At 40.3% G+C, this 58,903-nt stretch overlaps 2 protein-coding genes across 4 annotated transcripts; one reads left to right on the plus strand and one right to left on the minus strand.

Annotated features, from left to right (window-relative positions):
• Positions 1-2,188: 2,188 nt before the first annotated feature.
• LRRC42 (leucine rich repeat containing 42) lies at positions 2,189-21,577 on the minus strand. 2 transcript variants are annotated; one of them, XM_081226603.1, is made up of 9 exons: positions 21,453-21,549; positions 20,144-20,176; positions 15,109-15,595; positions 10,845-10,976; positions 9,323-9,441; positions 8,002-8,090; positions 7,716-7,829; positions 4,048-4,132; positions 2,189-2,685 (listed from the first exon to the last, which is right to left on the minus strand). In XM_081226603.1, the coding sequence occupies exons 3-9, from the start codon at positions 15,579-15,581 to the stop codon at positions 2,411-2,413; spliced, it is 1,287 nt and encodes a 428-aa protein (XP_081082729.1). In that variant the 5' UTR covers positions 15,582-15,595; positions 20,144-20,176; positions 21,453-21,549; the 3' UTR covers positions 2,189-2,410. The 2 variants fall into 2 exon arrangements, with proteins under 2 accessions (XP_081082729.1, XP_081082728.1); XM_081226602.1 differs by lacking the exon at positions 20,144-20,176 and having other exon boundaries at positions 21,453-21,577.
• Positions 21,578-22,390: 813 nt separating this feature from the next.
• Positions 22,391-55,857, plus strand: IFT25 (intraflagellar transport 25). Of its 2 annotated transcripts, XM_081223882.1 has the most exons (7): positions 22,391-22,440; positions 38,096-38,166; positions 39,173-39,286; positions 48,583-48,689; positions 50,311-50,379; positions 53,295-53,338; positions 55,655-55,857. In XM_081223882.1, exons 1-7 carry the CDS (start codon positions 22,432-22,434, stop codon positions 55,766-55,768), a joined length of 528 nt encoding a protein of 175 aa, XP_081080008.1. In that variant the 5' UTR covers positions 22,391-22,431; the 3' UTR covers positions 55,769-55,857. The 2 variants fall into 2 exon arrangements, with proteins under 2 accessions (XP_081080008.1, XP_081080009.1); XM_081223883.1 differs by lacking the exons at positions 22,391-22,440; positions 38,096-38,166; positions 39,173-39,286 and adding an exon at positions 48,160-48,250 and having other exon boundaries at positions 48,480-48,689.
• The last annotated feature ends 3,046 nt before the right edge of the window (positions 55,858-58,903 follow it).

A 58,903-nucleotide genomic window follows, 5' to 3' on the forward strand; every position in this document is an offset into this window, starting at 1 on the left:
TACCTCATCTATTTTTTTTTTTTTTTTTTTTTGGCGGTACGCGGGCCTCTCCCATTGCAGAGCACAGGCTCCGGACACGCAGGCTCAGCGGCCATGGCTCACGGGCCCAGCCGCTCTGCGGCATGTGGGATCTTCCCGGACCAGGGCACGAATCCGTGTCCCCTGCATCGGCAGGCGGACTCCCAACCACTGCACCACCAGGGAAGCCCTACCTCATCTGTTTTATACTAGTCATAATTTCTTGACCTTCATCATTTGTTTCAATCATTAAAACAAAGACTAGACTTTCATAACTCCATCTGAATGACTACAATGAATTGTTCGGATCAAACAAGAAATATTTGCTTAAAGGACTCACCAGCAGAGGAAAATGAGAACCTTGAAAGAAAAAAAGGATTAAAGAAAATGAAATCTTAGCTTCAGAAGTATTCTGTGTTTATAAAAGAGAAGTAATCGTAAGTTGCTTTGAAGGAAGATTTGCCCTCCAAAATGATCAGAACAGGTGGGATGTTTGAAGAGTAATCAGATGCCACTTTCTGACATAGCATTGCACCACAGCAACAAGGGGGTGGTGATAGTCGGGGGTGATCAAATTAGACTCAGGTTTGACTAACAATATATGCTAAGTTTGACAAGTAAGGCTGCCTGTACCAGGAATTTGGCAAGCTGTGCTCCTGTTCACCCAAATGACATTTTAAAGCTCAACCCTACTTCCACAACAAAAAACAATCTGCACTGAATCTGCTTTTTCATTGGATAAATTTCAAAAAATCAGAACTTCTGAGATGATCCTGGGCAACAGGCCACACTTACAGAGTAGCACCTTGACTAGCTCTGAATAGCAAATAGAACACATATCAGATCCAAGATCTTTTATTCAAATCCTGGTTAAACTCCAGAGCATTTCCAGATGTCAAATCTACCACAACGATGTTCTCAATTCCTCGAGGCATTCTCTCCCTTCCTTTTACTTGCCAGTAAGTCTTGCTTTAAGCTCACCTTTTATGGATGGAATACGGTCTAGAGCAGCACTGTTCAACAGAAATATAATGCAAATCACGAATGCAAGCCATGTAAATATTGTAGTAACCACATCAGAAAAAAAAAACAGATGAAATTAATATTTTAACCCCCAAATTACCATTTTAACATTTAATCAATACTTAAAAATGGAGATTTTTTCATTCATACTTTTGGACTCTGATATCTGATATCCAGTATGCATTTTACAGCACATCCCAATTTGGACTAGCCACATTTCATGTGTTCAGGGGCCACATGTGAGTAGGGGCCACGGTACTGGACAATGAAGGTCTAGAGCCTTGCCACTCCAAGTGTAGCCCACAAATTAGAAGCGCTCGCATCACCTGGAAACCTGTTAGAAGTGTTCAATGTTCAAGCCCAACTCCAGATGTACTGAATCAGAATCTACAGTTCAAAAAGATCCCCAGGGGGGGCTTCCCTGGTGGCGCTAGTGGTTGGGAGTCCGCCTGCCGATGCAGGGGACGTGGGTTCGTGCCCCAGTCCGGGAGGATCCCACATGCCGTGGAGTGGCTGGGCCGGTGAGCCATGGCCGCTGAGCCTGCGCGTCCGGAGCCTGCGCTCCACCACAGCAGTGAGAGGCCCGCGTACTGCCAAAAATAAAAAAATAAAAAGATCCCCAGGGGACTTCCCTGGGGGTACAGTGGTTAAGACTCCTCACTTCCAATGAAGGGGGCGTGGGTTTGATCCCTGGTTGGGGAACTAAGATCCCACATGCCACGCAGCGTGGTCAAAAAAAATCCCCAGGTGATCTACATGCACAATAAAGCTTGAGAAGCCCTGGTCTAAGGTGAGTCATTGGTCTCAGGTTCTTCATCTGATAAATGGAGGTGATAATCCTTACCTGGCAGAACTATTGTGAAGATTCTTGGTGGTTTACTTAATAGACCTAATATTTGAGATTTTAATGAATGGTAACTATTATTTAAGAAGGCCATGTAATAGAGTGGGCTTTACAGCTGGACAGAAATATAAATTCTAGTTCCTATAAGCTCCGGACCTTAAAAACTCACTTAACTTGAGGCTGGGCCATACTGGAGTAGTAACAAATGACGCTAAGCTGCCTCGTTAGTTCACATGGCCTTCGTCCCAAACGAAAGTGTTACTTCCTGTGGCTCCAGTCTATTTTTCACAAGGAGAACCTAAGGACAGCAAAAACGTTTATTTGAAAAAATTACTATGTATTGAAAATATACATTAGAAATTATTACATACTTCCATAGCATTCCCCTCCCCCACCACAAAAGTAGAAATATCCGCTTGCTATGCTAATGCCATAGGTAAATTCAAACAAAAAGGAAAACATCATCAGCCCCCTTTCCTCGTACATTAGAGTTGGAGGGAAAAAAGGTCAACTTATATCCGCCAATCAATAGGAATTTAACAAGTCCCAGTCTTCCACAGCAAGACACACATATTTCTGCTTTGAAGACTGTGAAGAGTTGCTCTGTTCCTTCTCTGGCTCCTCGAAAGCTCTCTTCTTGCTCTTCTTTGACTCCTGGCTTGAGAGGGCTTCGTGTTTCAACAGTGGTCCATGGCAATCTGGGGCTTTCTCTTTATAGAACTGGAGTTTCTCAGAAGAATTCATGTGGGCGTCTGCCAGGTGACACTTCACTGGGGCTTCTGTTCGAGCCCGCTTCCCATCTGTAAGGGTGACGGAAGGGCAATGAGCTTTCCTATGCCGCTGCTAACGGCTGCCTAAGTCCAGAAAGATGATCCAAGGGAAGTGACAAGAGGCCCAAACAGGGTGAGGTTTGGATTAATTTTATTCCCTTTTGAGTGCCCTGTAAAGTAACTTACAGCAAATGCACCAGCACAGGTTGAAGGTATGTACTCACACGAGAGTATCACAGATTTGGATTCAAATCTCAGATCTGCCACTTCCTGGATAAATGACCTTGAGCAAGTGACTTGTCTGAGATTCAGTTTTCTCATCTTTAGAGGGATATAAAACGTATTTCATAAGGGTGATGTGAAGATCAAGTAACATAAGGTGCTTAGCACAATGCTTGGCACAATAGTAAAAGCTTGAAAAACGTCAGCTATTATTACTCAAAATCTGGACTTGACTCTGTCTTCTAAAAACAGCCAAGTTTGCGGCACAACTCTAGTAAATGATACAACCTTATCCTATATTTTTTGGTTTGCCCTGAATTTTTCTTATTTTTCTACCTTTATTTTTCCTTCACTTCGATTTCATCCTTTAACTCCTTACAGAAGAAAGTATGGTAAAATACACATAACATAAATTTAGCATTTTAACCATTTTTAAGTGTATAGTTCTGTGGCATTAAGTACATTCACATTGTTGTGCAAACATCACCACCATCCATCTCCAGAACTTTTTCAGCTTGGCGAAACTAAAACGTGGTATCCGGAAACTAAAACTTGGTATCTATTAAACAGTAACTCCCTACCACTCCTCACCTCAGTCCCCAGCAACCACCATTCTACTTTGTTTCTATGAACTTGACCACTCTAGGAATCTCATAAGAAGACTCATACAACATTCGTCTTTTTGACTGGCTTATTTCACTTAGCAGATGTCTCTAAATTTCACCCATGTTATAGCTTGTGTTAAAATTTCCTTCCTCCTTAAGGCTGAATAATATTCCATTGTATGTAAATACTACATTTTGTTTATCCATTCATCTGTCAATGGACACTTGGGTTGCTTGTCCCTTTTGGCTACACTTTTAATTCCTTTTTAATGTTCTGTATCCATCTACTTTTGTACCACTGCAAATTTTTTCTGTAACAAGATGGGATGTCAATAAGCACATATGTACATGCATACATACATTTAATAAGTTATTTTCCTGGTGCTAGTACTCAAAGCTAAGTGTGAACTTACACTGTAAGCTGTGTTGACAGAATACAAGTCTCAGTGATCTAATTAAGTCAATACTATCATAATTAATTTTCCCACTGAGTGAAGATGAGCTAAGTGCTTTAAGGGCAAATAACCTAAGGGCAAAACACTCCAAAGCAAAGGGAATTTCTCACAGAAATGCTGAGCTGCTGTTCCAGGCTCCGAGGTTTCTCGTGGCTTCACAGCTTCCGAAGTCACACGCTCCCACTGCAGAACAATCTAAAACGTATTTGGAAAGATTTGAATCCAAACAAAATCTCAAGCTTTTAATCTCAAGCTTTCCTTGTTCCCCACCCCTCTCTTTCCATAAACACAAACCCCCATGGTAATCTTACTTCAGATGATGGTGATAAGAAAAAGAACCAAGTCAAGTCTGGATTTTCTGTTTTAAGGCATGAGTTGGTCAGAATACAAACATGCTGGATATACATATTTGAATGACTCAGAAAAAATCTACAAAGCTGACTCCCTATTTTCATCTCTATTCCAATCTAGAAATAAACTGCATATTCTTAAACTAAATACTAAAATTTAAAGCCTTAGTCATAATACTTTTCACACATTCCTAGACTCACTTTCATGCCTTAACTATACCAACTATAACTCACTCTTGTACGTGTGTGAAAGGACCATGTTTCCATATTCTCATGACACTTCATGATCAGTTTCCATTTTTTTAAACTGCTACAAATGTATTTTTATTACAAGCTACTATAAATTCTTTTGAAAATTTGGTTTAGTATAAACTACACATAAATAAAGTAAACAATTATTTCACATATAGCACAAGTAGCAAGAACTTTAAATTCAACACTTCTCATGGTATGCAATGAAATGATCATAAAAGAAAGTCAAGACAAACATTTTCAGGTCACAGAGGCAGCACAACACATAGTTTAAGAATATTGTTCCAGAGTTAGTTCCACCACTTACTAGCCAGGGGACCCTTGGCAAGTGATTTAATTTCTGTCTTTCAATTTCTTCATCTGTAAAATCGGGATTAATAATAGTACATAGCCCACTGGGTGGTTGTGAGGATTAAATGAGATAATATACATGAAGGGTTTAGCAGTGTCTGGAATATAGGAAGCACTCAATAAATCTTAGTTGTCAGCCCCTCTATGATACCTCCCTGAGCATGGAAAATGGGGACAGATCTAAAAGAATGCTAAGATGAACTGAATCTGGTGGCTCAGGGGACAATAAGGAAAACTGTGCTTCTACTAACAGAAATAAGAATGTCAATTAGGAAGAGCTGTTTGGGGATGGGGACGAAGAAGACAAGCCTGGTTCTGGACAAGCTGAATTTGAGGTGCCTGGCAGGGATTTATGGAGAATATTTAGGAACAGGTCTAACGTGTAAGAGAAGGTGATATCATTCCCGCAGGGATAGTAAAGGCTCTGAGAACAGTTCAGATCACCAGGAGAGTGGGTGGAGACAGAAGAGAAGAGGAGAAGAGGAAATGAGGAATCAGCAAGAGCTAAAGGGAGAAGCGAGAAAGTTAGGGGATACTGAGCAGGAAGGCCAGAGAGAAAAAGCATAAGGCATGCATGTTTATATCAGAACTGCAGAAAAGCCAAGGAAGGTGAAGAATGAGACCACATACCACCTTCAAGACGACACATGCAGCAGAGCCGTGGGGGCCAGAACTAGCTTACAAGGGAATAAGAACTGAGTAGGCAGTGAGGAGGTGGGAAGATAGGAAAAGAAAACAACTCACAACCTCAATGGGGGATGAAGAAAATGTTAGAATAGAAGTAACATGTTTATACACAGAAAGAAAATGGCCAACAGAGAGTGAGATTGAAGATGTAGTGGTGGGGCAGTAGAGGGAAATAATTATTAGTAAAATATCACAGAGTAAGCTGGAGATCTCAGGGAACAGAACTGAAAGAAAAAGAAGCCACTAAAGGGCTTATCACTGGAATAAAGAGGCATACCTGTTCCCTTAGATAGCAGGGAAGTGGGGTATGTTGCAGAATTGTAGAAATTTTGAGACAGAGGGAAGTAAAGGAACTCCTGTTAGATGGCCTCATTTTTCTGTGTCACCTGCTGAGAATCAGGCAGGAGGAGGATGGAGTCAGCCTGAAACAGTTTCAATAAGGATCAACAAAAGATAGATAAAGCACAGCTGCCAAGTCCTAGGGCCCAGCTGAGATTGCATGGTGCTTTCAGTCCAGGCTGTTAGGTATTTTACTTCATCCTTAGCTCTGCAAGAAAGGTCCTGGTTTCTGCATTTTACAGATAAATAAACAGAGACTCAAAAGTTGCCTTAAGTCGTATCCCTATTGGGTTGCTGGGCCAGGATCCCAAACTCAGGCCTCTGACCCTACAGCCTATGCTCTTTCCACCATGTCACCTGCTACCATAACCAAACTACATCAAGCCCTTGTAAGACCATCCCACACCTGCCCCAAGTCTACTGGATGTATCTAGGATTCTTCGAGCACTATAAACTTTGTCTGGCAATGAACTGTTGTAATTATTTCAGCATGCATTTTCACAAACTTCAAAGTTCTTCTGAAACACTGATTCACCAGCACCCCTTCTTGCTTACTTATAGGGAGGTGATGCTACAATCAAGTGGTTGGATAAGTCCACCACCATGCATTACTGCTTGGAGCCAAGGAGGGATCCAGATCAAAAAGTCTGGTGGGTCCTCTAGGCCTCCACCAATAAACTGGTTTAAAGTATCTGAAGGAGAAAGGCACCAGCCACAGGGAGGCTGGCATCTACTGGTACTCTACTACTTGGTTACCTTCTGACTCTCTACTTAAGTCTGTACTTTACCAACTTAAGGAAGACCATCAAAAAGACAAGAGAGCATCAAAGTTCAGCTAAGAAGCTGAAAATGGAAGGGCTCAGTCTGCTCAAACTAGCATGGTCTGATCTGGAAATATGGCCTCAATACATGTCACCAGTGTTTCTGACAGTACTCGGAGGATATCAGCTTCATTGAGTGGGACTAGGTGAACTTCCTTGAATGGTTCATCCAGGACATCTACCTTTCCAAACAGTCCTAGTTCTTTGTACATAAAATAAAATTTTTTTTTTTTTTTTTTTTTTTTTTTTTTTTTTTTTTTTTCTTTTTGTGGTATGCGGGCCTCTCACTGTTGTGGCCTCTCCCGTTGCGGAGCACAGGCTCCGGACGCGCAGGCCCAGCGGCCACGGCTCACGGGCCCAGCCGCTCCGCGGCATATGGGATCCTCCCAGACCGGGGCACGAACCCGTATCCCCTGCATCGGCAGGCGGACTCTCAACCACTGCGCCACCAGGGAGGCCCAAAATAAAATTTTTAAAACTTCAAAAAGAAAGAAAGAAAATGGGAGAGCTCAGGATAAAAAAAGATGTTTCTTCACTAAGGCTCTAAGAGTTAAGAAATTTGCCCCCCAAAAGAGAAAGAGTTAGATTTGAATTCTTATCAGTGTGACTTATTCTCTTTCCAGTATATACACACTGCTAAGAGAATCTGTCCTTGTGAAGTTGGGTCATACTGCTTTTTTGCATAGCAAGCAAGAATTCTTTTATTTTCTGAGTCATTTATAAGAAGGCGTTTTCTTCTAGGTCCCATATGGATGAAGCACAATCTAGGAACCAGAGCATGAGATTTAAGGACTGGCATCTAACACCTTTTCTTAAGTAACTGGGTTAGTTACAAGGCCATCAGTATCTCGGACTCGACTGAAGATGACAATTCAGCCAAGGAATACCAAGAGGATTAACATTTGTTCAAGTGTTGAATAAGACACTTGGAATTAAAATGAAGCCACATTAACTGTAGGGGAGAAAAATCTGCCTTACCTGGTCAGCCCAGCCCTCTGTCTTGCAGTTACTGTGATCAAATTCCTTCAAAGGCACTTTGGAGTGAACAAGACCTATGTGGGTCTGAAGCTTGTGTTTGACAGCTTTGACGTCCTAGTAAGGGAAAACCAGAACAATAATGCACACACATCTGGTTAACTCTTACTTGCTTTCAGTAGGAAATAAACACCATCACAGATACCAGTCCTTTCTAAATGCCAATTAGCAGAAGCAAAATATCAAATTGTAAGTTTGGAAAAGTAAGAGAAGGGAGTAGAAGTCTTACCTTGAGTCCCGTCCCAGAGATATCTAAGCAGTTTAGTTTTCTAAAAGAAAAGAGGTATCCAATTCCTGCATCTGTGATCTCAGGGTTACCTAAATGTCAAAACATAGATAGTATTCTGTTATAGTTGTAAGTATTGCTACAATGCCAACAATAAGCTCAGGAAAAAAGGCCACACAATGATAAAATAGAAAATACTGAGTGAACAAGCTTTTCAGAGTAAACTGAATATAGAAATCTTATCTTTCCTACTGTAATGCGAAGGAGCCACGCTAGATGATCCTTAAGATCCTTCACAGCTTTAACTTTCTAGGAGCTGGGGGTTAGCAGAAAAATTAATGAACCAGATAGTTGTTCCAAAGGGTTTAATTTGGAACCATATGAAAACAACATATGTAAACATGTTATTAGAATGGTATATTAGACTTTGTTCACAGCCATTTTACCTCCAAAGTAAAAGATTTATTTTAAAAAGATTTTCAAGGATACTGAGGCACAGAGACTCTTAATGTCTTACTAACCTGCATTTTTTTTTAATCCTTTCTTACATATCACCTTCTCATATCAGAGAGTACTGCATTTAGCACAGAGTCCTAAAGACCATGAGCACAGTGCCTGGCACATTGTAGACACTCAAAAAATATTTGTGAAATGAATAGACTTCCCTGGGAGGAAGGGAGGGCATTCATTATTATCTTCATTTCACACAAGCCAAAACCAAGGCTCAGAGAGGTTAAATAACTTGCACAAGGGCACACAGTAGCAAAGCAAGGAGTGTCCTCTGACCTCAAACCCCTGCTCCTTCTATTTTTTTGACACCATACGATCCTGCCACATATTTAATAAATGCTCAGTTAAATCATAAATGATCTTACCATCTTTCTACTACTGGAGTCAATAACTGGTTCATTCTGCGAAAGTTATCAAAACTGTGAATTTCATCCTGATTTTCACCAAGCAATTATTGATAAAAAATGACCTAGCTGACAGACACTATAGATCAGCAACTCAGAGAAAGTAAAAATGAGCCAAACGTCCTTCATATATGCTGTGAATATGATGAAAGGTTGCCCTGTCTGCAGAGAGTAAGTGGCATGGGTGAATCTGTAAGGGCTTTTACTACCTTACAGAGGTGGCACCATGCCAGGAATTTGGCCAGGAGTCAAGAGCCTCTGGCTTTAGGTCCTGCTCTGCCATTAACTTGTTGTGGCACCTAAGAAAGTCACCTCCCCTCAATTTTATCACCTCTCAAACAAAGAGGAAGAACTGATTTCTAAGTCCATTCTTCCAAAGTTAATCATCTATAACTTCTAATAAAACTTACAAGATAAATCTAATAATGTTAGATTTTCAAGGCCTCTTTTCATCACTCGAACCGGTGCCGTCATTTTCCGCACCCCGGCATCAGATAAACAATTATCCTTCAGGTGGAGTTGAGTTACACTAGAAAACAAAGTCCATAAGTAAATTACTTAAAGAGCATTTGAGAAAGTCTAGTCATGAGAACATACTTTCATAAATTTCATTCAAAAATATATCTTCTAACCTCTGCTATTTCACATATAATGCATTTAATAGAGTTAAAGATATTTTGGTGCTACTTCATTTGCTAAGTGAGGGTTAACTTACAGATCAAAGTGTCATGTAGTACTAGTCTCAGATGGCAGAGGGCACTAAAGGTATATGGTGGAATGAGGTAAACAGGGACTTCATTAAAGATATAAATACACTTGTTTATCACAAAAGCTGCATTCCTGACAAATGCTGTGTGAAAACCAAAACCACTCTAAATATACTGGGAAAGTCTGCTAAGAACTCCTATGAGAATTCTTTATGCAAAGCACCATTCTTTCATTCTAATTATTTTATAAATCCAATTTTCAGATTGGGTTTATAAGGTACAGACATAACCCAATCCATTCAGCTAACCTGTAACTGGTGTTATTAATGTGTTCCACTGTCCCACACTCAAGAAATCCGAACCTTTACTAACCTTGTACAAAAATACCTTTGTACAAGATGAACCGGTTTGCAGGGCAGAAATAGAGACACAGATGTAGAGAAAAAACATACGGACACTGAGGGGGGGAAAGTGGTGGGGGTGCAGGTGTGGTGCTGGTGCTGGGATGAATTGGGAGATGGCCATTGACATTATATACGCTAATATGTATAAAACAGATAACTAATAAGAACCTGTTGTATAAAAAATAAAATAAAATTCAAAAAAAAAAAAACCTTTGTACAGGGCAATAGGTAGGTGTCACTGTCCTAGGCAGGCCCCAAGAAACAGGTTAGACTCAGGTTTGTAGTACTGTTATCCTTCTGGGTGTTTATTAAACCACAAAGGAATCCATCTGGCCTTCTCTCTGCTGGCCATACTGAGATCAGTCGGACTATTTGTGAATGGTATGAACTGGATGATTTCTTTAAATTATGGTTCTTGAAAAGGATTTATTTGGCTGTCTTTTAATAGTTCACTTTTTAAATAATTTATAGTTCATTAGCAGTTAAAATAGAAAATGATAATGATTGTAGAAATTGTATAACTTCTCATCTCTTGCTAGAATAAACCAGGGCAAAATCATTTTTCAACACAGGTAGCGTCAAGTACTGTATGTTGAAATAAAGTTTATTTAGGTAAAGAACCTAGTGACTTACTTTCCTAAGAGTTGTCCAATCTATACTGCTTGTACCAAGTAAATGGAGATGGAATCGTTTTAGAAAAAATAATTAGCAAATAAACACAGGATTGGGAAGTAATCAACATTCTTCAAGATGATCCCATTGGATCATCCTTTAAAAAAAGAAACAAAACAATTCATCTACAAATGGTGGCAGGTCAATACCTAGACAGGGCCTCATTGGTGAGATGTTCTAGAAGTTCATGCTCATCTCCAAGCTTGCAACAGGATAGATCCAGGCAGGTCAGCTCCCGAAAAGACTTAATCTCCTCAAGTTTTTCTGAAATCACCAGATATCTGTGGGGCATGGAGAGCATTCAACAGCTTTTCTTTTCCTTCTTTTAAAACATCACCATTTGTGGCTTTGTGACACATCAACATTCCATCAGGACAAGGTACTATGTAATAAGCAGATTTTATTAATTACTATATAGGCACAGGTTGAATTTTTTAAGCTAAAAATCTTTTTACGTGATGGTGGAATAAAAACTTTAAGTAAATAAATAAAAACATGAGCAAAGGCAGGACACGAGAGAAAAAATCTGCTTTGTTAGAAGTCAGACAGGCCTTGGTGTCAGTGCTGGGATTTTATCAGAGAATTTCCAAACTTTAGAACACTCAAAATTTTAATCACTCATTCCTTTAAGGTTGCTTTTTGTCTAATGCTCAGTATCTAGTGCTTTGAAAACTGGAACAGGCCAAGAATTCTGGGTTCTAACCTGCACATCCCCAAGAACATATCAAGATATATTTGACAGTCAGGTTTTATCTTTTCTATTCAAACACAAGTTTGAGTAGCTGCCCACGTCACTGTGCCACTGTTATCCTGCTAACTTTACTCCAAAAGTATGTGCAGCATGACTATTATAAGAACTCACTCTAGGGCTTCCCTGGTGGTGCAGTGGTTGAGAGTCTGCCTGATGAGGCAGGGGACACGGGTTCGTGCCCCGGACCGGAAAGATCCCACATGCCGCGGAGCAGCTAGGCCCGTGAGCCGTGGCCGCTGAGCCTGCGCGTCCGGAGCCTGTGCCCCGCAACGGAAGAGGCCACAACAGTGAGAGGCCCGCGTACCACACAAAAAAAAAAAAGAACTCACTCTAAACTAGATGGTTATTAAGGCAAACCTGAGAGCATGAACACTTTAATTATACTGGGGCACCTTGCCAAACTGCTATCGGGAAGTATCAGGAGGCCTCTAGAGAGGAAAAGAAGATCAAAAAGACACTGCACAGCCCAGGCTATGGCCTCCACCCTGCTTTCTAGTTGTCCATCTATTTCATATGATGTCAGTGAGAAAAAATGAAAAGGGATTAGAAGTGATAGGAAACAGGAGAGGAGTCCAAGAGAACAGGGACATGCTTGTGGGCAAGAGCATGCCTTTCTCATCCACTTTTCTCATGGATGTCTAGAAGTTTCCACAGCGAAATGTTAAGCTAGGATCAGTGGGGTTATACTTAAAAGTGTTCACATTTCTCTACTGTTGCCAGAATCATAATTACCAAAAACAGCACGGAATAATCCAAGGACAAGAAGGGAGTCAGATCTCTTTTCTTCCTACTTCCAATCAGAATAAGATATACTGAAGCTGATAGCTGGCCTGACTGCTGGGTACAGATGGCCTGGGGCACTGATATCCCCTCTAAGCTGCCTGGTGACTGAGCTCAGCTGGGTACACAAATGAGCCTTATTTACTCAGACATATTTTAATTGCATTGTAAATAAAGCTGCTGTTTTCCATCTTCCAATCACAGAGTTGAAGTCGGTTAATGGGAATTTGGGGAATTACTGGCAATTACAGAAAGGAAAACACACATCCTTTGATCAGTTAACCAAAAGATATTTAGTAATTCTGAAACAAGGGTTATCTGAGAAGAACACAACAACATATAACATGATTAACAAACATTACAAAAATCAAGGCTGAGAAACGAACATGCAAAACCACAGACACTACTACATGCTTATCTAGGACGTAATTGAAGCTCTAGGGTCTCGCTCAAAATTAGTCTTACAACTTGCCCCTTAAAAAGTTCAGAAGAGTGTAGTGGAGAAGCAACAGAAACAGCACAGATATTTTAGTGTCAGACCTGTGTTTGGATTCTAGCAATGCCAATTACTTGTATGATTGTAAGAAACTTACTTAACCTCTGTGAGCTTCAATTTCTCCAGCTAGAAAATGGAGCTGATGATCACTTCCTTTAAGGACTATTAAGAAAATCAGAAAAAATGTTCCACAAGTAAACGGCATCTCATAGGTCCTCATTAAAGTAGCTATTATAATTACTTCGGTTACACAGGGTGATATTTTAAGGCAAATACTTGCCTCCCTGTGACCACCGGTGGGATTAAAAATCACAGGGAGGAGACAGTTTTGTAGGTTTGAAACCCAGTTGCAAAGACACTGGCTTCTCTTTTTGGCAGGCAGCTTTGTGACCCAACCCCACAAAGCAAGTGCCTGTACCTACACAATTATCTTATTTTTCAATTATTTTCTCAAGCTCTTTCCCCATGACCTGAACCCTTTCGTGCTGGTAAAACCTTTGCTGCTGCAGCTTCAGCTGAGAATTGTAAATGCAAACCCAAATCTCCTGCCTTCTTCCTATTTTCCTTTGGGGATTCAAAAGAAGGAAAGTTTTCGATCACAACTGAAAAATCTTACTCTTATATCTGAATAAGGCAGCATTGTCTTAGTTACTGTCTTATTTGTAATTGTTGCAATAAAATATGAGCCAAAAGATTGTTAAAAATGTTTCTTATATTTTTCTGATTATAAAAGTAATACACATTCCTTGGAGAAAAATATTAAGAAAATCTGGAAAACTATAAAGAAAATTAAAACCAATTTCAATCTCATTACCTAAATTACATTTCAGTGGGTTTCTCTTTTTCCCCCCCATATATGCAATACATGTAAAATTTTCTATTTTTTTTACAAACAAAATTGGGATCATACATATAATTTTAATTCTTATTTTTCATTTATTATATAATGAACATTTTACCATACCATTTTAAATGATCTTTGGATATTATCTTAAAAGTTATACACTATTTCATTATATGAATGTACCATAATTTACTTAATTAATTTCCTCTTGTTGGATATTCAGCTTTCAGATTTTCACTATTACAAATAGTACTAAAATGAATACCCTTATGTAAAGTATTTGTTCTCATATCTGATTATTACATTAGAAATTAGAACAGACTGACTCTTAATAAATGGAATTAATGGGTCAAATGATATGAATATTTTTAAAGCTTTTGATACATATTGCCAAGCTTCTTTCCAGAAATGCTACATTAATTTATGTGCTCATCAAATGTGAATGAAAGTGCTATTCTCATCCAATTTGACCACTGGAACAGTGTGCAGACATCACAAATGGATAAAAAGCATCTTCACTATTGTGAGAAATACTTAAGGTATAATGGTACGTGGAGGAAAAAACAGAATACAATTTATAGACAGAGTATATTCCCAAATGTATAAAGATATATATAATGGTATACTATACTGCTATCTTAAAAATCTACACATATTGATGGTCAATGATTTTCAAAATATGTGAAGAAAGCAAAGTGCATAGCAGTGTGAGCACTGTGCTGTCATTTGTGTAACAAAGGGGACAGCTATACATGCATGTATATGTACAGAATATCTCTGGAATTATGTAAAAGAAATTGATAACAGTAGTTGCCTCTGGGGAAGGGAAACAGGAGAGAGATGGGAGGGAGGCTTATGTTCCACGTTATACCTTTTTGTGTTTAAATTCTTTTCTGTGTGTTTTTTCAAATTTTTCTTTTTAATTAGTAGATGCCTTGAAAGTCATTTTACACGATGGTGGTATAAAAATTTTAAATAAATCAATAAAAGTATATGAGCAAAGGCAGGTCATAAGAGAAAACATCTGCTTTGTTAGAAAATAGACAGACCTTGGTTCTGGTGTTGGGACCTTTTTGAAAATTTCCAAACTTTAAGACACTTGCAATTTTAATCACTTATTCTTCTAAAGTTGCTTTTTATCTAATGCTCAATATCTAGTGGTCTGAAAACTGGAATAGAGACGGGAACTCTGGTTACTAATCTTCACATCCCCGAGAGCATACCAAGAGATATTTAGCAAATCACATTTTGTCTATTTTCTCTTTCTAGAAAAGTTGGTAGAGGAGTATTTACTACCTAATGGAGGAGCTGTGGCAATCAACTCATCCTTGTAAAGTGTTTTCAAAGTAAACCTAAGTGTTGTCTGGGAGGGTAAGGGAAGGGAGAAAGACAATGATTTTTCTCAAAATGGCCTACCACTTCGTGTATGGAAATTCTGAACTCAAGAGCTGTTTGATGGGGAAAGTGCCCAAGCCCACTAAGCCCCAGAGCTTGACAGAATTCACACACCCAATAAAATACTATCGTAATCAGAACACCCACCTGTTTCGCAAACACAAGGAGCAAAGCACCAGACTTCCATAGGCCTCTGTAAATTTCTGTAAAGCCCTCAGCCCTGCACCTGGCTCTGTGAATTTCTGTCTGGCTTCAGCAGCAGAGAACAGCTTTTCAGCAATCTGCTCAGGAAAGCCAATAAGGGAATCAATGTGATCAACATTGTCAGAGATGAAGCCCAGGACGAGGCTGAAGAGGGATTTGGCAGAGTACCGAAGATTCCCCTCCCGGGTGTATGTGAAGATGAAATGATCAGTCTTCTCTTTCTGTGCAGTATCATCTTCCCTGTTCATGCAAAGCTCCACCGAAAAGCCTTTGGGAAACAGTCTGAAAGGCCTTGGCTTCTGCAGGCTACTCCTGACACCATCCAAGGCCAGATTGACCATGTGCAGTTGCCCATTTTCTCGCACATAGACGGGCCCTGGGTCCAGGTGGTTTTCTGAGTTGAGGTAGTAAGACATTGCCTTGGTTGCAACTGTAAAAGCAAGGCACAAGGAAATCAAATCCAATTAAAATGCCATTTTGTAACGTGTAACTTCATCTTGCTGTGCCCAGAGCTTTATGAGCCTTCCAGGCAGGCCGTGTAGCTGCTCTGGGGAATCAAAGCTTACCAGGTGCCTGTGAACTCTGGCACTGGAGGTTACCTCTATTACCTCGACCTGGAATGCCCTTTCCTATGCTTCCCCTTTTCTTGTCTATCTGGTGAACTCTTATTCATCTTTCAAAAGGCAGCTCAAATCTCATTTCTAAAATTCACTCTAAGGGAGTTATCACAGAAGTGGTCAAAGAGTCACCTACAAGGAAAGTCATGGCAGCACAGCTGATATTAGCAAAACAACCGAAAATAACCTAAATGTTCAACAAGGGTGTCATTATATAAATGATGATACATCCACACCATGGAATGTTATGCAGCCATTAAAATGATAAAATTTTTTATTGATTTGCAAGTTATAAATTGTACACGTGGAATTTACTATTTGTTTTTTTTAAATTAATTTATTTTCATTTATTTATTTTTGGCTGCATTGGGTCTTCGTTGCAACGCGTGGCTTTCTCTAGTTGCAGCGAGCGGGGGCTACTCATCGTTGCGGTGAATGGGCTTTTCATTGCAGTGGCTTCTCTTGTTGAGGAGCATGAGCTCTAGGAGGCGAGCTTCAGTAGTTGTGGCACATGGGCTCAGTAGTTGTGGCTTGCAGGTTCTAGAGTGCAGGCTCAGTAACTGTGGCACACGGGCTCAGTTGCTCCAAGGCATGTGGGATCCTTCTGGACCAGGGCTCGAACCCGTGTCCCCTGCATTGGCAGGCAGATTCTTAACCACTGCGCCACCAGGGAAGTCCAACTATTTCTGTTTTTTAAAACATGTTTACACACAGAACAAAGGCTAGAAATGAATAACTCCCTTGCTACCTTGGCACCTTCCACACATTTCTTTATTGCACTTGGCTCACAGTTCTGCTACTGATTTATTTCTGGGCGTGTTCTGCTGATTTGAGCTCCCTGAGAGCAGGGATCATGTTTAATTCATCCACCCTAACAACATAGTGCTCTGGCATGTAATAGTCCCTGAGTAGATATTCATGGAACTAAAGTTTACTCCTTTGCTAAACCTTACACAGACCACAGCAACATGGTTTTTTGGATCCACAAATAAAGACCTCCACCACAAGAGCTAACTAAAAGCTATTAAGGTGTGATGCTTCTAAGGGCTAGAATAGCTTTTAGTTAGCTCTTGTGCCTTAACTTCTTCAGTTAGCTGGCACTTCCGAAGTAAGGCAACATATCAAAAACAGCAGGGTAAAAAAAAAAAAAAAAAAAACCAGCAGGGTATTTATGCAATCGTATGGGTGACATTTTGTGTCCAAGCGCTAACTGAAATAAACACTTGCTTTCCTGAGGAACCGTGAGGTTTCAAAATATTCGAGAAATTGCCACGTTAAATAAAATGAAAGTATATGATTATCATTGCTACAATTTTTAGGTAAAACTTAATATAATATAGGTCAAAAGCCGCTATTATCTCTAAAAGACTCTGACTGACTTTTAGAGTGAACAAACCCAGCTTCTTCTGCATCAATGCAGGACTAGGATGCAGCTCTGAAGCCACTTAAAAAGTGTCAACAGGGCTTCCCTGGTGGCGCAGTGGTTGAGAGTCTGCCTGCCGATTCAGGGGACAGGGGTTCGTGCCCCGGTCCGGGAGGATCCCACATGCCGCGGAGCGGCTGGGCCCGTGAACCATGGCCGCTGAGCCTGCGCGTCCGGAGCCTGTGCTCCGCAGCGGGAGAGGCCACAGCAGTGAGAGGCCCGCGTACCGCAAAAAAAAAAAAAAAAAGTGTCAACAATCAATCAAGTCAGTGATCAAAAATGCTGAGTCTCTGGAGATCAAACACTGATCCTGTTTGTGGGTATCAGTATGATCCATGTTTCTCCTGAGGATAATTATGTGTGTAAAAGCACATCAGAAAAGAGGGCCCTGCCACGCCCAAGAGCCTCACTCTTCCCTGCTCATCTCCTTACGCCCTACTCTCTGGCTAAGCCATACGACCCAGGTAAGGTGGCTGTGCTCTCTTGTCTCACTGGCCCTTGCACATCCTGTTCCCTTTGGCTGGAACATCCTTCTCTGCTTCCCTGACCTAGCTAACTCCTAGTTATCATTAACACTCAGCTCAACCACCATCCCTCTCCTGGGAAAACTTCCTAACCCCTGCACTAGTGCACACATCTCTCTGGTTTTCCCAGAGCGCCAATGTCTCTTTCTACATAGCACTTCGCACTGTGTACTGTCCGTTCACTTGCTCATGTTCCCAAAGCTGTGAGCTCTTTGAGTACACGGCACTTAACTTGATTCATCTCTCTTTTCTTTCCCAGGCCCATCGCAGAGCCTAGCTTGAATAAATCCTCAACAGATATTTGCTGAACCAAATGAAGAGGAAGGGTGAGACCTCAAAGGGACAGACTTAGTACTCTGAGCTGCAAGCCCTGCTGATACTGTTGCTAGGAGCCAGCTCCTCTACCAGGCAACAGCTGCAGACTCCTCCCCCACTCGCCAGACCCTTTTGCAGGTGGTAGAAGCAAAGAGGATGATGGGAGTATATTGCTACTGGTACTACCAGGGAGGGGAAAAAAAAATCTAAAAACCAGAAAAAAAAATTGGCTAGCTCTCATAACCCATACTCTCGCCAGTATTCAGTGCCTGCTGCTAAGGAGATACTTCACTTATTCTAAGCTTTTCTTCCAGGGGTAAGCACCTGGCCCCTTCAGTCTCACAGAGTTTAATCTTGATAAGGAGATAAAGCAGATCCCTTTCGGTCTTTATCTCTGGATTTGGACATTCAGAGTCCTACTCTACCTGTAGACCAGAAAGTAGATTATCAGGTATGGCCCCAAACAAGAATGACTTAATTTTAAAAGTAGAAAGACAAATTCCATGGAAGATAACATATTATAAGTAATCAGCACACTATAAACTTCCTGGCAACGAAATAGGGTCTGCCTATCTGTAGTACCCCTAACCATCACCTGCAATAGTGTCTTCCATAAACTTTGGAATAAAATGGACAAATGGATGAATGGATGAATCGATGACCACTTCCGGTGAAAATTAGAAAAACCTGATTCCATCCAGCAGAGGGCACAAGCAGCTTGGGACCAAAGTGAGGACACTTACCCAGGCTGCCCCAAATCCTGGCAGCTTCGGCTTCCATGGATCATTTTCAAAAACGGCAGAGTTCTGGCTATATTTTACTTTTAAATTACTCATCAAATGCTAGTTCTCTTTCTAAACGATGAAAAAAATCAAATATTTCCTGAAGAGTAAACCCATATCATCTGTCCAGAAACCCCAAGGGCTCTCTGTTCTTCAACTATGATACTTGAGGAACTGACCATGGTCAGGAAATCCTGGTGACCTTTGATTTCTACTACTAAATTTGTGCATCTTGCACTCTCACAATAAGGAGCTTCCTGAGAGTTTGTGAAGTACTATAAAATGATCTAAGAATTGAATTAATGTTTAAGCCTTTCAAGGTTAAGAACCATAAAGGTGAGAAAATTCTAAACAAAGCTTCTGTAACTTGACTTTGCTTGTGCCTGTCTATTATAAGGGAGCCCCTCGGGAGACAGGGCCTATTCTATACCATGGCACAAATACTACACGAACTGGAAAATTTAAGTAATTGGTATTGGTATGTGAGAGAATAACAATGTCCAGTGGAGATCTGTATTAGCTATACTTCATATTAGAGCGACAGAGTAACAGGGCATTCTGATAGCCTCTGAGCCTGTCTCCAGAGAGGCAGTTTTGTAACCCATAAAACCTCATAGAAAACTATTACAATAGTGCATGTTCTAGTATTTGGTCACCACAAATGAGCCAAAGTTACCATGAAGCATGTCATTTCATCAAATGAATAAGATGTAACCTTACTACATTAAAAACTCAGTTCTCTTCAGCCTCTCTGAATAAGAGGCAAGATAAAATAAATTGATAACTAAACTTGACAACTTTTTAGATCTTGAAGCCAGTTTGCCAAGCAAGACTCATGACTATCCAGTCAAGTGGACTGGAAGGACAGAGTCAGGGAAGCAGACAATTAAAATTGTGAGCTGAGTCTATGGTTATCTAATTTGAAAAGAAAGAGAAGAAAACGCCTAACTTTAGTAGGTAAAGTAAGTTAACAATTCCCCGGGAATATTAATCATAGTAAGACTATGATGATAACAATAGTGGGTGTGAGAGCTACCACTGAGTTGCCAAGCACTGTTAGGTCCTATATTAAATGATTCCTGTAATTCTCAACAATCCTATGAAGTCAGGGTCGCCATTTAACAGATGAAGGCGCTCAGAGACGTAAAGTAACTTACTTAAGAAACAGAACTAGTAAGTGGCAGAGCCAGAACTCAATCTCAAGGTTGTATCACTCCAAAGCTCAAGCTCTTGTCACTGCATGATGCCGTCTCTCAAGAATAAAAATATGACATCAGCCTTAAGGATAAAAAAATATTAAAAATTAATCTCACCCACCTGTTGGATCCCTCTGGTATTCACTGACTCAAGCTGGGGGGGAGCGGGTGAGAGAGGGAGGAGATAAAAAAAACAGTGGACAACTGAGAAAAGAGTTGGTGGGAACAGAGCCAGGACAGAGCTACACTGAGGCCTCCCCTCCTTCCTCTGCCAGGGCAGAAATTACCCAAATCCACACACCAGGAAAACACCTGTCAATCCATGGCCGTCATCCCAAGGCTGCAGACACCCTTGGTTTATTTGAAAATGCAGTATTCTGAAGAAAGTTTCTAACATAAAAACCTGAACAGAAACTAGTTCCAAACCACCAATAACCAACTAACAATTTCAAGTTTATTGTTCTGGGTCACCACCATTATCCAGTTTTCAACTCATTTCTGTTGTCCTATAACTTGCACTTTCCTACCTGCCTTCTCACCCATACCTAGCTCCTTACTTCCCTCTTAGAACAGGCCAATCTCTCCTACACCCTGACATTTCACAGCTTTTCTACCTGTCAACTCTAAGCTTCTCACACAAAATCCAATCTCCACACCCAAAATCCTAATCCTCCCCCTTCACCCACGCCCAGCTCCCCTGCCCCCACCTCTCAAGCCTCACGCCCTTCCAATCCTTCCATCCCTTCTGAAATGCGGCTCCCTGTCGCCCAGCTGCAAGCCCACCTCCACCTGGCTCTCCTTCCTTCCCCCCACACCATTCCACCCGCGCACTCTCTAACCCCCGTGCACTCTTCCTCTGTCCTTCACCATGTACTCTTCCCTTCCTCCCATTCTGAGATTCCCTCTCCCAGGACCCCAAACTCTCCATCTTTTTCCTTGTCTTCTGCCCTCAACCTTCAAAATCTCCTTCCTTCACGGCTCACTATGCCCAACTTCACAAACCACAGCCCCAACTTCTTCTCCATGCCCCCCAAACCCCACCCCTTCTCCTATTCCCATCCTAGATCCTTTCCTCCTTGCACTCCTCTAATCCCACTTTTCCCCCTCCTCAGTACTGCAATTCTCCCTCTCTCTCTAAATTCCCACGCATGTCCCTCCCCAAATCCACCCGAGCTAATCCTGCTCCCTTTTCCCACCCAGGCCCCGAACCCCAAGTCTCACACGCCCCCATACACTACTCCAGCACCCCAACTCCACCCTTAAACCCGTCTCTGACAACCCTAGACCCTCACACTTTTCACCCAACCACACCCCAGCCCCGTCCCTCTCGGTCTTCCCCTCCCCCATTCCACCCCTCCCTCAAACCTCACACCCGCCCCCACTCGCAGCCCCGGGCTCGGTGAGCGGCCCAGCCCGTGGCCGCCACCTACCTGTGCCCCTGCCTGGGGCAACCAGCGGCAGCTCCTCGCTGACGGCTCCCTCCTCCCGCGGCGCGGCTGAGGGGGAAAGCGGCTCCGCGCCCCCGGCACAAAGCTAGGGAGGGTGGGACAGAGAGTGTGCAGGAGAAGGGAGGGGGCTGGGGGCGACCTGCGCCTTGGGACCGCGGGGCCGGCGGGGGCGGGGGAAAGACTGGGCAGGGGAGGCGCGCTTGCGCGATACCCGGCATGAGGGGCGGGGTCGCGCTTGGAGGCGGGGCCGGACCCGGGGCTGGCGACCTGAGGGCCTAGGGCTCTGAGCAGGGAGAGGTGGGGACTGCGCGTGCGTGCTCGCGCGAGGGCGGGTCCCGTGGGTCTCAGAAGCCCCAGGGAGCCAGCTTAGCTGGGGGAGGGTAAGCAGCGCGTGCTCAGGCGCTTGCCTAGGGAAAGGCCCCTTGGGCGGGGCTGCAGAGCTCAGCCCGCGCAGTAAGGAAGAGCACGGGGGCGTGGTCTGGGGGCGGGGCCTGAGGGAGACTGGGCGCGTAGAGCCGGGAGTGCAGCTGTGCGCGACTGGGATCTCTGAGGAGGCTGGGCGGAAGGGGGGCGGAGCTGGGGACCGGCGAGCTGCGCAGGGTGGGGCGGGACGGGGCAGGGCCTGCGGGCGGGGTGGAGCGAAGAGCCGGGAGTAGGATTTGAGTGCCTGCGAACTGCGCGGAGGCCTGCGGGAAGGGAAGGGGGCGGGGCGGTAGGGAGACCTCGAGGCCCGACGATCAGCGCACGTAGAGCTAACCGGAGGCCCAGGCGAGCAGGGTGGTTCGGCGGGCTCGGCTGGCACCGGGGGAGGTGGGAGCCTGGCTGGGCGAGGCCGACGGAGGCGGGGGATGCTGGTGGAGGAGGGAGAGAGCGAGCGTGGCTGGGGTTGTGAGGAGACGTGCGGCGCGGAGGCGGACGGTGGGCGGGCGGTGAGGTGACCGGGATGGTGGAAGACTGACGCATGACGCAGGTCTGTTCACTCCCCTGAGTCCTAGAGACACTAGTGCCAGCCCACGAGCTTTCTGGAAGCCAGAAATAATGTTTTGACTCCCAAAAGGGAAAATCAGTTCCAAATAGAAATTAACAAATGTATCCAAATGTGACTTATTAACTGGAACGTAACCCATATACCTAAGAATTATATTTGATGTAGGATGTGGGTTCATAAATTTTATGTAATTTGGGCCGGGCGTCCAAAAGTATGTGTTTAGGGCCCTTGGAGCTCTTGAAATGGTCTTGAACTGAGTAGAAGGGTTTGGGACGGAGGTGAAAGGGTAGTGTCAGGGCTGGTTGCCTTTCAAGTGATACCAAGCTATAGGCCCTGGCCCTGGGGAGGCAGAGGATGGCCGTTTTCTAATTTACACAAAAGTTCCCAGTGGATGATGTTATAGGAAAGGGTTTGAGGAGTCTGGTTCTAAGAGTACCAGACGCACGGGGTACTCTTTCCTGACCACAAAAAGAAAGTGAACTGAAGGCTTGGCGCAGAAAGCTTTTTGGAAAGAAAGGTTACGTGAACTGGAGGTGAAAGGGTTGGGTAAGTGGCACTGGGTTTAGAGGAGGATAAGGCATCAGGGAAGTCCAGGGTCAGGGAGTTTTAAAAATGCAGAGGATGGCACCCCAGAGTGCACCACCTTTGATGAACTGAGGCCCTGAGTGAACACGTGTGAGTTAAGTAAGGCATCCCAGGATGGGGGGTTAGATTACATCCTGAACCTGCATTTTGGAGTTAAGGAAGCATCATATCTGTTGAGTTGTGTTACGGTTTTCTTCGGGATTGGTGTACCTCTTTTGCATTATGCGCAACAAAGGAACCTTAAAGTGAACCCAAATTCTGCCACTTCTTACTTGTTATTTAAATAATTCCACCCAACACAGGAAAAAGGAAGGGTATTGGTGGCTATAGGAGGTATGAAATGAGTTTTGTATTAAAGTACATCTTTGCTTCCTCAGACAACTTAGGTGGTAAGAATGTGACGTCAGAGAAGAACTGAACATTTGGGGAATACACGCTCTTCCTTATTTATCTACTACACATCAATGTTAGATATATTTCCCTAAAACATATTACTTTTTTAAAGCAAATTCTCTCCTTAACTCTCCAACCCCCACATTTCCACCACCAAGTAGGTTACCACAGGGTTTTTCTACCTCTGCACTATTCACATTTTCCGTCAGATAATTATTTGTTTTGGGGGACTGTCCTGTGCATTGTGGAATATTTAGCAGCATCATGAAATGCCCACTAGATGCCAATAGCATCACCCTCCCACCCCCAGTATGACAGCCAAACTGGCTCTAGACATTGACAAATGTCCCCGGGGGGCTGAATCACCCCCAGTCCAATTGAGAACTACTGGACTACAGGCTAAAGCCTACCATCTTTACCTGGCTTTCAAGTTTCTTCATTATCTGTTCCTAATCTACCTTTCCTAGAATTTCATTTAGGCTAAAAGAACGCCAGTGCAAGAGTTCTTTCTCTGGTTTCCTCCGTAGGTTATCACCTAGTCGTCTTCTTGGACACTTTCAGGGATGGAAAAGATTAAAAATCTTTACTTTGCTGGAAAGTTCTTACATCTATGATGTATTCCTGCTTACAGTTCGTATTTGTTGAGTCCAGTTCAAATCCTTTTTCCATTTGTGAAGAGTTGTGATATTAAAACTTGTAGTCACATTTCTCTCACTAAATTATCTCTTCTAGAAACAATATTCTTTCAACTCCCTCCATGTAACAGTTTATAGATCATCATGAACTTTCTGTTCTCTGAACAATATCAAGCCTGACAATGTCCTACTTAAATTATACTACCTAGAACTGAACACAGTATTCTAGATGTGGATCACACTGTTTGCACACAACAAATTATTAGTTTCGGGCTTCCCTGGTGGCGCAGTGGTTGAGAGTCTGCCTGCCAATGCAGGGGACACGGGTTTGAGCCCTGGTCTGGGAGGATCCCGCATGCCGCGGGGCAGCTGGGCCCGTGAGCCACAATTACTGAGCCTGCACGTCTGGAGCCTGTGCTCCCCAACAAGAAAGGGCGCGATAGTGGGAGGCCCGCGCACCGCAATGAAGAGTGGCCCCCGCTTGCCACAACTAGAGAAAGCCCTCGCACAGAAACAAAGACCCAACACAGCCATAAATAAATAAATAAATTAATTAAAAAAAAAATTATTAGTTTCATGTTTGTCCATTCTCCTTGACTCTGAGCTTAAAGGCAAAAACCAACTCTTAAGTCACCATCTTTGTCTTAGGTTTACATAGTCAAAGATTACTACGTAGTGTCTTTGCATTACTAGCACAGTGCCTGGCCCTTAGTTGGTTTTCAAAGATTTTGGTAGAATGTAGTTCCTTCTTAGATACATTAATGTAATTTAAAATAACATTCCTTTACCTTTGGGGGCAGATATAGTACACTCTTGCCTTATAGTGACTTTCCAGTCAACTAATCCTCTACATGTTATAGATGAAAGGTTGGCAAATTTTTTATGAACTAGATAATAAATATTTTAGGTTTTATGAGCCTTATAGTCTGTCACAGCTATTCTGCTCTGTCACTATAGCACAAAAGTAGCTATAGACAATATATAAATGAATGAGTGTGGCCATTTCTAATAAAACTATTCGTGGACACTGAACTGTGAATTTCATATAATGTTCATGTGCCACAAAATATTTTGATTTTGAAAAAATATTTTAAAATGTAAAAAACGTTCTTAGTTTATGGGCCATACAAAAACAGGTGTCAGGGTAGATTTGGCTCACAGGCAGTAGTAGTTTGCCAGTCCCTGATCTAGGCTGTTCCTTGTGTGACTGATTTTTTAAGTCTGAGTATATTAAATATCTTATTCATTGCAACCTATCTTTCTAGCTTGCTCAGATCTTTTTGTGTGCTAATTCTTTCATCCAGTATATTAGCTGACATCACAGCTTTGTGTCATCTGCAAAACTGATAAACATATTTTTTCCTTCCTTAATTAACAATAATCTTGAATGGGATAAGAATAGAGGTCTTCCACAGTTCATTTTGTTCCATTAATCACCATTCTTTGAGTATTACCATTCCAAGAATTATAAGTATCTACCTAAAGTACTGCCTATTACCCATCCCATATTTATTCATCTCATCCACAGGGTGCCCTGGGATGCTTTGTCTGAAGTTTTGTTGAAATGTTCAGAAATATCCCTAATAGGTAGTAACTCTATCAAGCAAACAAAAAGAAATATGTAGGTTTGGTATAACTTGTGAATTAATGGTACTGTTGCTTTCCAATTTTACTACTTTCTTACTTAGATTTTCAAAGCTATCCTTTTAATAATAATGAAATTTAGTAATTATAGAATTTTGTTGAAAATTCACCTCCAAGTACATCAGTCTCTATTTCCAGGAATTCACCATATTTTTTTGTCTTCAAACTAAATGTTAACAGTGTTCATATAACACCTGTTCTCTGGTATCAGTAGTATTAAAAGCTGTAGTAAGATTGGCAAGAAAAAAGGCAAAATAAAAGCATATTAGAATATATGCTTTTTTCTGAACCACTGCTTTTTTTTTTTTGCGGTACGCAGGCCTCTCACTGTTGTGGCCTCTCCCGTTGCGGAGCACAGGCTCAGCAGCCATGGCCCACGGGCCCAGCCGCTCCGCGGCATGTGGGATCTTCCTGGACCGGGGCACGAACCTGTGTCCCCTGCATCGGCAGGCGGACTGTCAACCACTGCGCCACAAGGGAAGCCCTGAACCACTGCTTTTAACACTTGACCAATCTTACCACAGCTTTTAACGCTATCAATACTAGATTTTAAAATTACAATAGAAAATGCACTTTGTGCCAATAAATATAAAAACCAGGAAGAAAGAATTTTCTCAAAATACAAATTTCAAAATGGACTCAGGAAAGTGTAGAAAGCCTGAAAAGAACTATTGAATTGAAAATAGTCAAAAATCTACATACAAACACTTAACTAGGCTTATAGGATCCAATAACCCAGCAAATAGAAAAATAAAGGAAGCTCTCCAGCTTCTTTATGTTTGGGGTACAGTCTAAAGTCCAAATCCAGACATGGACTAAATAACAAAAAAATTATAGGCCAATTTCACTTAGAAATATATTTGCAAAATTTCTAAAAGTAATAGCAAACTGAATCCAACTATGGATAAAAATACCAATACACCTTGGCTGTGTAGATAGAGTTTATGCTGTGAACTGGGGATGCTATAACATTAGAAAATCTTGATTTAATTTATCACATTAACAACCTGTAGAAACATCTATATGATCACCTTAGTAAATGTTAGAAGAGCATTTGATAAAATTCAACGTTCATTTGTGCTTAAAAAATAAAAGCTAACAAAGAGAAGGGAATTTCTATAACCCAATGAACAGTGTCTAACAAAACCTTCAGTTAGCATCACATTTAATGGTGAAATGTTAGAAATATTCCTTGTAAAGAATAAGATTCAAAAAAATGTTATTTTTTTGAAGATCTCATTTATAGTAGCAATGGAAATGATAAGGTATCTAAGAGTGAATCTAATGAAAGAGGCAAAGATATGTTCCTAGAAAACTGTAAAACAATTTAAGGACTTAAAAGAAGTCTTAAATTAATGAAAAGGTACTCCAGATCCATGGATTTGAAAACTCATTATCATAAACATGTCACTTCTCTCCCAATTAATCTGTAATGGAATTGAATTATAATTAACATCTCAGAAAATGTTTTAATATAATTTAACAAAACTATAATAAGTATAAAGCATAAACCAAAAAAATTTTGAAAAGTAGGGGAATTTACCTTGCCAGATATTAAGATTTATTCTATCTTATTCTATCCTTTTGCTTTCGTATTTAGAGTGTGTCTCTTGAAAAGAGTACTTAGTTTTGTTTTTTTTTTCTTCAGTCTTATAGTGTTTAGTTTACTAACATTTAATGGAATAATCTGTGTGTTTTTGCTTAAATCTGTCTTCTGGCTATTTATTTTCAATTTGTCCTGTCTTAATTCTTTTTTTCTTTCTTTTCTACCTTCTTTCAAATTTACCATGTATTTTATGGTATTCCATTTTTTCTTCTCTGTTGGCCTCCTCCCTATACTCTTTATGTTTTTTAGTGGTGCCTTTATCCTAAGTCTAGGATTATAACATGTATCATTAATGTCTTTTTGTTTTTAACATCTTTATTAGAGTATAATTGCTTTACAGTGGTGTGTTAGTTTCTGCTTTATAACAAAGCGAATCAGCTATACATATATAAATATCCCCATATCTCCTCCCTCTTGCGTCCCCCTCCCACCCTCCCTGTCTCACCACTCTAGGTGGTCACAGAGCACTGAGCTGATCTCCCTGTGCTATGCGGCTGCTTCCTAGTAGCTATTTTACATTTGGTAGTATATATAAGTCCATGCCACTCTCTCACTTTGTTCCAGCTTACCCTTCCCCCTCCCCGTGTCCTCAAGTGCATTCTCACGTCTGTGTCTTAATTCCTGTCCTACCCCTAGGTTCATCAGAACCATTTTTATTTTTTAGATTCCATATATACATGTTAGCATACAGTATTTGTTTTTCTGACTTACTTCACTGTATGACAGACTCTTGGTCCATTCACCTCACTACAAATAACTCAGCTTCATTTCTTTTTATGGCTGAGTAATATTCCATTGTGTATATGTGCCACATCTTCTTTATCCATTCATCTGTTGATGGACACTTAGGTTGCTTCCATGTCCTGGCTATTGTAAATAGTGCTGCAATGAACATTGTGGTACATGATTCTTTTTGAATGATGGTTTCCTCAGGGTGTATGCCCAGTAGTGGGATTGCTTGGTCATATAGTAGTTCTATTTTTAGTTTTTTTTTTTTTTTTTTTTTGGTACGCGGGCCTCTCACTGTTGTGGCCTCTCCCGTTGCGGAGCACAGGCTCCTGACACGCAGGCTCAGTGGCAATGGCTCACGGGCCCAGCCGCTCCGCGGCATGTGGGATCCTCCCGGACCGGGGAGTGAACCCGTGTCCCCTGCATCGGCAGGCAGACTCTGAACCACCGCGCCACCAGGGAAGCCGTATTTTTAGTTCTTTACGGAACCTCCATACTGTTCTCCCTAGTGGCTGTATCAATTTACATTCCCACCAACAGTGCAAGAGAGTTCCCTTTTCTCCACACCCTCTCCAGCATTTATTGTTTGTAGATTTTTTTTTTTTTTACTAATAGTAGTAGTAATTTTTTTATTAGTTTCTGCTTTATAACAAAGTGAATCAGTCATACATATACATCTGTTCCCACATCCCTTCCCTCATGCATCTCCCTCCCTCCCACCCTCCCCATCCCACCCCTCCAGGCGGTCACAAAGCACCGAGCTGACCTCCCTGTGCTCTGCGGCTGCTTCCCACTATCTATCTACCTTACGTTTGGTAGTGTATATATGTCCATGCCTCTCTTTCGCTTTGTCACAGCTTACCCTTCCCCCTCCCCATATCCTCAAGTCCATTCTCAAGTAGGTCTGTGTCTTTATTCCTGTTTTACCCCTAGGTTCTTCATGACATTTTTTTTTAATTCCATATATATGTGTTAGCATACGGTATTTGTCTTTTTCTTTCTGACTTAATTTCACTCTGTATGACAGACTCTAGGTCTATGGACCTCATTACAAATAGCTCAGTTTCGTTTCTTTTTATGGCTGAGTAATATTCCATTGTATATGTGTGCCACATCTTCTTTATCCATTCATCCGATGATGGACACTTAGGTTGTTTCCATCTCCGGGCTATTGTGAATAGTGCTGCAATGAACATTTTGGTACATGTCTCTTTTTGAATTATGGTTTTCTCAGGGTATATGCCCAGTGGGATTGCTGGGTCATATGGTAGTTCTATTTTTAGTTTTTTGAGGAACCTCCATACTGTTCTCCATAGTGGCTGTACCAATTCACATTCCCACCAGCAGTGCAAGAGTGTTCCCTTTTCTCCACACCCTTTCCAGCATTTGTTTCTAGATTTCTTGATGATGGCCATTCTGACTGGTGTGAGATGATATCTCATTGTAGTTTTGATTTGCATTTCTCTAATGATTGATGATGTTGAGCATTCTTTCATGTGTTTGTTGGCAGTCTGTATATCTTCTTTGGAGAAATGCCTATTTAAGTCTTCTGCCCATTTTTGGATTGGGTTGTTTGTTTTTTGCTATTGAGCTGCATGAGCTGCTTATAAATTTTGGAGATTAATCCTTTGTCAGTTGCTTCATTTGCAAATATTTTCTCCCATTCTGAGGGTTGTCTCTTGGTCTTGTTTATGGTTTCCTTTGCTGTGCAAAAGCTTTGAAGTTTCATTAGGTCCCATTTGTTTATCTTTGTTTTTATTTCCATTTCTCTAGGAGGTGGGTCCAAAAAGATCTTGCTGTGATTTATGTCATAGAGTTTTCTGCCTATGTTTTCCTCTAAGAGTTTGATAGTTTCTGGCCTTACATTTAGGTCTTTAATCCATTTTGAGCTTATTTTTGTGTATGGTGTTAGGGAATGATCTAATCTCATACTTGTACATGTAGCTGTCCAGTTTTCTCAGCACCACTTATTGAAGAGGCTGTCCTTTCTCCACTGTACATTCCTGCCTCCTTTATCAAAGATAAGGTGACCATATGTGCGTGGGTTTATCTCTGGGCTTTCTATCCTGTTCCATTGATCTATCTTTCTGTTTTTGTGCCAGTACCACACTGTCTTGATTACTGTAGCTTTGTAGTATATAGTCTGAAGTCAGGGAGCCTGATTCCTCCAGCTCCGTTTTTCATTCTCAAGATTGCTTTGGCTATTCGGGGTCTTTTGTTTTCCAAACAAATTGTGAAATTTTTTGTTCTAGTTCTGTGAAAAATGCCAGTGGTAGTTTGATAGGGATTGCATTGAATCTGTAGATTGCTTTGGGTAGTAGAGTCATTTTGACAATATTGATTCTTCCAATCCAGGAGCATGGTATATCTCTCCATCTATTTGTATCATCTTTAATTTCTTTCATCAGTGTCTTATAATTTTCTGCATACAGGTCTTTTGTTTCCTTAGGTAGGTTTATTCCTAGATATTTTATTCTTTTTGTTGCAATGGTAAATGGGAGTGTTTTCTTGATTTCACTTTCAGATTTTTCATCATTAGTGTACAGGAATGCCAGAGATTTCTGTGCATTAATTTTGTATCCTGCTACTTTACCAGATTCATTAATTAGCTCTAGTAGTTTTCTGGTAGCATCTTTAGGATTCTCTATGTAGAGTATCATGTCATCTGCAAACAGTGACAGCTTTACTTCTTCTTTTCCAATTTGGATTCCTTTTATTTCCTTTTCTTCTCTGATTGCTGTGGCTAAAACTTCCAAAACTAAGTTGAATAAGAGTGGTGAGGGCTTCCCTGGTGGCGCAGTGGTTGAGAGTCTGCCTGCCGATGCAGGGGACACGGGCTCGTGCCCCGGTCCGGGAAGATCCCACATGCTGCGGAGCTGCTGGGCCCGTGAGCCATGGCCGCTGAGCCTGCGCGTCCGGAGCCTGTGCTCCGCAAAGGGAGAGGCCACAACAATGAGAGGCCCGCGTACCACAAAAAAAAAAAAAAGAGTGGTGAGAGTGGGCATCCTTGTCTTGTTCCTGATCTTAGTGGAAATGGTTTCAGTTTTTCACCATTGAGGACGATGTTGGCTGTGGGTTTGTCATATATGGCCTTTATTATGTTGAGGAAAGTTCCCTCTATGCCTACTTTCTGCAGGGTTTTTATCATAAATGGGTGTTGAATTTTGTCGAAAGCTTTCTCTGCATCTATTGAGATGATCATATGGTTTTTCTCCTTCAATTTGTTAATATGGTGTATCACGTTGATTGATTTGCGTATATTGAAGAATCCTTGCATTCCTGGAATAAACCCCACTTGATCATGGTGTATGATCCTTTTAATGTGCTGTTGGATTCTGTTTGCTAGTATTTTGTTGAGGATTTTTGCATCTACGTTCATCAGTGATATTGGCCTGTAGTTTTCTTTCTTTGTGACATCCTTGCCTGGATTTGGTATCAAGGTGATGGTGGCCTTGTAGAATGAGTTTGGGAGTGTTCCTTCCTCTGCTATATTTTGGAAGAGTTTGAGAAGGATAGGTGTTAGCTCTTCTCTAAATGTTTGATAGAATTCGCCTGTGAAGCCATCTGGTCCTGGGCTTTTGTTTGTTGGAAGATTTTTAATCACAGTTTCAATTTCAGTGCTTGTGATTGGTCTATTCATATTTTCTATTTCTTCCTGAGTCAGTCTTGGCAGGTTGTGCATTTCTAAGAATTTGTCCATTTCTTCCAGGTTGTCCATTTTATTGGCATAGAGTTGCTTGTAGTAATCTCTCATGATCTTTTGTATTTCTGCAGTGTCAGTTGTTACTTCTCCTTTTTCATTTCTAATTCTATTGATTTGTCTTCTCCCTTTTTTTCTTGATGAGTCTGGCTAATGGTTTGTCAGTTTTGTTTATCTTCTCAAAGAACCAGCTTTTAGTTTTATTGATCTTTGCTATCGTTTCCTTCATTTCTTTTTTATTTATTTCTGATCTGATCTTTATGATTTCTTTCCTTCTGCTAACTTTGGGGTTTTTTTGTTCTTCTTTCTCTAATTGCTTTAGGTGCAGGGTCAGGTTGTTTACTCGAGATGTTTCCTGTTTCTTAAGGTGGGATTGTATTGCCATAAACTTTCCCCTTAGAACTGTTTTTGCTGCGTCCCATAGGTTTTGGGTCGTCGTGTCTCCATTGTCATTTGTTTCTAGGTATTTTTTGATTTCCTCTTTGATTTCTTCAGTGATCACATCGTTATTGAGTAGTGTATTGTTTAGCCTCCATGTGTTTGTATTTTTTACAGATCTTTTCCTGTAATTGGTGTCTAGTCTCATAGCATTGTGGTTGGAAAAGATACTTGATACAATTTCAATTTTCTTAAATTTACCAAGGCTTGATTTGTGACCCAAGATATGATCTATTGTGGAGAATGTTCCATGAGCACTTGAGAAAAATGTGTATTCTGTTGTTTTTGGATGGAATGTCCTATAAATATCAATTAAGTCCATCTTGTTTAATGTATCATTTAAAGCTTGTGTTTCCTTATTTATTTTCATTTTGGATGATCTGTCCATTGGTGAAAGTGGGGTGTTAAAGTCCCCTACTATGAGTGTGTTACTGTTGATTTCCCCTTTTATGGCTGTTAGTATTTGCCTTATGTATTGAGGTGCTCCTATGTTGGGTGCATAAATATTTACAATTGTTATATCTTCTTCTTGGATCGATCCCTTTATCGTTATGTAGTGTCCTTCTTTGTCTCTTCTAATAGTCTTTATTTTAAAGTCTATTTTGTCTGATATAAGAATTGCTACTCCAGCTTTCTTTTGATTTCCATTTGCATGGAATATCTTTTTCCATCCCCTTACTTTCAATCTGTATGTGTCTCTAGGTCTGAAGTGGGTCTCTTGTAGACAGCATATATATGGGTCTTGTTTTTGTATCCATTCAGCCAATCTGTGTCTTTTGGTGGGAGCATTTAGTCCATTTACATTTAAGGTAATTATTGATATGTATGTTCCTATCCCCATTTCCTTAACTGTTTTGGGTTCGTTATTGTAGGTCTTTTCCTTCTGTTGTGTTTCTTGCCTAGAGAAGTTCTTTTAGCATTTGTTGTAAAGCTGGTTTGGTGGTGCTGAACTCTCTCAGCTTTTGCTTGTCTGTAAAGGTTTTAATTTCTCCATCAAATCTGAATGAGATCCTTGCTGGGTAGAGTAATCTTGGTTGCAGGTTTTTCTCCTTCATCACTTTAATTATGTCCTGCCACTCCCTTCTGGCTTGTAGAGTTTCTGCTGAGAGATCAGCTGTTAACCTGATGGGGATTCCCTTGTGTGTTATTTGTTGTTTTTCCCTTGCTGCTTTTAATATGATTACTTTGTGTTTAATTTTTGACAGTTTGATTAATATGTGTCTTGGCATATTTCTCCTTGGATTTATTCTGTATGGGACTCTCTGTGCCTCCTGGACTTGATTAACTATTTCCTTTCCTATATTAGGGAAGTTTTCAACTATAATCTCTTCAAATATTTTCTCAGTCCTTTTCTTTTTCTCTTCTTCTACTGGAACCCTTATAATTCGAATGTTGGTGCGTTTAATGTTGTCGCAGAGGTCTCTGAGACTGTCCTCTGTTCTTTTCATTCTTTTTTCTTTATTTTGCTCTGCATCAGTTATTTCTACTATTTTATCTTCCACCTCAGTTATCCATTCTTCTGCCTCAGTTATTCTGCTATTGATCCCATCTAGAGTATTTTTCATTTCATTTATTGTGTTTTTAATTGATGCTTGATTCATCTTTAGTTCTTCTAGGTCCTTGTTAACTGTTTCTTGCATTTTGTCTATTCTATTTCCAAGATTTTGGATCTTGGAAATAGAATCTTGGATCATCTTTACTATCATTATTCTGAATTCTTTTTCAGGTAGACTGCCTATTTCCTCTTCATTTGTTAGGTCTGGTGGGTTTTTATCTTGCTCCTTCTCCTGCTGTGTGTTTTTCTGTCTTCTCATTGTGCTTATCTTACTGTGTTTGGGGTCTCCTTTTTGCAGGCTGCAGGTTCGTAGTTCCCGTTGTTTTTGGTGTCTGTCCCCAGTGGCTAAGGTTAGTTCAGTGGGTTGTGTAGGCTTCCTGGTGGAGGGGACTAGTGCCTGTGTTCTGGTGGATGAGGCTGGATCTTGTCTTTCTGGTGGACAGGTCCACGTCTGGTGGTGTATTTTGGGGTGTCTGTGGACTTTTTATGATTTTAGGCAGCCTCTCTGCTAATGGGTGGCGTTGTGTTCCTGTCTTGCTAGTTGTTTGGCATAGGGTGTCCAGCACTGTAGCTTGCTGGTCGTTGAGTGAAGCTGGGTGCTGGTGTTGAGATGGAGATCTCTGGAAGATTTTCACCATTTGATATTATGTGGAGCTGGGAGGTCTCTTGTGGACCAGTGTCCTGAAGTTGGCTCTCCCACCTCAGAGGCACAGCACTGACTCCTGGCTCCTCAATTTGGGATGATTCGTTGTCTATTCATGTATTCCACAGATGCAGGGTACATCAAGTTGATTGTGGAGCTTTAATCTGCTGCTTCTGAGGTTGCTGGGAGAGATTTCCCTTTCTCTTCTTTGTTCTCACAGCTCCCGGGTCTCAGTTTTGGATTTGGCCCCACCTCTCCGTGTAGGTCGCCGGAGGGCGTCTGTTCTTCGCTCAGACAGGACAGGGTTAAAGGAGCAGCCGCTTCGGGGACTCTGGCTCACTCAGGCCGGGGGGCAGGGAGGGGCACGGAGTGCGGGTGGAGCCTGCAGCGGCAGAGGCCGGCGTGACGTTGCACCAGCCCGAGGCGCACCGTGCGTTCTCCCAGGGAAGCCGTCCCTGGATCCCGGGACCCCGGCAGTGACGGGCTGCACAGGCTCCCTGGAAGGGGGGCGTGGACAGTGACCTGCACTCGCACACAGGCCTCGCGGCGGTGGCAGCAGCTCCAGCGTCCCACGCCCATCTCTGGGGTCCGCGCTTTCAGCCACGGCTCGTGCCCGTCTCTGGAGCTCCTCCAAGCAGCGCTCTTAATCCCCTCTCCTCTCGCACCAGGAAACAAAGAGGGAAGAAAAAGTCTCTTGTCTCTTCGGCAGGTCCAAACTTTTTCCCGGACTCCCTCCCGGCTAGCTGTGGCGCATTAGCCCCTTCAGGCTGTGTTCACGCCGCCAACCCCAGTCCTCTCCCTGTGCTCCGACTGAAGCCCGAGCCTCAGCTCCCAGCATCGCCCGCCCCGGCGGGCGAGCAGACAAGCCTCTTGGGCTGGTGAGTGCCGGTTGGCACCGATCCTCTGTGCGGGTATCTCTCCGCTTTGCCCTACCCAGGTATGTGGGGAGTTTCTTGCCTTTTGGGAGGTTTGAGGTCTTCTGCCAGCGTACAGTAGGTGTTCTGTAGGAGTTGTTCCACGTGTAGCTGTATTTCTGGTGTATCTGTGGGGAGGAAGGTGATCTCCGCGTCTTACTCTTCCGCCATCTTCCCCGGAAGTCTAAATGCTGGAGTAGGTAGACAGTTTCACTGGAGAAAGCAGCCTAGGCTCCGAACTCGCTTTTGTCTTTAGCACAAAGGCAGGACTCCAAATGACTTTATTTTAAGTTTTTAATTTTTAAAAAGTTTTTATATTTATATTTTTATTGAACTATAGTTTCTCTACAATATTATCTTAATTTCAGGTGTACAGTATAGTGATTCAGTATTTTTACAGATTATACTCCACTAAAAGTTATTAAAAGATAATGGCTATAATTCCTTGTGCTATTCAGATGTCTTTGCATGTTTGACACTGTGTTTAAAAGAACAGTAGACACTGAAGTAGATAATGTTTTTTTCCCAGAGAGAACACACCATTTTCTTTGTCTGGTAGCTAGGATAAGGGGCAGATTATTTCAGTCCAACTAAGGGTTATGCTGGGATTGTACCGAGTTGTAGTTTTATTTAAATTGTTTCAGTTTACCTCTGATTTCACATATTTGAGAGTGAGATCAGTTCCTTCCTTCATCAGGGCTTTGGGATCTAAGTGCTCAAGACCATAGAAATCTTTCTTTGCTTTTTAGCTCACACCCAGTTTCCTGTGAAACTCCACTTAGGGGTTGATTTCCTTGATCTGATTAAGTGTTGAGCTGGGTGGGGGCTGGGTTACTTAGTTGCACTTCAACTCTGCTATACATAACAAATGGCTAAATCTCAAACACATAATGATGAGTGAAAGAAGCCAGATACTAATGAGTACAAACTGTATGTCCATGCACATGAAGTTCAGGTGAAATTAATCTGTAGATTAAAAATAAGAACCACGCTACCTTTGGGAAGGAGAGAGGGGTAGTGACTAGGAGAGGGCATAAGAAGGGCTTGTCTCAAATGCTGGTGATGTTCTCTCTCTTTACCTGGGTGTTGGTTACCTGGTTGTGTTTACTTTGTGAAAATCTATTGCACCATATACTTATGATTTGTGTTCATTTCTCTATGTGTGTTATAGTTCAAAAACAAAAGAGAAAGTGTGTATGGTGGGGGAGGAACTCTTGCACAAAAAAACAAAGTTAAAAAGAAAAATCAAGCTGTAGAATAGAAGATATTTGCAATGCTATAACAAAGGACTTGTATCCAGGATATTTTGTTTTAAATTTTTCTACAAATCAAAAAGAAAAGGACAGAAGGAGAAAAAGCAACCCAATAGAAAATGAGCAAAGGATAAGAAAAAGCAAATAGGAGAAGAAGAGGCCTGAATAGCCCATAAACATGAAAAGGTATTCAGCCTCACTAGTAATCCTGGAAATACAAATTAAAACCTTATTGAGGGCTTCCCTGGTGGCACAGTGTTTAAGAATCCGCCTGTCAATGCAGGGGACACGGGTGGGACCCCTGGTGCGGGAAGATCTCACATGCTGCGGAGCAACTAAGCCCACGTGCCAGAACTACTGAGGCTGCACTCTAGAGCCCGCAAGCCACAACTACTGAGCCCATGTGCCACAACTACTGAAGCCCGTGTGCCTAGAGCTTGTGCTTCACAACAAGAGAAGCCACCGCAATGAGAAGCCCACGCACCACAATGAAGAGTAGCCCCCGCTCACCACAACTAGAGAAAGCCCGCATGCAGCAGTGAAGACCCAACACAGCCAAAAATAAATAAATAAACTAATTTTTTAAAAAAACCTTATTGCAATACTATTTCACACCAGTGAGATTGGCTAAAGCTAAAATGTCTAACAATGCCAAGTTGGTGAGAATATGAGGGAGCAGAAAGTTTCATACACTGCTAATGGTAATGTAAATTGTTATAATTTAGAGATCAAATAGATCAGTTATTGACTTGGAGATACAGTGATTCTAAATTTCTACAATTCTACTTCTACAAAGAAAGTACTCTTTATTATAAAGATCTCCCACATTTGCCAATGGATACATGCACAAGGATGTGGATTGCAAATTTGTTTATAGTAGCAAAAAATTGGGAACAGACCTAAATATCCATCATTAGAGAAATGGAGAAATACCTCACAGCAGTTAAAATGAATAAAGTAGATTTACATGTATCAACATAGTAAAATCTTGAAAACATAATATTGAATGAAAAAAGCAAGTAGCAAGGGGTATATATACTGTGAAAACATCTAAGTTTTAAAAGAACAGTACATATTGATACATATATGGTAAAAGTATAAAAATATAGTCAGGGACTTCCCTGGCGGTCCAGTGGTTAAGACTCTGCACTTCCGCTGCAGCGGGCGGGTTCGATCTCTGGTTGGGGAACTAAGATCCCGCATTCTGCGTGACTTGGCCAATAAATAAATAAATAAATAAATAAAAATATAGGAAGGTTATTCACCAATTTCAGAATAGCTGTTACCACTGGACAAGGAAGTGAATAAGGACAGTAAGGGTCTACTTATTTCTTTAAAAAAGAAAGTACCTATGGAAAAATGTTAACATCAAATCTGGGAAGTCAGTACATAGCTGTTTAATAAGTGTAATATTCGCTCTACCTTGTTTATTTGAAATAGTTCTTTTTTTTTTTTTTTAAGTTAGACTGGGGCTAGGCTGTGAGGTGTATTGGAAGCCTTTCTTCCTTTTCCAAACACTCTTCATCTTTTAATTCTTTATAGATACAGCTTTCCCCATCACTTTGCATCTATATATTGGTTTGTGCCTTACCACCAGTAGATCAAGGAGAACGGTGAGTTCTGATATAATCTTCTATGGTCTTCCTTGTGTCTTACCCTCCAGGGTTCATAGTAGAGCTCAACAATATCTTTTCACTGTGCTTTTTATCAGACTTAAAATATTACTCTCAAACAGAAATGTATTTAAGTTCATGAACCAAGTAACTGATTTAGAATTTAAAAATAAGTGAAAAGTTATCTTCTCTCATTTCACATTTCTGCTCAAAAAAAAATACCGATCGTAAAGTATTTTTTAAGATGTAAATAATATTGCTTACTATTTCAGTTGATAAGTGTATGGATAAATAGTTACAAAGCGTCTGTTTTTATACTCTTCATTTTTTTAAATTTCTGAATTATAACTATATAAACACTTTTTAAAATCTTACCTACTAAGTCGTCTCACTCTAGCGTATTAACTGTTTCCATATAATTATTGAGGGTTTTTAATTTTAGAAACAGAAAAATTATGTTGGTGTCAGGGACTTCTTTTGTGGAGTAGAGTAGTGCAAATACTCATATCTCACAGGTTATCACTGGGAGAGGTCAGAAGTTTACATAAGTAAATAAACATGTTAAGAGTCCCTCCCGGGCTTCCCTGGTGGCACAGTGGTTGAGAATCTGCCTGCCAATGCAGGGGACACGGGTTCGAGCCCTGGTCTGGGAAGATCCCACATGCCGCGGAGCAACTAGCCCCGTGAGCCACAAATACTGAGCCTGCGCGTCTGGAGCCTGTGCTCCGCAACGAGAGGCCGCGATAGTGAGAGGCCCGCGCACCGCGATGAGGAGTGGCCCCCACTTGCCGCAACTGGAGAAAGCCCTCGCACAGAAACGAAGACCCAACACAGCCATAAATAAATGAATAAATTAAAAAAAAAAAAAGAGTCCCTCCCACTTGTTGAATAACTTGGTTGGTAAGCTTTGTGCTAGGCAACAGGCTTTCTCTCTCTTCCTTTGCTCAAGATAAAATTCAGAGAATAAAAAGGTTGCTTTTGTTGTTTTGTTTTGTTTTCCTTGCAGGTTAAATACTTTTAAGATGAGAAACACTGATGTTTGTTTGAGCTCTGAAGGGACTGAAGTGATTTTAGCTACATCAAATGATGAAAAACACCCACCTGAAAATATAATTGATGGGTAAGAGTTACTGTTCTTTCTTCCTTAAAGTCTTAATATTAGGTCAGTGAACCCCCTGAGTACTGAGATTATGTGTTTTACAACAACTAGCACTGTTAAACATAGTTTAATAAGTGTCTGGTGAACTAAATTACCTGACTACCCACTTTAGTACCATCCCTGGAGCTAATTCAGTTGTGTATATTTAGGGTCTTGATCCTTTTTTTTTTTAATTTCTTTATTTAATTTCTTTATTTTTGGCTGTGTTGGGTCTTCATTGCTGCATGTGGGCTTTCCCTAGTTGTGACGAGCAGGGGCTACTCTTAGTTGCGGTGCATGGGCTTCTCATTGCGGTGGCTCCTCTCATTGTGGAGCACAGGCTCTAGGTGTGTGGGCTTCAGTAGTTGTAGCACGTGGGTTCAGTAGTTATGGTGTGTGGACTCTAGAGCACAGGCTCAGTAGTTGTGGTGCACGGGCTTAGTTGCTCCGCGGCATGTGGGATCTTCCCTGACCAGGGCTCGAGCCCATGTACCCTGCCTTGGCAGGTGGATTCTTAACCACTGTGCCACCAAGGAAGTCCCTGATCCTTTTCTTTATGAATTCCTAAACTGAACTTTTTATAAAAATAGTTTTTAAAGATGTAGTCTAACAAGGCAAAACTTCAAACAACAGCTACCTCATTTTATGGAAGTATACATTTTAATATCTGGTTATGGTTTTATTCCAAGTTTTTCTTGGTAAATAGGAATATAAACAGTATGACTTACTATCTACTGCCTATTTTCTTTCTATTTTTTTTTCAGCAACATCTTTGCTGAACTGAATGCTTCACTTCTTGCTATCCACCTGCATTGTTTGGTTCTCAGCCTCTTGATATCATTCCAGTTACCACTCTTCACTGTTCTAGGTAGGGATAGATATCATTCTCAGACTTTTAAATTCCAGGAAAAAAGTAGTTAATAGAAGAACTTCTTTTTTTTAAAAATTGAGGTATATGGGACTTACCTGGTGGTCCAGTGGTTAAGGCTCTACACTTCCATTACAGGGGGGTGTGGGTTCAATCCCTGGTTGGGGAAGTAAGTTCCCGCATGCCGCAGCCAAAAATTTTTTTTAAAAAATTGAAGTATAGTTGCTTTACAATATTATGTAAGTTTCTGGTGTACACTGTAGCAATACACAATTTTTAAAGGTTATACTCCATTTATAGGTATTATAAAATATTGGCTATAATTCCTGTGTTGTACAATATATCCTTGTAGCTTAATTATTTTATACATAGTAGTTTGTACCTCTTAGTCCCCCAGCCCTATCTTGCCCCTCTCCACTTCCCTCTCCCCACTAGTTTGTTCCCTTTATCTGTAAGTTTCTTTCTTTTTTATTATATTCAGTAGTTTGTTTTATTTTTTAGATTCTGCATATAAGTGGTATACAGTATTTGTCTTTCTCTGTCTGACTTACTTCATTAAGCAAATACCCTCCAATTCCATCCAAGAAAAACTCCTTTTCTAATAGTTCTGGCAATTTTATTACCCTCTTGAGTTCTCTTTCTTGGTATTTGTACAGTGATCTGAGTTTGACTTATGGAATCATATAATTTTAGAGCTGGAAGGACTTATGAGTTCATCTTATCGAAACCTTTCATTTAGACTTGTGGTAAGAGAGATCTAAAGAGGTCAGGTACTAGTTTTAACTACTGAAGGCAGAGCCAGTTGTAACATAGATCTCACGGCTCTTTGCGTTCTATTGTGAGGTCCATGTATCTGTATAAAATTCTAGCAATTGGACCTTTTCCTTTAAGCCCAGTTCTTACCTCCTCTCTGACTGACATCTGTCCCTTTCCCTCAGGTAGGATAGTTTCCCTTTTTGGTGGGCTCCAGTAGAATTTGATATATACCTCTATTATCTTATTTATTCCTTTATTATATAGTTATTTATTTTTAATGTATGTCTCCCCTCTCAACTGGAAATTTCTAGAAGTCAGAGACTATGACTTCATCTTTGGCTCCACAGTGTCTTAAAATATTTGTGGAGTAGCTTGTGAATTAGACCATCAAAGATTAGTCATACATACACTCACACTTATACACATATACATACACACATACTTACATATATGCATCTGTTAATATATATTTGCATAGGGCTTTATAGTTTTATAGGTGTTATGCCATTTAACCCTCACAGTAAGCTTGAGGAGTAAGAGGCCAAAAAAAAAGTGTTTTCAACCTCATTATAAAGATGATGAAAAAAATGATTAGAGGTAAAATGACTTACTCAAAATCATACAGATAAGCAAGTGTCAGAATCAAAACTAACACTCATGTCTTCTAACTCCCAGTTTCTAAAACTTAAGGTTTGAATAAAAAACTTAATATATGTGCCTCTTAATCCTTCTTAGTTTTTTATTTCCTGAAATTCAGGTAATAGTTATTTATCTCACTCTGCCTTAGAGTAGAGATATAAATGTGGGAACTGCTATGAGGATCACAGACCTATAGAGATTTACCTTAAATCGTTTGCCAGAAATAGAGATCTTTCCAAAAATACTCCTTGTCTTTGATTGGAGATAAATCAAATTTTCAAGGCAAGATCAATTTACCTTACACCCTTTTGGTGACCTTTCTTTCAAGGGAATATGTTTATAGATCATTAAAATTGGCTGTTATATGTAACATAATATTTTAGACTTTATCAGTCCATACTAATGAATAAGTGCATAATATTTTTTAGATTAGACAAAGACCCTTAATACAGAAAACTATATGGAGTAAAGTAGTTACTGACCCGATAACTGAACAGAGCACATCAGAGACTTTTAATTCATATGCATTTCCAACAAATACAATTAGATTTTATATAGTAGATAGTAAAATTTATTCTTTGCTCATAAGTTGATTTATCTAAATGGAAGTAACAATAGAATTATTTGGAGAAAACAGTGCTATAAATTTGCCCCTAATGGATAGTGCTCCCAATTCTCAATTTCCTCAGAAATAGAGTTTTAAAAAGTGATTATATTTCTACTTCCTCTTGACTCTACTTTTGACCACTGGTATTTAACATGTCAATGAAAAAGGAGAAAAATTCTACATAAAAAAATGATTTAGAAAAAGTAGAAGAGAGAGAGAATTGGTTCCTTTGGCATAATGTAAAAGAATGAGAGATTTACAGTTAAAATTCCTGGGTAAGTGAACTATGTGTGTTACTTTGGGCTAAGAACATATGTGTTATTCTTTGAGCCTCAGTTTCCTGGTCTGAAAAATGGGGATAATACCACCTTCCCTGACTACCTCAGAGTTGTGAAAAAATTACAGGACTTTTTTTATTATCACATGAGATGATAGATGTTGAACAGTCAATGGCTATAAGGCCTTGTTTTAAAGGAAACTAGTATTTTGATGACTTCATTTTACTTAATTACAGGAATTCAGTTATGTTATTTTAAAATCCAAGTGCATCTCTACATATCTTTATGTTATTACTTTGATCATGTTCATTAAAAGCACCCAAGAAAAAACAGGGCAAGTAAAAATTGTTTAATTTATTTAAATAAATAAAATTTTAAACCATATAAATATAAATAAAAAGAAATTGTGAAATAGTAAACATAGTATAAAAAAATCAAGAATTGTGAGTTAGAGACCTGGATTCTGTTTTTTTCTTTTTTGTAACACCTTTATTGACATATTATTCTCATACCATAAAATTCAACCATTTAAGATATACAATTCAGTGGCTTCCAGCATATTCAGAGTTATGCAGCCATCTGCACAATCCATTTCAGCACCCCAAAAAGAAACCTCACACACTTTCATTGTCATCCCCTATCCCCATGAGCCCTAGACAACCACAGATCTACTTTCTGTCCCTACAGATTTGCTTATCCAGACATTCATATCAATAGAATAATACATATGTTGTCTTTGGACTGCCTTCTTTCACTTACGTGTTTTCAAGGCTCATCCATGTTGTAGTATGTATCAGTGCTTCATTTTTATTGCCAAATAATTCCATTGTATGTATATGGCAAATTTTATTTACCCATTCATCAGTTGATGGATATCAGAATTGTTTCTAGTTTTTGGCTGAATTTTCCCCAGTTTTATTAAAGAATACCAACTCACAGATCCAAGGAACTCAGCAAACCCCAAGCAGGATGAATAAGAGACCATATCATAGCCAAACCACTGAAAAACAAAGATAGAAAAATATTTTTAAACAAATGGAGCAAAAAAATACATTACATACAGGGGTACAGTGGTACCAGTGACATCCAACTTTGCATCACAAGCAATGGAATTCAGGTGACAATGGAACCGTATCTTTAAAATGCTGGGGAAAAAGGAGAAACAAATAAGAAACCTGTCAACCCAGAATTCTGTGTCTAGTTGAAATATCACTAAAAAATATAGGATATAAGAAAGACTTTTCAGTTACCACAAACAGACTTGCATCACAGGAAATGCTAAAGAAGGTTCCGCAGGTTGAAATGATAAAATACTAGATGGAAATTCAAACATTCAGGAAGAAAGTAAGTGCATTGGAAATGGTAAATATTTCAGTAAATATAAAAGACTATCTTTTAATAATTTTGAAAGACAACTAACCACTTAATGGGAAAAAACATTTTGTATTGTGGGATTTATTATATATGTGTGTATAAAATATATTAAAACAATGGCACAAAAGTGGAGTTCAGTGCAAATTGACTGTCATGAGGTTTGATAACCTTGAGAGCAGCCACTAAAAATAAGAGGTATAGTTAAATAATTAATAAAGGAATTAAGCAGCATTAAAACTTTTTTTGATTCACTCAAAAGTAGATAGGAAAGGAGGGAATTCCCTGGTGGTCCAGTGGGTAAGACCCCACGCTCCCAATGCAGGGGGCCTGGGTTCGATCCCTGGTTGGGGAACTAGATCCCGCATGTGCTGCAACTAAGAGTTCACATGCCGCAACAAAGAATTCTGCATGCCGCACCTAAGAAGTCTACATGCTGCAACTGTAAGCCCACGTGCTGCAACTAAGAGCCGGCGCAGCCAAATAAATAAATAAATAAATATATTTTTTAAGTACTACATACAAAATAGATAAGCAACAAAGATATATTGTACAGCAGCGGTCCCCAGCCTTTTTGGCACCAGGGACCAGTTTTGTGGAAGACAATTTTTCCACGGACCAGGGGTTGGGGGTGGGGGTTCAGGCAGTAACACAAGCGATGGGGAGCGGCAGATGAAGCTCCACTCACTTGAGCATCGCTCACCTCCTGCTGGGCGGCCTGGTTCCTAAAAGGCTGCAGACCAGTACTGGTCCGTGGTCCAGGGGTTGGGGACCCCTGTTGTACAACACAGGGAAATATAACCATTATTTTGTAATAACCTTAAATGGAGTATAATCTATAAAAATAGTGAATCACTGTGCCGTACACCTGAAACGAATATAATATTGTAAATCAACTATGTTTGGTTAAAAAAAAATGCTTCCCCCCCAGTATTGGAAACAAATCAAGGATGTTTGTTCTCACAGTTTCTATTCAGTATTGTCCTGGAGGTCTTAAACAATGCAATAAGGCAAGAAAAGATATAGACGTTATAAAGATTGGAAAGAGAGCAAAATTATCTTTGTTCAGTATAGTATGATATCACTTACACATGGAATCTAAAAGACACAACAAACTAATGAATATAACAAAAAATGAAGCAGACTTACAGATCTAGGGAACAAACTAGTGTTTACCAGTGGAGAGAGGAGAGGGGGAAACTGTTGGGTGTAAGATAGGCTCAAGGATGTGTTGTACAACATGGGGAATATAGCCAATATTTTGTAATAACTGTAAATGCAAAGTAACCTTTAAAATTGTATAAAATTAAAAAAAAATTTTTAAGAAAATTATTAGACATATTATAATGAGGATAATGATCACAATGCACCCTTGTGGTATTTCCCCAAAGAGCCTTCCTCTTCCAGATGGCAACAAGGAAAAATAAGCTTTGGAATGAGTCCTCTTTACGTATCTTGTAACCAAGTAGCCTTTTGAACTATTCATAATATTTATTTGAGTTTCAGTTTCTCCACGTGTGTGTGTATGTGTGTGTGTGTGTATAAAGCAAGAGCTATTGGCCACTAAAAAAAAAATTGCCTTTGTTCGCAGATTATGTGAATCTACATAACCCTAAGGAATCTGCAAAAAACTGCTAGAGCTAATAAGTAAATTTAGTGAGGTCAATACACAAAAATCAATTGTATTACTATATACTAGTAGGAAACATTTAGAAAATGAAATTTTAAAAAATTCCAATTACATTAACATTTAAGACATGAAATAGTTAAAAATAAATTTAATAAGACATGCAAGACCTTTACACTAAAAACTGTAAAACGTTGCTGAGAGAAATTAAAGAACTAAGTAAATGAAAAGATATACTACATTCATGATTGGAAAACTCAATATTGTTACAGTGGCTGTTTCTCCCTTAAATGACCTATAGATTCAGTAAATCTCAATAGACTTTTACATAGAAATTAACAAGTTGATTCTGAAATGTGTATGGAAATGCAAACTAATCTTGTCAAACTAATTTTGAAAAGAAGAAATCTTAAATTATCTGATTACAAGATTTAAAATAAATACACAGTAATCAAAATAGCATGGCATTTTTGTAAAGATAGATCTATATAGATCAGTGGAACAGACTATAGAGCCCAGAAATAGACCCACACATATAAAGTCAATTGCTTTTTGACAAAAGGCTAAGGATACAGAAACAGATCAATGGAATAAAATGGAGGGGCAGAAGTACATACACCCATAGACAGTCCATTAATTTTAGGAAAAGACACTAAGGTGATTCAATAGGAAAAGGAAAGTCTTTTTTTTTTTTTTCGGCTGCACTGGATCTCCATTGCTGTGTGCAGGCTTTCTCTAGCTGTGGTGAGCAGGGGCTACCCTTCATTGTGGTGCACTGTCTTCGCATTGTGGTGGCTTCTCTTGTTGTGGGGCACGGACTTTAGGTGCACAGGCTTCAGTAGTTGCAGCACACGGGCTCAGTAGTTATGGCATGTGGGCTCTAGGGCGCACGGGCTTCAATAGTTGTGGTGCGCAGGCTCAGTAGTTGTGGTGCATGGGCTTAGTTGCTCCGTGGCATGTGGGATCTTCCTGGACCAGGGATCAAACCCGTGTCCCCTGCATTGGCAGGTGGATTCTTAACCACTGCGCCACCAGGGAAGTCCAAGGAAAGTCTTTTTAATGTGGTGCTGGAATGACTGAATAAACATGTGGATTAAAAAAACCCTCAACCCCTGCCTCATACTAAACACAAAAATTAATTCAATATGGATAATAGAACTCAATTCAAAGCTAAAATAAGTTTCTAAAAGAAAATACAAGAAAGTACTTTTGTGACAATAAAGTAGGCAAAGATTTCTTAATAAAGACACAGGGCTTCCCTGATGGTGCAGTGGTTAAGCATCCTCCTGCCAATGCAGGGGACATGGGTTCAAGCCCTGGTCCGGGAAGATCCCACATGCTGTGGACCAACTAAGCCCGTGCACCACAACTGCTGAGCCTGCACTCTAGAGCCCGCGAGCCACAACTACTGAAGCCCGCACACCTAGAGCCCATGCTCGGCAACAAGAGAAGCCACTACAGTGAGAAGCCCATGCACTGCAACGAAGAGTACCCCCCACTTGTCGCATTTAGAGGAAGACCACGCGCAGCAACGAAGACCCAACACAGCCAAAAATAAAGAGAGGGAGGGAGGGAGGAAGGAAGGAAGGCAGGCACAAAAATTACTAAGCATAAAAGAAAAGAGTAATAAAACTGGACTTCACCAAAAATAAAACTAATACTCATCGAAAGACACAATTAAGGGCTTCCCTGGTGGTGCAGTGGTTGGGAGTCCGCCTGCCGATGCAGGGGACATGGGTTTGTGCCTTGGTCCGGGAAGATCCCACGTGCCGCGGAGCGGCTGGGCCCATGAGCCATGGCCGCTGAGCTCGCGCGTCCGGAGCCTGTGCTCCGCAACGGGAGAGGCCACAACGGTGAGAGGCCTGCGTACTGCAAAAAAAAATTAAATAAATAAACAAACAAATAAATAAATAAAATAGAAGTGATTATTTCTGTAGTCAATACTATATATGTGTGTGTGTGTCTAGGTATATATGTAATTTTACATAGTATATGACCAACATTGAGTGCATGTTTTAATTTTATTCAACAAACATCTATTGTGTATCTGCTGTGGGTCAGCCATTGTGATAGTTGCTGGGGATATAAAGGTGACTAAGAGAAAGTGACTGGACTTAAAGAGGGTGTAGCTGGAGCGATAAAAACACAAGAGGAAAGTGCTAATGTAAAAATGGATGCTGTGTGTGAGGTGAGTGCAAAGGAGGGAGAAAGTTATTGTGATTTGTTGGGGTTGGAGAGATGTGACCAAAAAGTGAATAAACTTTTGCACGGGAAGAAGGGCTTTTTAGGTTCAAGAGAACCTCATGAACTAAGGCACAGAGGCATGAGCCTACATGACGTGTTTGCAGAATTTTAATTGGTCCAACGTGACTACAATAATGGGAGATGATATCACGATGGGGGACGATATACTTAACGATGGGACCAGATTGTACAGGGTCATAAAATGCCATACTAAGGAGTTTAGATTCATAGGCAGTAAGGGGTCACTGCTTTTAGACAAGAGTGACATCAGTTCCATTTTTTAAAAAATGTATCTGGTAGTAGTAAAGAATTATTAAAGGTGAAGAGAGATTAGAGGCAGAATGAACAGTTAGAAAGGGGTTGTGGGACTTCCTTGGTGGTCCAGTGGTCAAGACTCTGTGCTCCCAACGCAGGAGGCCCAGGTTCGATCCCTGGTCAGGGAACTAGATCCCGCATGCCACAAGTAAAGATCCCATGTGCCACAACTAGGACCCAGTGCAGCCAAATAAATAAATAAATATTAAAAGAAAGAAAGAAAGGGGTTGCAAGAATCCCAGTGGTCGGGCCTCCCTGGTGGCGCAGTGGTTGAGAGTCCGCCTGCCGATGCAGGGGATACGGGTTCGTGCCCCGGTCCGGGAGGATCCCATGTGCCGCGGAGCGGCTGGGCCCGTGAGCCATGGCCGCTGGGCCTGCGCGTCCGGAGCCTGTGCTCCGCAACGGGAGAGGCCACAGCAGTGAGAGGCCCGCGTACCGCAAAAAAAAAAAAAAAAAAAAAAGAATCCCAGTGGTCGTTTATTTTTTTTAAATAGTTATTCACTAGAATTTTGTGATTAAACATTTCTAAACATTTGGCTATTCTTTTCTCTTTTTCTTTAAAATTAACAATAGAAATCCAGAAACATTTTGGACCACCACAGGAATGTTTCCCCAAGAGTTCATTATTTGTTTTCACAAACATGTAAGGATTGAAAGGCTTTTAATCCAGAGTTACTTTGGTAAGCATGATATTTTCATTTCACTTCATTTCATTAATTTTCATCATCTTTCAGTTTTTCCATAGGCAGAAGGCACATATGTAAACTTTTGGCAAAACACTGATTTTTTTTTACCGCATGGAATCCAGTTTTATCGCTGGGGTTGGTGGGTGGGGAGTATGGTTTAACTGCCTTGAGCACAGTTAGCCTCTCTGAAACTGCAAATTTGAAAGCCTTCCAAAGCACATAATAATTTCCATGCAATTTACTACGTGAAAGCCTTTGGCAAAAGACCATGTTATGAATATAAGAAGCCAGCTTGCCAGAACACTAGGTTTCTTGACATCTTTATTCCAGATTCTTTTGGCTAGGGGTTCTCTGTCAAATTCTTTCTGAAAATCTGATAACCATGATTATTTGCATTTGGTAATTTTGATTCTTTTATTAATAATGGCATTTTCTGAGGGATTTAGGAAGAATATCTCCCACTGGAACATCATCCTAATCCTGTCTTATGTTTATTTAAGGATAAAGTATGTCAGACAAAATCATGGCAGGAAACAGGATATATCCCAGATGACTCAAATGAAGAGACATTATTGATGGGACTACTTACAGAATTATGGCCTGGGTTAAGGGAACAAACTAGGGATGGTGAGACACCCAGAAAGTGGCTGCAGCAGTAAGCCATTACCTCCCCTGGACCAAGGGAAGGAAATAGTATTGCTGGAGCCCAGTGAGTGCTGGAGCCCATGCAGAAGAGCCTGCCCAACAGGAGCTGTAACCATGAACGGACATAACAACTGTCAGACACGGCACTGAAATGGGAAGGGCGCAGAGAAAATACAACCTGATGTCACTTCCCCACTGCTCTTCAGTTTCCTTCCAGTGCCTCCAGTTGGCCAAATCCAACCAGTAGTCAGTGGGCAAGTGAGTCCAGGTGATGCAGTCCCCAGGGGTCCTCCCCACAGGGCACAGAACAGAGAAGGGGAAGAATGGATGTAGGGTGAAGGGAACTGATTTAGGGGTAAAGGAAAAAACCAGTGCAGAAGGAAGATGACTGCATTTTCTCTTCTGTCATTAATTGTGAAGGCTCTGGAGTCAGACCTAAAGTCTGAATTCCAGTTCTAGCACTTACTAGCTCTATATCATTGAACATTTCACCTGGCTTCTCTCAGTTGCCTGATTTCTTTAAGCCTGTTTCCTCTTCAGTAAAGTAAGTTAATAATACCTTTCTCCTAAGATTGAAGTCAAGAGTCAACGAATATGTCTGACTCATAGTAGTTTCTCCATAAAGTTTTATGATCAAGACCACAGATGGTATTATTTACCAGTGTACAAAAAAACAAAAGCACAAAACAAAAAACTAGATGATTCCAAATGCAGAAAGGCCCTACTAGCTTTGTGTTGTATGCTTGCAAACACTTGTAAGATTACAGTTACACAGTCTGCATTTTACCGTAGGGACTTATGGAAAAACAGTGAGTGAGTGATTTTCAGAACATGTTGTTCCTGATCCCAGTACTTTGTGCAGTCCCACCAATGCCTGACGGTCTCAGACAAAGGAAAAAAGGAATACAGGGACAGCAACATAGAATTAGGTAGATAATTAACACTTTATTTTGTTTATTTACAATGTCAGTACGGACCCTGAAGATTGAAAAGAGCACTTCTGAAGAGCCAGTTGATTTTGAGCAGTGGATTGAAAGAGGTATGTGCTGTTTCACCAACATTGTTCTGATCATGAGGAAGTAGAGAATTGTTCTTTACTCTGTATTTACAACTGGACTGCATTTTGGTGAAAAAAGATGACTTGAATGATTCTTGTGACATATTTAGAGCCTAGAAAACCCAGGTTTGAATGCAAAGATACTTCTTCACTTACTGGTTATGTAATTGTTAACATGTTACTTAATTTTTCTGAGTTTCAGTATCCTTATCTGAAAAATGGAGATGATACCTACTATTTAAAGTTTTTGAGAACACAGTGTCTGGCATATGGTAGACAAACAATAAATATTAGTTTTTCATCTTTCTCTTCTTCCTGATTAATGGTAGGTACTATTTAAATATCATCAACAGAATCGGTAGCCTCTAGTTAAAAACAGCACATTGCCTTTATATGTCTATCTCCGTTCCTTCCCAAAATACCATGAAAATAATAATAAAGGAATAAAAAGAAGCATAAACCTACAAGGGCAAAAAATAAAAACAAACAAAAAGCCAGGAAACCAAAACAGATGGGAGAGATCAATATATATTATAGAAGAGAGGGGGCAGATGAAGGAGTAGTAACTTCTGTAGCAGAATGGAGTAGAGTATAGCCTAAGTACCTGCCGAGGAGAATATCAACTGAGAAGCAAACCAGTTTATCCAGCATAATCCCAGAAAGGTCTAGAACTTGAAGGCAAAGGTACCGTGGAAAGTGTGAGTGAGGCATGGGCCAGAAGACAAAGGTGATTAGTTGAACATCTATATACAAAGTATATATATGTGTGTGTATATATATACATATATACACACACACACACACGTATATATATATATTAAAAAGGACCCTAGGTACCTTCTCCTACCCTATAAAGCTAGTGACCAGTCTTTCCTCCCACAAACCACCCCCAAGAGGTGACTAGGAACATTGAATGTTGAGGCTCAGGACTCAGGGAGACGAGGCATAGTAAAGAGAGTGAGTGAAACACGGAATAGAAAACGGGATTTAAGTGGAAGCGTACATATTGAGTGGTGGGAACTCCAGCCTCCTTGCTGTGCTCTGGTCAGCAACCAGGAATATAGCCCCAGCCAGGAGATTGGAGGATTCATCTTTGGAGAAACTGAATGGTCCCAGAAGATCTATGGATACTGACACAGGCTAGCTCATTCCTGGTCACCCTATCAAAGTCCAGTAGTCAACGAACCTGGCTTATGCACATTTTTCAAATGATCTATTCATGAGTAACAGAAGCCAAAAATCACCAGACATATGATGAAGGCCTTAAAGCCTCAATATAATCAAGCCTTTAGCTCTAATTCCAATCTATAGGAAAAGGGGTTAGAGAACAAATTAAATGAAACCACGAGGAGGCAATATGAGAAAATGAGGGACATTTACAGGCCAACTGACCTGCTCTCTTCAATAAGTCAATGGTGTGGGAAAAAAATGTGTATGTGGGAGAAAAAGCAGTTCAAGATTAAAAGAGACTTAATTCTGATTTGAATAAACCAACTATAAAAAGACATTTAGGGGGACAATGGGGAAATGGACTGGATATTATGAGTATGGACTGGATATTATATTAAAGCATTTTTTAATTGTAATATGATAATGACATTGTAGTTATATAAGAAAATATTCTTATTTAGAGATAGATAACCAAATATTTAAAGGTGAAATGTAATTATGTCTTAGACTTTCTTTAAAATACTTTAGCAAAAAAAATTAGATAAATCAAGTATGGTGAAATGTTAGTAATTGCAAATTCAAGATTATGGGTATATATAAGAGTTATATCCTGTCTTTTTTATGTATGTTTGAGATTTTCCAATTTTTCATCATTTAAAAAAATGAAGCAAATGAGAGAAGAGGTTATTATTAACTTCTAGTAGAGGAGGAGTTGTCCAAGAAAGAAAATGTGTCACAATTTATTACTTATTTCAACAGTAAATAATGTTTATATAGGTAATAGTATAACCATCAAGTTTTGATTTCAAAATTTAGAGGATGGCAGGAGGGAACATTTGCAGGAGGAGGAGGAAGAGGATATTGGTCCAATAGACATAAATTTTACCTACCATAATATAAAGTCAGTAAAAAATTGATAAGAAAAGGAGTATAAAACATAATTCCAGGAAAAACAGCTTAAAGTGTTGAAAACATTTACATTTAGGGAGCAGGACTGGAGGAAAAGGGGTCAAGCAGGGAATTACTATTTTTCATTACCTCAGAGAAAGGTTAGGAAACAGAAAGAAAGTCATACATAATCTTACTTCCCAGAAACTTCCCTTTTTGTACTACATGCCTTTTAAAATTATGTACACTATTTTGATACAAACAAAATTAATTTCTAAATAATGTCGACATTAGTATATCAATTAAATATTTCATGTTTCCAAAAGAATGTTTGATGTGATTAACTCATGACCAAATAAGTTAATCTGTCCTAAAATTACACAAGTAAAGGTTTTCTAAAGCTGGACACCAGAAAAGATCAATTCATGGGTGGCGTAACTCAGCATCATAGTGAAAATTCATTGTGAGAAACTGAGCCCTAGTCAGTACCCATGAGAATGGTAAGATGGCTCCTTTCAGGCCTGCAATTACTCTTAGTAACTTGATCCTTAAAAAGGACTTTCACATTTTATCAATTCTTCACTTTATATTCCTTTGCTGTAATTTACATTTACATTTACTTGTATTTATACTCACTAGAGATATTTTATAGCTCATAGTTTATCTTTCATACCTTTTATATCAAATATCTCTATTTTTATATTGAATTTTAACCCCAAAACACTGGTAAATCTGGTCTGACTATAGTTTACCAGATATCATGTGTTGCTGAATATAAATTTCAATATGTCCTCATGCATTTTGAGCCCTACCTCAATTCTGTTGAATTTTTGTTTTAGATCTGGTACATACAGAGGGGCAGCTTCAAAATGAAGAAATTATGGTAAGTAAATATACTTTGAAGAGATAAACATTATCTTTAGCCCGCACAATATATTTAAATTTTAAACCTATCTCCATAGTCATAAAGTTAATAAATACCCTCATAATATTATAGGTTCTGTGTCTCATCAACCAATAGAGAAGGTTATTCTCAATAATATATGACAGCATAATAATAATATGACAGCAAGGATAGAACAGAATTCACTTGTTTTTGTTTTATTTTGTTTATTTATTTATTTTGAAGTATGTACTTGCTTTCCTGTCATTTGATTCTGTAGGCATTATAGAATAGGAATCAAAAAAGGTTGAGATGCCAAAATCGGATGTTAATTTAAGCATGAAAGGACAAGGGAGATTCAGATAAGGGAACTGGAGCATAGGATCAGCAACAAATAAGCCAAAGAGAGATGAGGTGAAAAGAGAACCAGCAGTTTCCAACAACATTCCATTGGGCTTTGCTTGTCAAGTGGAATGAATGCCCGTTGATGAGGAAGCTGCTGCCTCATCAGGAGTTTCTCTGTTCCTGCTAGTTTGTCAGGCCCTGGTTTTAGACAAACACAAAAAGCCAAACAACTGTGAATATGTGTTTTTTAGGTGGTAGTGTTTATTTAACTAAGGTGTCTCTAAATAAGGGTTAAAGAGGTATCTTGTCCATTAGGTTTCGTTCTTCACAACTTACTGGAAGCTGCTATGAAATCGGTGTTTCAAATGATTCTGTAGGAGTTTTTGAATCTTGTTAATTATCTTCTCTACCACCTAAGTGTGCCCAATGACTGGGGAGGCCAGTGGGGACCAGAAAAATGATTAATTAGACTGAATTTTATCTTCCTATTTTTCTCCATCTTTATTAATGGGTTATGGTTAGTAAGCCACTGCTGAGTATTTTGTTTCAGGACTCACTGTGGATCAGGGAGGGTTGCAGCATCATAGAGCATTTGGAGAAAAGTAAGGGGGAATGGAAGGCTGTAAATCACCCAAAGTTTAGTACCCTGTCACAACAACTTTTACTATACTTATTTTCTTCTAGTTGTTAACCAAATGCATTACATAGTTATAATAGTATGTATGAAAAAATTTGTATCTTTTAAAAATTTAATATTGTATCAAAAGCTTCATAATTATAATTTTAAAATTAGTGTATGCAGAGAGACAGATGTTAACTGATTTCCTTTTTCCTCTCTCTGTCATTATAACTAATACTACAGGGGACATCTTATGCCTGTTCCTGCTACCACAATGTTCACCTTTTTAATTATTTTCTAAAATTAAATTTCAAGGAATGGAATTACTGGGTCCATGGGTATAGACATACTTATAGCTTCTTATATATACTGCCAAATTGCTTTTCAGAGACTTTTTTTACATTTTTTTTTTTTTTTTTTTTTTTTGCGGTATGCGGGCCTCTCACTGTTGTGGCCTCTCCCGTTGCGGAGCACAGGCTCCGGATGCGCAGGCCCAGCGGCCATGGCTCACGGGCCCAGCCGCTCCGCGGCATATGGGATCCTCCCAGACCAGGGCACGAACCCGTATCCCCTGCATCGGCAGGCGGACTCTCAACCACTGCGCCACCAGGGAGGCCCTTTACATTTTTATATAAATGTAAAAGTATAGTAATATTCAGGGTAGTGTATTCTGAGGCATCATCCAACAAATGAAATCTCTTATTATGAAAAATACTTCAGAAGAACACTTTAAAAAAATTAATCAGGGCTTCCCTGGTGGCACAGTGGTTAAGATCCACCTGCCAGTGCAGGGGACACAGTTTCGAGCCGTGGTCCGGGAAGATCCCACATGCCGCGGAACAGCTAAGCCCGTGTGCCACAATTATTGAGCCTGCACTCTAGAGCCCGTGAGCCACAACTACTGAGCCCTTGTGCCACAACTACTGAAGCCCATGTGCCTAGAGCCCGTGTTCCGCAACAAGAGAAGCCACAGCAATGAGAAGCCTGCGCGCCGCAACAAAGAGGAGCCCCCACTCGCCGCAACTAGAGAAAGCCCATGCTCAGCAACAGAGACCCAATGCAGCCAAAAATAAATAAATAAAATAAATTAATTTAAAAAAATTAATCAGAATTGTACAGTGCAATTTTTAGCTCCCCCTGCTATTCTTCCTCAAACTAAGGCTGATATTTGGCTGCTACATATCAGAATAACTGTACTGTTACATGTGGCTGGCTTCTCTTCTGAACATTATATCTTAAAAATCATTATATATTTAGAATATTATTCTTGTATCAAACACTTTCTTCTGCTAACTGCTTGTTTAACAGTTAACTAGAATTCTAAATCATCTATATTGATTTTTCCCCTACAGGTACGTGATGGCCACGCCACTTACTTGAGATTCATTATTGTATCAGCCTTTGATCATTTTGCATCTGTGCATAGTGTTTCTGCAGAGGGAACAGCAGTCTCAAATCTTCCTTAATAATTATAACAAAATACTCTTGCACTATTTTTTAACAATATATTTATTTAAACATGAAGTTGTTATTATTAAAGGTATTTGTATCAGTCTGTTTCAGTTTTTATTTATTTTCTCTTCAACATTTTGTAGGAATTTTGTTCATCAGACAGCAATGACGGCCACCGTGTAGGTCATAAGAAAGCTTTTGCTTCGGTATACAGCTTAATCAAGGACGTGACTATACATGAAAACAACTGATAATACATTGTTGTGTCCCCACAGTATCTAACATAGTACCCTTCAGATATCAGTGCATTAATTTTTAAATTTATTGATTGATTGATGCAAAGGGCTAAGGGAGCAATATGAAAAGTAAACAATGTACAAGTTCAAAAAAGAGAAAGTATTTATGGGATGGTTTCTTTGAGGTCATGGAACTTGAACTGGGCCCTGTAGGACAAATCATTTTTATGTTTTTCTCTTCATTTTATTTTGTTTTGATTTCAAGACCTCAGAGAAGAGTTAGGAAACATATAATCTTACTTCCCAGAGACAACCATTATTGATATTATTTGATTATTATTATTTTTTTTTGCGATACATGGGCCTCTCACCGTTGTGGCCTCTCCCATTGTGGAGCACAGGCTCCGGACGCACAGGCTCAGCGGCCATGGCTCACGGGCCCAGCCGCTCCGCAGCATATGGGATCTTCCCAGACCGGGGCACAAACCCGTGTCCCCTGCATCAGCAGGCGGACTCTCAACCACTGCGCCACCAGGGAAGCCCTGATTTTTTTTATATTTGGGGAAGGTAAGGAACAGGATAGGACAGATTCGGCTGGGGATATAAGACTTCTCTGAATATATCTTATTATACAACTTGAATTTGAAGACATAAATAACTAATATGACCAAAAGTTAAAAAGCAATTCCAAAATGTTGAAAACAACAGAAATGCATGAACCTAACTCTGTTACGATTGATAAACCCACAGGAAAAAAAAATGGCATTAGAATATAGTATTTTATCTATGCAGTCTATGTTTCTTTTTTTTTTAAATTAATTTATTTATTTTTGGCTGTGTTGGGTCCTCGTTTCTGTGCGAGGGCTTTCTCTAGTTGCGGCAAGTGGGGGCCACTCTTCATCGCGGTGCTTGGGTATGTTAGTTTCTTACAGCTGCTGTAATAAAGTACCACAAACTTGGTAGCTTAAAACAAGAGAAATCTATTCTCTCAGTTCTGGAGGCTAGAAGTTGGAAATCAAGGTATTGGCAGGGTTTGTTCCTACCAGAGTTCTGAGGGAGAATATGTTCCATGCCTTTCTTTTAGCTTCTGGTGTTTGCGGCAGTCCTTGGCATTCTGTGACTTGTGGCACCGTAGCCCCAGTTTCTGCCTCCATCGTCATATGGCATTCTTTCTGTGTTTCTCCACATCATCTTCCCTCAGTGCATATTCTGTGTCTTCTCTTCTTATAAGGACACTGTCATATTGAATTAAAGGTGCACCCTACTCCAGTATTATCTCATCTTAACTAATTACATCTGCAATGATCCTGTTTCCAAGTAAGGTTGCATTCACAGGTACCAGGGGTTAAGATTTCATCATATCTTTTGGGAGACGCAGTTCAAGCCACAACACAGTCTTAGTGAAACATATATGTGATAGTTAATTTTATGTATCATATTGACTGGGTCACAGTGCCCAGATATTTGTTCAGACATTATTCTGGATGTTTCTGTGTAGGTATCTTTTAGATGACAGTAACATTGGTGGACATTGAGTAAAGCAGACTGCCCTCCATAATGTGGGTGAGCCTCATCCATCAGTTGAAGACCTTAGTAGAGCAAAGACTGACCTCCCCTGGGCAAGAAAGAATTCTGCTTCTGCCAGCAGATGGGCCTTCAGACTTGTATTGCAACATCAGCTCTTCCCTGGGTCACTGAACAACCCTACAAATTTTGGATTTGCCAGCTTTCTTGTTATCACATGATACTTTCTTACTAGTCTCAGCATTCTAAAAAAGTAGCAAAAGAGGGACAGCCACAAAGTGCCAACACTTTGAGTCTCTGCTTGTATCATATTTGCTATTGTCCTATTTCCCAAATCATGTTATATGGCCAAGCCCAGAGTCAGAAGAAGAGGGGTCTACCCAAGGGCATGGATATAAGGAGGTGTGACTAAATTGGGAGTGGGGAGGAAGTGGTGGCCACTACTGCTAGAATCTACTACAATTAAACATGGTGCCTCCTGATATGATGCAATATGAAGCACGTAGACCAACCTATGAAGTGATCTTGCCAAAATTACTGATCCTGAATCAAATCAAGTACTAGAGTTATCTTTCACTTTCAGGAAGTTCAAGAGAGAGAGGAACAAGTAAAATGACACCACAAGGAAGCAAATAGACTTGTAGCCATTAATGCAGCTCACTGAAATGCCTAGATCTGTGCCTTCTCTGCCCATGGTAGGATATACTTCCTGGCCTTCTTTGGGTAGGGCCATGTGACCAATTCTGGCCAATGAGATGAAGGGTAGTTGAATTCTAGGCTGAGCATTTAATTTCCTTCAAGAGACACTTCAAAGCTCTTTTCTCTCTCCCACAATGACCAGCAGTGTTATTCTCCACAGTAACTACATCATTCTAGGTCTGGGAGTGAGACTGGTGATAACAGGTAGCAGAGGTCCCAGTCAATCTGAGGTACACATAGAAGGATAAATAAAGCTCCATTTTTTGTTTGTTTGTTTTTTGTGTTTGTTTTGGCCATGTGCAGGATCTTAGTTCCCCAACCAGGGATCAAACCTGGGCCCCCTGCAGTGGAAGTGCAGAGTCCTAACCACTGGACCACTGGGGAATTCCCAAGTCACTGATACTTTGAAGCTGCTTGTTACCTCAGCATAACCTGGCCTATCCTGGCTGATATACAGACAAATCTAGAATATGGCTTATCCTACAGGACAAATGACCTGGTTTCTTCAACAAGTCAGTGGCATGAAAAATGCTAATTAATTAAGGAAGGGGATCCACTCTAGATTCAGAGAGATGTAAGAGCCCCAAAAAACACATGCCATGTGTGGATTTTATTTGGGTGCTGATTTGAGCAAACCAACTGAGAAAAGACTTTTTAAAGATAATTGGGGAAATCTGCTTATGGACTGGG

The sequence above is a fragment of the Mesoplodon bidens genome, assembly GCF_964165515.1.
Source record: "Mesoplodon bidens genome assembly, chromosome: 2".
In the NCBI taxonomy this organism is placed as follows: domain Eukaryota; kingdom Metazoa; phylum Chordata; class Mammalia; order Artiodactyla; family Ziphiidae; genus Mesoplodon; species Mesoplodon bidens.

Coding starts and splice junctions, on each gene's coding strand:
- LRRC42 (XM_081226602.1), bottom strand. CDS start 15,581: ATGTCTTACTACCTCAACTCAGAAAACCACCTGGACCCAGGGCCCGTC. Junction 9,442..10,844: donor ACCAATGAGGCCCTGTCTAG/GTATTGACCTGC, acceptor TTTGTTTTCTAG/TGTAACTCAACTCCACCTGA. Junction 7,830..8,001: donor TCTCTGGGACGGGACTCAAG/GTAAGACTTCTA, acceptor TTCCCTTACTAG/GACGTCAAAGCTGTCAAACA.
- IFT25 (XM_081223882.1), top strand. Junction 38,167..39,172: donor CCAGTAGATCAAGGAGAACG/GTGAGTTCTGAT, acceptor TTTTCCTTGCAG/GTTAAATACTTTTAAGATGA. Junction 53,339..55,654: donor TTCAAAATGAAGAAATTATG/GTAAGTAAATAT, acceptor TTTCCCCTACAG/GTACGTGATGGCCACGCCAC.